Source organism: Schistosoma mansoni, chromosome 1 (genome assembly GCF_000237925.1).
Source record: "Schistosoma mansoni strain Puerto Rico chromosome 1, complete genome".
Taxonomy (NCBI): Eukaryota; Metazoa; Platyhelminthes; class Trematoda; order Strigeidida; family Schistosomatidae; genus Schistosoma; species Schistosoma mansoni.
This window is the reverse complement of record NC_031495.1, coordinates 36,977,826-37,049,914: the sequence shown is the minus strand read 5'-3', so window position 1 is coordinate 37,049,914 and position 72,089 is coordinate 36,977,826. Positions and strand designations below refer to the sequence as shown.

At 37.8% G+C, this 72,089-nt stretch overlaps 3 protein-coding genes across 3 annotated transcripts in view; 1 reads left to right on the top strand and 2 right to left on the bottom strand.

Moving 5' to 3' along the window:
- The window catches only part of Smp_083710 (hypothetical protein), a gene marked incomplete at both ends in the record, with an annotated part of 8,461 nt that extends 2,966 nt beyond the window's left edge, over positions 1-5,495 (bottom strand). Inside the window, 2 exons of the mRNA XM_018794291.1 lie at positions 1-358; positions 4,746-5,495. The exon at positions 1-358 is cut by the window's left edge and continues 2,966 nt beyond it. Coding sequence (XP_018648718.1) covers positions 1-358; positions 4,746-5,495 — 1,108 coding nt within the window. The remainder of the gene's footprint in view (positions 359-4,745) is intronic.
- A 20,671-nt stretch (positions 5,496-26,166) lies between these two features.
- On the top strand, positions 26,167-46,582 carry Smp_167590 (hypothetical protein). Its single transcript, XM_018794290.1, has 11 exons — positions 26,167-26,280; positions 26,329-26,467; positions 27,705-27,785; positions 29,620-30,112; positions 30,932-31,188; positions 35,697-35,852; positions 36,507-36,697; positions 37,642-37,757; positions 42,011-42,111; positions 45,995-46,091; positions 46,127-46,582. The coding sequence occupies exons 1-11, from the start codon at positions 26,216-26,218 to the stop codon at positions 46,174-46,176; spliced, it is 1,746 nt and encodes a 581-aa protein (XP_018648717.1). The 5' UTR covers positions 26,167-26,215; the 3' UTR covers positions 46,177-46,582.
- Positions 46,583-52,927: 6,345 nt separating this feature from the next.
- Smp_083680 (hypothetical protein) lies at positions 52,928-55,041 on the bottom strand. Its single transcript, XM_018794289.1, has 7 exons — positions 54,946-55,041; positions 54,867-54,910; positions 54,699-54,830; positions 54,442-54,662; positions 54,252-54,409; positions 54,054-54,219; positions 52,928-53,214 (listed from the first exon to the last, which is right to left on the bottom strand). Exons 1-7 carry the CDS (start codon positions 55,038-55,040, stop codon positions 53,104-53,106), a joined length of 927 nt encoding a protein of 308 aa, XP_018648716.1. The 5' UTR covers position 55,041; the 3' UTR covers positions 52,928-53,103.
- Between the last annotated feature and the right edge of the window lie 17,048 nt (positions 55,042-72,089).

Genomic DNA, 72,089 nt, shown 5'->3' with positions numbered 1-72,089 from the left:
ATTTCTCTCGGGCTTTTATAATTGTGTATTTCGCTAGTTTTTCTGGACGAAGATCATAACACTCTGAGAGTGCACCACGTTGGTAAAGTCTATCGAGGGGCATACGAATACACTCAATTAATTGATTACGATACCGTGTCAGTTCCGGACCAAGAGGAACAACTACTGCTTCTAGCTCTCGATGTTGTGTGTATGGCCGAACGTCGGCACTAGTATCAGTTCGCAGTTCAAGGTGAGATATAAGTAGGTTTGCAATCAGTGTTTGTACCCCTTCAATATCAGCTGCAGGTGTGGCGGACAAAGCAACAATCCGAAATTGTCGATGAGTGTGCGGTGGATTAGTCAAGATTCGCAATACCTATTTTGTGAGAAAAATTATAAGACATGAAATATAAATGTTCAAATTAATCATTTTAGAAAATTGACAGATAATTCCCATTCAAACATTAAAAATTAAAAACACGAAGTTCAGCGAAGAGATCTCTTTTCAACGAATTTATTATCAAGCTGTACTTGAACACCTAATCGACTGTAATCACCCTACGGATCCACAGTTTGATTTTAAGGTTGTTTATATGATTCGTTCAAATCTACCAAGATTTCTTCGTATCAAACTCTTAAAAATAGCCGAAGCTCTTACCACCCATGAGCTTAAACCAGAACTATGCGTACAAAAGAAGTACGTCTTATCGTTACCGTGGCCTTAAAAGTAATATTATTATTATTACTGCATTCCCCTTTAAGTATGTCTTATATTTTCATTATTTTATTCATGAATACTCATCATACCATCTTATTTATTTCTACACCTCTATGACCTTTAATTATTGTAACAAAAACATTCTATTAAATAGGAAATAATTATTTCATTGAAAAAGCTTGGACCAGATTGCCAGGCGAAACGTTGGATTTACCTCAAATTCATTCGCTGAGATTTTACAAATACATTCTTCCTATTTAATGTCTTACATCAACTCGGCGCCCAAATACTGTGAAACTATTCGCTCTAATGTAGACGAAAGTTCTTATATATTATTCTGCAATCGCATCAAAAACATTCTATTAATTTTAATCATCTTATTATATTCACTAAATCTATTATTACTACTCGTATTACATAATCTAGTATTATAACCTTTCTATTACATCATTTTGGTTATTCGTGTTCACATTTCCCCACGGAATTCGTACTTTAACAAAAAAATTTTCATATATATACGATTGTACAGCTTGATACTAAATTTGTTGAAAAGAGATCTCTTCACTGAACTTCGTGTTTTGAACTTTTTAGGAAAAAACTAACACACTGAGAAAATATAAATCGGAAATATACGAAAATGAGATAGCAGTGAATTTTAAAATTCCTCTCAATTTCATTCAGCCTTCGTCCCGAATAGTGACTTAAAAATCGATAGACAATTTATGATTGATGTTTTTCAGAAATTGTTCGTGATAAACAGTCAGTAGACAGTCGAATTACTTTTGAGTAATGTTATGATCACCAATACAAAGCCGCACATTTATACACACTTAAGTAACCATTTACTAAAACAAACGCTCTATCTGAGGCCTAGACATGTCATCAAGCTGTCAAGAAATGGTTGCTGAACTGATAATTTTCTTATCAACACTACTGCATCATCACTGAAGATATAGAAACACACAAAACCGTAAAATATCTGGTCACAATGGAAATAGTTCAAATCATTTTCATGTCAAAATACTACAATGAGGAATATGACAACAAATGACTATATGCTAACAAATCAAACAAATCTTGTTTTCACTGTAAGGCGACAGGGTTCCCAAGAATGAACCATACATGGAACAACTCTGTTACTAAGAAATAGGAGAGGTAATGGTTGTATAATCAACAAACAAGTGAGCAGAAATAATTATCTAATGAAAGATACAGCACAGTTAAGAATAAAACTAAGGGAAATCTTTTCAGTTAATGGGGTCCATTTTACTTTCATGAAGAATGCAATAAAACTGCAACAGAATTGCTGCTGGCCTTTATTTTGATTTGTTTTTGGTTACGTCTTAAGGCGCTGAGTGCCAAAATGGGTATGACCTCAATTACGAAGTGGTGATGGACCGGCAGATGACAGCCCCAAACAGCTCTCTTATATACTATCACCTCATGTCATAAACTCGCCGCCACCTCCACTCTTATCACCGGTGCCAGCAATTAATGCATGATGTGAAAACCGATGACACAACATACGTATAACTAGCGAAGTCGATGTTTTGAAATAGTGATACCAAATGAATTATTATCAGTGTGACTGGAAGTACATTTCCGGACATCGGGATTACTAACACGGCATTACTATTGTAAGTGAACAATGCGTTGGAGATAATGATGGTTAGACAGAGTCACCAAACATCCTCCGCTCGGAGAGATCAGATTTTACAAGCATGATTTAAAAATAGTCTTACTGAGGAGTTGCACACTCGACCTCTTATACTCAGACTAACACAACACAGCATCTATAGGCATCGATTGCCACTCTGCAGAATGTGGTCGGGATAGTCTGAGTATTATCGCAAATTGAGACAATACCATCCGCATACTTCCTTCAGAGACATTCCCAGAATCCATACTGTGATAAAATTGCAGAGTAATTGTGGGATTTGGAAACACCATTGTTATATCAAGACAATAGAGATAGTTTTATGCTTTCCCCTTGTTTGTGGTATCGTGTACATAACCTTCGAACTATTCTACAATGCATCGTAAACGAATTTTTGGATATATAATCTAAATAAAATAGAATATACCTGATAATCTAAAAAGGCTTGATTTAATGTGGCTATTCTAGCAACATACTGTTTGTCTTTAGTGTGTTAAACAAACTTGCATTATTTTCTATAGTGGATTAAAATGACCTTTTATAAACTTTTAAGTTATTGCCTTTTTCATTCACACTAGTAATTATTTATTATTCATCAAACAATGAAGTTAATTCGATGAATAAACGGGTACAAACTACATGGAATTAAAATTATATCCTAAGAAACTGTCAATTTTGACAATATACATGACAAAATACTTTAGAGTTATCCTGTTATTACATGAAAGTCGCGTATAATGGAAACAAGAACATCAGGCTTTCAAGTTTTTCGAAGACTTATGTAGCATTTATGATCTCCTCATGAAGATTTCAAATGTTGTACAAATTATGGTAACTAAAATTTACTAAATCCTTCTTCATATTTAATTATTATTAATCATAGTTTTGGATATCCGGTATATTGTTCACCAATTGAAATAAAGTAAGATTTATTTTAATCACATTTTGTGTTATGTCCTTATGAACGGTTAATTATCATGTGACAAAATCGCCAATTGAAAAAGCCGACTTATTGACAAGACCAATGACGCATAAACCGGTACAAGCAGCCTAGAGTCAACTTTGAGTTCTTACTGGTCCCCCGAGATGGTTGCTTCTCGTCTAACCCAGCCGGTTCAGTCTAGAACACTAATATCAGCCTCGGCTACATGAATCGTGTATTTCAGATATACACAGTTTATATACAAGCAAATCATACCATAAAATAGGAAACAACAATTGTACAAGATTAGGCCAAAAATGGTTGTGATTGCGAGGTATTGTAACTAATAAATCGGGAATAACTTAAGAATATTAAATCGTATAATAGTAGTCAATAGGTCAAATGGAAGCTTATGATAAAAAAAAATGTGAATATACATATAATTGCTTAATATATAAGAACTTTCGTCTAAATTAGATCAAATAGTTTCACAGTATTTGGGAGCCGAGTTGATGTGAGTCATCAAAATTTTGATGTTTGATTATATTTTTTTGAAAAAGCTTAAACCAGATTGCCAGGCGAAACGTTGGATTTACTTCAAATTCTTTCGCTGAGATTTTACAAATCCATTCCTTCTATTTAATTACTTAATAGTTATATAATAAGTATATATATAAATAATAGCGGTCCATAAATAGGTTCTAGCCGCTACCATTCACTATTTTCTTGGTCCGGATATAACATTTTGAACGCCATCATTTAGATACTTTTGGAAATATTAATAAAACACCGTAAAACCAAACACTTATAAGTTCATGATTTAAATATTCAGTCAAACTAACGGATCGATAAATAAATACCTGTAAAATATGTGGTTATATTAAATTAGAATGCTTTAGTATATTTAGATGTGAACAGGTCAGTGAATGAAGAATATAACAAAAATTTAAGGAACATATCTATTTTTTCCAGTTATAGCTGAATTAGATTGTTACTTTCTTAAAACAATTATTACAGACCGTGTTGGTAAAAGAAAATGACAGGCATGAATTCGTGTACGATAAAAAGAAGGGACTATATAGAACTTCAAATAAAAAAAGTATTCATTTGAATTACTATACATCCCAATACGGGAATAAAATATCGGAAATGCAAATATATTAAAATAAACATGAGCTAAGAGAGTAGAAGTAAAGGGGGTTAAAACTTCTTAACGACCTTAGCTAGGGTAGCCTACACTTAATTTCACTGATCACAGTATGCGAAATAATTCATAATCAAAAATGACGGACCAAATAACAAACATCTAGTCATCAATGTCTACTACAGTCATCAGACTGGAAGAATATGTAGAACTTACAGTGGAATACGACATCATTTATAAGTTTTACTAACGTTAATTATAATATGACTAATTGGAAACTTTTAATTCAGCAATACCGGAAGAAAAAATAAATTAAACATACTTGACAGTAAGCATGATTTCCTGTTGCCTTGTGTGCTTCATCAAAAATGAGCAAACGTATAGAATTAGCAGGACAAACACCAGTCTGTAAATCATTCATTAGCACTTGAGGAGTAAGAAATAATACTTGATATGTGGACCAGATAGTTTTTCTTTTATTTTGTGCAATCGATCCAGTCACCTCAGCGATATTTTCTTTAAGTGGTCCAATAAATTCCGAACACGAAGTAAGTTGCTGTGTTACAAGAGGTCGAGTTGGCGCCATAAACACAAATCTACCCGTTGGATACCAACGGAAGAAATTATATATAACAACGGCAGCAACAAATGTCTTGCCAAGTCCTGTAGGTAGGCAGACAAGTGTATTTTTATATAGACATTGTTCAATTATATTTAACTGGTATTTGCGTATGCTTGAATCACTTGGATAAATCCACTCGGCCCCAGCATCTACATCGAAACCTTCTAAATGTTCTGAGTCATTAGCTGTAGGATGATATACGACAGGTTTTCTTTCCAAAGCATCGATGATAATCTGTGCATTTTCACAGACTTCGTTTTTGTGTGGATTAGTGTTAGACTCTGGAACATTATTAAATTTGTCAAGAATATTAGCGACGAAAATATCATCAGAATCCACAGATTTAAGTGTCTTAGAGGATGAGTTTACAGTACTGGCATGATTATTACTAATAATTGGATGTGAGGGGATTAAACTTGTCCAAGAACGTAACAAAGAAGTTTGTCTCATAAAAACAATGGATAATCAGAACACAATTGGAAAGTCTAGAAAAGAAAAATAAGAGGAAATCTAACAAAATTTCATACAGATTTTATTACGTAACTAGAAACAGAATAGTTTTGTTTGTCCGCTCACTTCATATAATATTCCAAGGTTAACTAAAATTGTAAACGTGTTATGACAAAAAAAAACACAAAATAATTCTAATTAATCAGTTTTGGGGAAATATTTGACTGTTCGACACAATAGTGACACATGAAGTAAGAAGGAACCCAGATTACATTTGGTCTGAAATGATGGACTTCGCATCTATCATTTGAGTAATAAAGAATCAAAGTATAGTTCATGTAAGTTAAATTTAAGTTTTAGCTGTTCTACAAAGTCTGTTCTGAAGGAACTTACACTTCAATAAAATATACAAGTGATAAGTATCAATAGTTTAAGGTCAATTTTATCAACTATCTGGACCCGTTAAATGTACTTAGATGCTCAATTTATTTACAGTCAGTGGTATAAAAAATATACTATGCATTCTTGACATTGTTACTGATTTTGAAACAACGAAAGTAACCCTTTGAGTCATTAAAAAAACAAGAACAGTTAGGTGGAGAAAAGTTTCTTTAAAATTTATTTGATACTTGAAGGTTTTGATTAACATATGGTGCCTTTTTCAATGATATAACAACTTTATATCTCACTATAGACCACTACGCGCAAACAACTATAAATACGTCTATACAGTTTTGATAAAGAATGTCATCGAAAATAAGTTTTCTTTGTTGAACTGCGTTTATTTTGTTTACTGTTACTTATGTTAAAAGAGACCCCAATCTAATGATCCTAAATGAAATTTACATATACGGTTTTACATATTTATATAAATTCTACCTGTAACTGTGATCTTCCAAACAGTCAGGTCCATTTATGTTGTGTGCTGCGATTGATTATTGCTTTGTCTAACATGAACTGAAATAAATTTTAGGTATATCGATAAACTGATATTCATACCTGTCTAACAAAGCTTTTTAATAGTCCAACCTAACTATTTACTTGATTTACATGGTTTGCATTACAATAAAAAAATTGTTACTGATTACTTTATTCAGCTTCCAATTTCTACTACTCACTAGTAAACTCAATGTTCATATAAAGTGTATTTTAAGGAATAAAATCTGTTTGTTACCGTAGTAAAATAAAGGGATTTGAACAAGAAAGCTATTCGAGATCTTGCTACCTGAAGAGATGGAAGGTTTATTTAACAAACGGAAAATGTGGCATTCCACATTTTTAAATAACTAAAAGTGCTATTTGAAGGTTAGATAAATCAAAATTCATCATCTACTATGATATTAAACCCAGTATACTTCAGTTAACAATTATGTCAAATATGTTCTAGTTTTCCAACGATTAGAAGAATTAGACCGCTTTCAGTTTTGTTCCGCTAATATGAACTTATAACAGCGGTTTACGTCATCGCACCACTTAAGGTTCGAAAAACAAGATTCACAATATTAGAAGAAAAATAGTCATCATCAAAGTAGGATCTGACACGAGTACATGTTGGTCTAAGTTGCTACACTTAATATCCAAATCAGTTAGTTACAACGTAGGAAAGTCATTAAAAGTCTTAAACCGTTAGTTACGATAATCAAGCGGACCCCGACCAGGTAGTCTAGACCCACCTACACGTCCTAGTCCAACAGTCACCGTCCTCATGGACCGATGCTGTGTCTTGGTTTGGCCGCTCCTGACTCTCCCAACTCACTTCTACTTCAGGCATCATCGCGCGTCAAGGTAGTCGGTGTGTGAGCATAAGTAATACATGTCTCAACCATCCCAATCGATAAAGCTTCACTACCTGGTCAATCATTTTTTCAGACTTACCTAATACTTCACATCTAATCTCAGGATCAGTAAACTCGATGGTCTTAAAATATGCGAGCACTGCTTTGAGTCAGTCAGTCAGCTACAACGTAGGACCAGGCACATATATACATCGGTCCAAGTGTTGTGAATGAGAAGACAGGTGAGGACAACCAACAATATATTTAGCACAAATTACAACGTTACTTCGTAAAATACAAAAACCATACTATGATACTCTATTTGCAAAATGTACTTCAATTGTCTCAGGCTTCATTGTTCCTGGACTTCCACACAAATCGCTTTTTTATTTCTGTTCTTCTCTTCTTGATCTTCTCAATCTTCTGCTGTCAGATATTCTATTCCTTACTCACCATATATACTACTTATGTCGATATAAGTAGCTCACACCACACTCGTCCCCCTTTTTAATAAGCTATTCTCGCAATCTTTCTGATCGCTGTACCACTTTCTCCTTTGTTGCTGTTCGTGACTCGTACTCATGATGTTCTTGAAACCATCTCTGCTTGTTTTCTCTCCGGATCGCGTAAACTGAGCCGCGTCTCTCCGTGATAATGTACGGTCCCTCCCATTTCGGGATCAGCTTTCCTGACCCTGGCCCCCCTTCAATGTTAGCTTTCCGTTCTCTACACTTTAACAGGTCCCCCACTGTAAAAGGCTTCCAGGCTCTTCTCTGCTGTTCCGCCTTCTTTATGTCTGATATTTGTTTCTTTTTCACGTTCTTTATTGCCTCCGTCCTCTCTTAATCTTGTTGTTGTCCACTTCTGTTGTTGTGGCCACGTCTTATTATGCATCGGAAGTCATGGCTGTTTACCATACATAAGTAGGAAAGGTGATTTCTTGGTTGTTCCTTGTATAGAGGCACGATGCGCCAGCAAAATTAGTGGTAACTCTTTCTCCCAACTCCCTCCTTTAGATGCTAACCATTCCTTTAATGTCCGGTTGTTTCTTTCTGTAAGCCCGTTTGTCTGAGGGTGATACGGTGTAGTCCGTATCCTCTTGATGCCGAACTGCTTTAAACGGGCCTTAAACTCGTCACTTTCAAAACAGGGACCTTGGTCGGTTAGTATCATCTTTGGTACTCCGTGACCCGCTACAATATGCCGGATTATTACTTCGGTCACTGTTTTCGTCCGCTGGTCTGCAATCGATACAGCGTCGACCCATCGTGTAGCATGTTCCATCATTACTAGTAAGTATCGGTTGCCGCTATCCGTCTGTGGAAATGGTCCCATCACATCTACCGACCATAGATCACCGACTGCGGTTACTGGGACTGACTGCAATGGCGGTTGCGTGTATCTATCGCTTTTCATTAATTGGCACTGCTGGCACGTCAACACATATTGGGCCACATCGTCTCTCATACCTGGCCAGTATGCACTTTGCCGTAGTAAATCCGTCGTTCTTGCGATACCTGTATGCGCTATCTGGTGACATTCGTGTATCATTTTACGCCGCCAGTCTTTCGGAATCACAGCCACCGAAGTTTTGTCATCATCCTGCCAGACCAGAGCTCCATATGTGTTCACTCTCAGTCTTTCCTTTCGCCGAAGTAACACTACTACCTCCTTGTCCGTTGCTCGTTTGTCAACATCTGCTCCCTCTTTTATCGCTCTGATTACCTCTCGAAGTTTAGGATCAGATTTCTGTTGCCAGACGAGTTCTAGTGGGTCTCCCTCTATACTGTTCACTGCGTATGCTGTCAATGGAAGCTCAGCTTCCATGTCTGGTCTTGACAGGTAGTCTGCCATTACATTTTCCTTCCCTGGAACATGCCCAATACTGAAGTCATACACCTGCAGACGTATCATCTATCGCGCCAACCTCCCACGGGGTTTCGTGCTGTTTGTAGCCACTGCAGGGGTTTATGGTCAGTCTCGATGTGAAATCGTCTACCTAATAGATATGGTCTCCACTTGTTTACTGCCCACACAATCGCTAAACACTCCTTTTCGATCGTTGAATACTTCTGTTCGGCAGGCGTGAGAACACGACTGGCGTATTCCACCACTCTATCAGACTGACTCAAAACGGCACCTATACCATGATCACTTGCGTCTGTGGTCACTGTGAACGGTTTCTCGAGTTCGGGCAGTCTGAGCGTCATCTGGCGGTCGTCTAGCATGTTTTTGATTTGATTAAACGTTTGTTGGGCGGTTTCAGTCCACGAAAATTTAGTGTTGCTCAACAACTTATAAAGGGGTGCTGCTATTTCGTTGAAATTCTTGATGAACCGACTGTAGAACGCCGCCCTTCCCAGGAACTGTCTCAATTTCCTTTTCGAATTAGGTACTGCAACGTTCTTTATGGTCAGAATTTTCTCCGGCAGTGGTTTTATTTCTCCATTTCCTACTTTATGCCCCAACAACGTGATGCTACTTTTCGCCATCTGTGACTTGTCCTTATCAATTCGAAGTCCGAATTCTTCAATGCGCTTTAAGACCGCTTCTACATGCTTGACATGATCAGTTTCTGTTTGGCTGTATACAACTACATCGTCGCCATACACTTCGACATTATCTAGATCCCTAAGCAGTAGCGACATTTATCTTCTGAACGTAAATGGTGCACCCGCCAACCCAAACGGCATTCGTCTAAATTGATATTGTTTATCACGTACGGTGAATGCTGTCTTGCTTCGATCGCTCTCTTTTATAGGCAGTTGCCAATAACCTGACCGCAAATCCAACACTGTAAACACTGTGACATTCTGCAATCGATCTAATGTTTCCACTACTGTTGGCATTGCACACGGCTTTAGTTCTGTTATATTATTCAGTTCTCTAAAATCAACACAAAATCTATATTTCCCATTCGGTTTCTTTACCAAGAGTACCGGTGAGCTATATGGGCTGTCCGCCTCCTCAATTATACCTTCTTTCAGCATCTCTTGGACCTGTCGATTTACTTCAGCCTCTAAGTGCACAGGGACACGACGTGTTGTGAATATACTTACTCCATTGTTCTTTATCGGGATTTCGTGCTTTACTTTGTCGCAAAATCCATACGGTTCTCCTTCTCCAGTGAACAGTTTCGTATACTTTGTGCACAACCCAGTGATGTTTGGTTTCTTCGTTGGAACGGCTGTTGTCACTCTTACCTCAGCCACCTCGCTACTTTCATGTATTGGGAATGAACCGTACTTGGTGACCACCTTACCGCTTCTTAGGTCAACTATGGCTTTTACTCCTCTTAGGAAATCTGCTTCTAATATTGGTCTCGACAGGTTTGCGGTTACCACGAACGAAAAACTTATCTCAGAACCATCCACTTTTACGATAATGTTAGACACGCCCAATACCTCTAACATGTGCCCTCCTATTGGTGGGTAGCTGTAGAGTAGCTGAATGCCGGCTGAACTAGTCTCTAAAGTGTTCCGCCCATCGTTCTAAACGTCTGGGTTGAGAGTGGATAAGAGTGTCGTCTTTTTCCGAGATTGTCTCGATTACAATTGACTTCTTGATTCAGGTTTCTTTTATTAGTCTGAAGAGCTGTCTTGTGTTACATACAGCCGCTACTTTTTCCATTTCTTTTGCTTTCGTTGTCCACCGCTGCTCACGGTCATTCCGTAGACTTGTGGTTAACCTAGATCTGATTTGCTTTCGCTCTTCATCGCGTTCATAGCCTGATGGGATGAGTTTATGAGAATCCATCAGTGTAATAGACTTAGAAGAAATCCATTTGTTTTTCGTAACCTTATAGTTTAAATCACTAATAGATGTCACTGCTGTTTCCACGGCTGTCTGTATATCTTTCCACGCAACATCTGGGTCAGCCTCGTTTACATAACTGTCTACATGTGAACTCAGTTGTTCCTGGAACTTACTTTTGACTCTCTCGTCCCTCAGTTCAATTCTAATGGGTCTTCCTAGTTTAGTTTATCTGCGTCCACTGAAGCGTAAACGAATGCTTGCTCGTATTAAAGCATGATCCGAGTCTAAACATGTATTCAAGTACGAGCGGCAATCTTCTATCGAGCATCTCAAACGATGAATGATGGCAATATTGTCTAGTTGAGTCCATCGTTGGTTTGGTGCAGGTGGTCGCCATGTTAGACGATGTCTCTCATGTTTAAAGTTAGTGTTTGCTAAAAATAAACGATTGTCTGAGCATAGTTGCAACAGACGATCACCATTATTTGTTCGTTGAGCCGGAATACCAAAATACACACCTAAATGTCTTTCTGTTTGGTTTGGGCTACCTAATTGGGCAGTAAAGTCACCTGCTACGAGTACAATGTCTGAGCGTTTAGCCTTTTGAAGAAGTTCAGAAAGCTTTATATAGAAGTCATCTTTCACTTCACCCGGGATGCAGTCAGTGGGAGCGTAGGCAGAAACGAAGAAAAAGCAACGACGTGTGTCCATATCCTTCCGAGTTCTTATGGAGCCGTTTAGCCGAACAGCACATAGACGACCGTTAACGGAGATCAATTCTAATAGTGCTTGTTCTGTCCTCGTACTTAGTGCTATATCTACACCTGCAAGTCCACGAGAACTAGCCATCGGGCCGCCTGATACACGGAGGGTGTATCTCGTCGTCTCTCCGTTTTAGCTAGGTGAGGTCAAGTGAATGACCACACTAGGATCCTGTATGCGTGTTTCGGAGACACAACATACATCAATAGTACGAGATTCTAGAGTCTTAGCCAAGTAGGTCTGTTGGCCGATTTGACATAGAGTGCGTACGTTGAAGGCTCCAATGTGTAGTTTGGAGTGAGGTTTTAGTAGACCTGGGACAGTGTTTTGCGCACTAGAATCGCTGGCTATGGTGACACTTGAGGAGGAAGTCAAAAGAGGAAGTTTAGTGTTGAAAGTCGAGGTGGTAGGAATAATATGAATCGAAGAAGGAGATTGATTATGAATACAGTGATTTCGGGTGCTGTTATCACTTCCCGGTTGCCCACACCGTGGAAGGGGTCTTCTAGAGGTACCTGGAAAGGAAATTGAATTCGAAGTGGTCTTAGTGACCTGAGAGCGTGATCGCAGCGCCTAAGAGACAACTGCTTGGGGTCGGTCACACACGACCTTTTTGTGGGTAATTTTTGTGTTAGCTCAGTACTTGTTGTGACCTTACCGCCGGAGACGGATGAATTCTGATAAACTACGAATATCGTGAGTTTGGGCACAGCGACGATAATTATATTGGTGTCACCATCTTAAAACATCGACTTCGGTGGCTTGGACATGTTCTGAGAATATCGTCCCAGAGAATTCCACGTCGTGCATTATTTGCCGACGCTGGGACTGGTAGGAAAAAGCGGAGATGTGGTTAGTGTATGACATGGTGTTGACGTAACTAATGGTTGGAGACTCTGTGTGACATTGGCTCAAAATCGATCACAATGGCATAGGTGTATACACTTTCTGTCTTCCCACAAAACTTGAGATTAAAATTGCTTCATATCTTTCTTCCTATACTATATCCTTATATACAACATTTGTTTTATATATTACCACCTCTAAATTAACTACTATGAATCCGGTGTTCATCTTATTGTGCTAACGAGGTATGGCAACTTGGACCGATGCATAAATGTGCCTGGTCCTACGTTGTAGCTGACTGACTGGTATCGTGGTATGAAAGCTGTACAGGACTGGCTTCTGATGGACCTTTACAACTACCCAGTTGGAGTCCTAGAGATGGTGTAACACAGTGGCTAGAGACGTTATCATATATGGCTCAGAATAGAAACCAGTTGCGATCCTGTTGTAACTTTACTTTGCCTCCTTCATAAAAAATGGATGTAACTTCTTTAACTGCGAGAATTCTTTCTGGTTTTACTTTTCTGACTGGAATGCTTCTCTTATTATTATGATTTCACTATCATACACCAGTTTCCGTTCGTTATTGTTCCCTTTTTTCTTATACGCATCTTACATTCTTTATCTCTTCACATTTTTATTGTTACTGTGTAGCGCATATGTACCAATATATATGTTCAAATAAACAAATAAAATAAACGAATATCCTATATTTCTAAAGATCGTGTTTTACAGCCACAAAATAGGACGAAGAGTACTATGCAGTAAAATTTTCTTTAAGTTGACAAACGGACCCCTTACCTACTCCACAAGTGACATAAGTTGGTAGATGCCAACCGAGTTTACTGAGCTCAAGCCGGGATTTCGTCAGACACCAACCTAAAAGGACCAGTAAGACTTCGAAGATAAGTGAATGGATCGATACACTCAACTACTTCACTCCGTATTCTTGGTTTAAGCGTTGACAAAGACCAGGCCTGAGGCAACATTACACTGAGAAGGGAACAAACACACCCAGAACATATGGTAATTCTTGCTTAGTGTGGTCGGCAGATAGTATTTCTTTTAACGTCTTCACAAAACAGAGCTGCATTATATGGGTGTTTTAGGTTAAAAAAAGAGAATCTCCTGGTCAGTTTGTTTCTGGTAAGTCAGACGATGAATGTTATCTCCAAAAGAATGTTTATGGCAAAGTCAAATAAAAACGAGGAGAGCGGACAAGACGAGCAGTCGTATGACGAGGAAGGAAAAACTAAATGTATTCCCCTCCACATTAAATGACTTAATCGCGGTTATTAGGTTGCTTGACAATAACTTCACATCAAAAATGCCATTATTTCTCCACTTTTTAAAACACAGAATCTATGATGACACTCCAAAAAGTCCACAAATTAAGAACCAACTAAATGTTAGTCGAATATCGCCTATCGATCGATGCTTTAGTGACCTTGAGAATGTGGACGTACTTACTGTGACTAAGTGAGGGGTTTCGAATAAATTTGAAGCTTAAGGAGCATGATTTACAGTTGATGGTTGGGGTTAGGATTTGGATTTATGGTCTTCATCAAGAACTGACATCAGCTAAAATTCCATAACGCTATTTAGACGAGTCGAAAAGTGGATTTCGCGAAAAAAATCCAAGACTTACTATCTTAAATCTGATTGGTTTGTTCATAGATCAGAGTCTCGCCGCAATTTTTTATCTTAACGTGGTGAAGGTTCCATCCATTGACGCATTTAAAAGAAAATCAAATGAAGTTGCATAAATCCAACAAAAATCTCCTTATCACAATAATGGTATAAGTATGATATTTACCCGGTGTTTGAGACATTATTCAGTCAGGTGAACGTCAAAGTAACTCTAGAATTAATGACCCTGAGACCAGATGACGCGCTGACAAAGTTTTTCTACAAATCTGATTTATTAAAAAAATCTAGTGATAACTAATTTTGGCCTGAAGCAAGCATATAACTACAGCTCACTGCCAATCAAGTAATTTGTCCTGATTTTTCAAGTTTATATATAGCTTTATCGACCTCATGAAACCATTCTGTACACTTCGATTGGTTTATACACTAGCGCAGTCAGTTTCAGTTTGGAAAGGACAGGGGGCTTTTTGACCTATGTTAGTCCTGGAAATGATGGTCTATCAGTTGATCCAACTTTTTTTTGAAAGAGTCGACCGATGCAGCCTTAACCACGTACTGAGGTAATGAATTCCAGTCGTTGATGGTTCGATGGGAAAGTCGATAGTCAGCTGACAAGTAATTTGTTCTGGGCTTGTGCAATTTTTTAGTGTCCTCGTAAGTTTTCTATTTTGGAAGTTAGGAAAAATGAGGGCATATCAGGTGCAAATTTATCACTAGGCAATTTAAAATCTGTAATCAAGTCGCCTCTGGTTATTCGATATGACAGCGGGAATAGGTTTAGCTTGGTCAGTCTAGCATCTTACGGGAGCTTCGCTATTCCGGGAATCAGATTAGTTGCGGTTCTCTGAACCCTTTTTCAACGGCTCACTTTTTTTAAGCACGGGCCAGCCGCTTGTATGCAGTACTCAAGTTTAGGACGCACGAACACTGTATACAAAGTCAAAGACGTTTGAGTGTTTAAATGACTAGAAGCCCTACTTATTGAACATAAAGTTTTAAATCTTTGGCGGCTATTGCACGGCAGTGTGCAGTAGTCTTTAATTCTTGGCTAACGATGACTCCTAAATCATTGCGTGTCTGAACAACAGCTACCTCAGTGTTATTCCACCTGTATGTATCTGTACCTTGATGACCGATATGCATCACAATACACTTGGAAGTATTTATCGGTAACTGCCAGGTTTGAGACCATTCAGATAATTTCTCAAGGTCTTTTTGGAGTTCTAAGCTATCACCCTTACCTTGTATCACTCTCCATATCTTGACATCGTCAGCATATAGCAAGACCGATGACAATAGTAGAGGGAGAAGGTCATTGCGCACAAGAGGAATAACGTTGGCCCCCAAACTGTACCCTGGAGGACTCCAATAAGCACAGTTTCTCAGATAGACAGCTTGAGGTTCACCCGTACTGTTTGTTGGCACCCATCTAAGAAGTCTTTTATCCACATCGATAGATTGCATCCAATCTCGACATTTCTTAGCTTATATAACAGTCGGTTGTGCGGAACTTTGTCGAAAGCTTTGCTGAAATCGATGTAGGCTACGTCTACAGGTAACGTTTGGTCCTTAAGCGTGGACCAGCTTTCACGAACGACTAATAAGTTAGTGAGACAAGAATAACCTAATGATGAGGGAGTACTGTCTCCTCATAGTGAAGCAACATTTCTTCTTCTTTTTGTCCTTTGGTTTATATACGAATACAAGCGTTTAGGACATTCTATGGATTCCTTAACAATTTTCTTTTCAGGCAACTTTCTAGACTTACAGGGGGTCGAGGCACGGGTACTCCGAATATTTTGATACGGAGATTTTATGTCATCTGTCCCGAATAACCTAAATCTACCCCACATTTTCCTTCTTTTACGGAGAAGGATGCGAACCTCCCTATTGAACCATAGTGGAGAGTTTCTCAGCCTCCTGGGTGTACTCCAAGGTATGGGGGGAGGTAACTTTTAAGTATAAATTTCGAAATACGTCCCAAACCGTTTCAATTGAGGACTCTGAGTCTGATATCCAATCTGTTGACGATGCTGAGTACATGATGTCTTGTATGTTTGCTTTCCAGACTCTAGGTCTGGATTGAGCTAACGCGTGCTCCTGATTGACAGTTATATGGAAGTCAAAGTTTAAAACTGCATGATCACTTTTCCCTAGGGGTGTGTTACGTCCCTGAATCTGTCTACCCACTTAAGTGCCGACCATAACTTGTCTAATGTGGATTAAGACCTTGACACGATAGGCTGACTGGCCTAACCTTGAGGCTAGTATGCGGGAGTTCGAAGTGGCGGTAGAGAGACGAAGACCATTCTGTCCCTGATTGGCTGGCAAGTGCGCGAGAGAGAGAGAAGACAAGGACAACTGGAACACTAATCCCTTTATTACAATCCCGATCTAGCACTCGAATTCCGAATTCAGATTAGTGTCAAAAGTTACATGAATAAATAGATGAATAACCTGACCACAACGTACAATAATTAAGAAATTACAATTATGTCCAAAACTGGGGGATTGTAGTAAAAAATAGAGTACAAAAGTTTACGTCTAAATTACAATAGCTTTGGAACAGAAAATGCTATGGCATGAATTATACATCAAACGAAAGCTCATGATCTGTAGAGAAGACTAGGGGCGAAAGTAAATGTTAGTTTTACAAGCTTTGAATTAAATGAAATAACGTCCCCGAAAATAGCTTCCGTAGTTTGTTGAGGCTTCTTGCTTCACGGTTTACATCAGGGTGGCATGTAATCGAGGTTCGCAACGTCATCCTAATAGTGAGTAAACATAAGATTTAGTAAGGACGATTCAGAGCTCGGGTCGTACATAGTCGCTTCTTTCACATGTTGCACTAAGGCATATGTGATAACTGCATCAACTAGCTCCTGCTCGAAGGAATTATCTGGGGATTCAGTTCGCAGATTTTCCCAGTTTACCATGGGTGTATTAAAGTCCCCTAGGATTAGACATCGACCACTTCGTGATCAAGTATTGAGACTGCCTAGCAGGACCTCATTTACCTCACAGCTTGGACTGCGATGGACCAAACCAATCAGCAGCACTCGTCCCTTGCATTTCAAGCGGCAACCAACTAATTCACTCGCCCCACTCTCATGGTATACACTGTCAATAATGGTGAATAGGATAGCATTTCTAATGAATAGAGTTACCCCCTCCTTTAAGCTTTTGTATTCTGTTGGCCCTTACTAGTGTAAAACCCTCGAGATCAAGTTCCCTACTATCTATAGACTGCGCCAGCCAAGTTTCTGTTACTGCGATTATGTCTGGCTTAGTAGAGTCAATCTGTACACCTAGTTCCGTTTGCCTATTGAACAAGCTTCGGGTAATGGTGTAACGAATCCGAAGCCTATTTAAATGGCCTCGTGCTTCACTCAGGGTGTCTTCGGCATCATTCTCTGTCGAAGACTCGCAAGCCGAAAATTTACAATTATTAGGTCTTTTTCGCCAGCATTTTATCTAAGCTGTGCTTCTTTTTCGTCTTCCCATCTTTTCACACGATCCACCAGCAGCAAGTCCTTACGGAAAAAATTCCTGAACCCTTTAATTTTCGTCCATTTTGTAAAACTAGGTCGCGTTCATTGGCAAATATAAATACTACTTAGGCAGTCTGGATTGATTAGGTTTCAAATTCGACAGGCTACCTAGTCTACATACCTTTAGCAATATGACTCCGGAGATGTTTTGGGGCATAACTTGGTTGAGTAGTTGTTTTATCAGCACAATATCATGCTCAAAACGAGTTTTCGGTTAAGAGATTTCGCTCCCTTTGATTCTATGAAAAATAAAAGGTCTGTCAGTGTGATCAGTCTTTAGTTTCTCGACGACATTGATGGAGGCAGGATTTCCCTTTATATCGTTATTTCGTTTTTCACGTACAACCTGTATCTGTTCGTCAATGTTGGTTGGAGTAGCAACCACAATCGCGTCAAGCATACTATGTGATTCCGAAGGGTTTTCAACGACTTGGGAAGTTGGGTCATGTTTCGCTCTGCAAACCGACCGAGCCTTGCAGTTGTGGCTTCTAGACGTTTCCTGTTGGATACCATTTAGAAGACGAGGATCGAAGAAACTTCTTTTCTTGAGTACTTGGTTAAGACAGACCTCTTTAGAGACTGTTTTTTCTTTTTTGGTCGATGCGGGACAGCACTTTTGAAACTCAGCTGAGCTAGCCTCACACCAATTTACGGGTTGACAGAGCGATTGCTGTCCAATGTGCCACGACTGCGCTTGCCGGAACACTCTTATGCAGCATTTGCCACTGAGATGGCCTCAGTTAGCAAGCTGTTTGCATTCGAACAGCACAGTTGACAAAGCCATATACAAACATTTTACTGAACTGTTTAAAAGCCGCAGGCGTTAAATTCGTGCAAACTTCGTGGTACCAGCCTTTGCACTCATCGAACTGTATGCCGCTGTCAACGAGATATCGACAGCTCGGACGTTGGCGATTGCTTTTTTGCACTTTTCAGTCATCAGAGGTCTTTTTCAAAAAAGAATAGACATAATAATACTCAGAGACAAAAATGATCTATGACCGAAAAAGGTGGAAAACTGTGAATTGTCCGGACCAAAGTACTAACAGATACAACAGAAAAAACAAAGTACTCTAAAGTACTGACGATAAACTACATTAGAAACAGAAATGATTCTCTAATCGAATACTTTGAAAGAAATTCAATGAAAGTGCAAACAGTAGTCTTGAAACGTTATTAACGATCAAAACAATAGTATTTACTAAGCGAGGAAAAATACCACTCTCCTTTTAAATAGCGCACGGTGTAATCATTGTGGGAATTATATACAGCATGCACTTACTATATTATTCGGGTTTTTAGCATGAGTATTCTACTACCTATATCTGACGAAGTACCCCTTATTGATAACCTCTCAATCCTGGCCCCCAAGAATAAACGTGAGAATGCCATCAGAGCCTTCAATTTCATCAACAAAACTCAGCTAAATCATCTGACTAACAACAGTATTTAGAATCTTAAACGGTTCAGCATGCCAGCTTTGCGGGATAGTGTATAGCATGTGGACTGCGAGGCCCAACTTCAACTTCATGCAGACGCCCACTATGATCTATTACCTCACACGATCTTATGTGCTACAAAACAGTCTATCTTGTAAACGGTCCCCGGAAATCACCAGCAAAGTACAGCCATATAGAATCTCACTCTTTGAATGCTTTGACTCAGAAGTTATTACTCAGTGCAATACTAACGGACTAGTGACAACTGCATATATAGACAATTCAAACAAGCAAGGAACCAATAAACACAAGCAGTAAGAGAAGACAGGCTTCATCATCAGATGAATACGATTGACAAACTTATCTCCCATCCGAAGAGCTTATTTCGTCATGCAGCCTCTCTAAGACAAGCCAAAACCGGATTTTCCCAATCACAAGATCCTAATGATACAACCAACAACGATGGTGATGCTACCTACGTTCTGGTAGAAAAACATTTTCAAACGTTTCAACCATCCCATGCTAACTGCACCTACAAGAGCTTCACCTGCGACTCGACAGTGGTCTCAGAAGTGAACCTGAACTCGGACATGGTATATCGGAAACTTCATCAGAAACTTCGATCGGATTTTGTCCTAGACGGTCATTTCCATTTGTTTACACTCGCTATTCATTTTGTCTTAATATGATGTTGACAATTTTCTCAGGTACACCAGGCTGTCGAAGGAGTTTCCATAATGTCCTCCTATCCACACTGTCAAGTGCTTCCTCATAATCAAGGAAGTTGATAAATAGTGACGAGTTCCATTCAATTGATTGTTCAGCGATGCTCCGTAATATTGTGATTTGGTATGTGCACGATCAATCTTTACGGAATTCGGGACGTTGATCTTGAAGTTGGACGTCTACTGAGTCTTTCAACTGGTTCTGCTTGTTAGTATCATTGAGGTAGGCTGTATTAAACCTTTGTAATGCTGTTTTTCCAGTTGTCAAACGCTTTTTTAGTTTCAGTTTCATCTTGGCTACAACCAGGTGGTGATCTGAATCTAAGTCGACTCATCTATTGATTCTCACGTCCTCCACTGATTTTTAGAATCTTTTAGTGATGCAAATACGATCGATAACCGTCGTTATTATTATTATGATTATTCACAAACACCTTATGGGTACATAAGTGCTGTGAAGAAACCATTTCGGGTTTCTTCAAAAAAAATGCAATAATACACAATTTTCAATAATGTTAACATTACATATTCCATGTTTGAGAAAGGAAGGAAAAGGAAAATAAAATATTAATAATAGAATAGTAATAATGGTAATAATAAATCAGGTTCTGTGTAATTAGCAAGAATTTTGAATTGATTTTGAAGAAGGAAAGGAAGAAACTAAGGAAATAGAAATAAAGGAGACGCGGAAGACGTAAATATCTTAACGCAGAACAAGAATAAACAACTATGTATGTATAGCAAAACGAGTAATAAATATAAAATAAAACAGAATAAATTAATAAGTAAATAACTTATTATTGCGGTGAGATATGACGTTAGAATAAGTGTTTGTGCGAGCACAGTCATAGTTTTGGGTGATGCTCTGAAAGTTTCAATTAAGTGCAAAAGATAATCAATGTGTATGAGGTGTATATACATAGTGAAGATAAAAAGAGACTGATAAGTTGATTTCAGCGTAACACAAGTTATTGCCTTAATCCAAAGCTTCGTAATCTTAAGAATAATATTTATTTAGAAGGAAAAAAAAAGGAGAGAGTAAAGAAATGAACACATAGTGAAAGGGTTCAACCATGATCATAATAGTGTAATGGATATAGACCTTTGAGATGAACGAATAATTTTAAAATAATAATAACAATAGTAACAATAATAATAAACCTTTACTGCACTCGGATAAATACGTGTAGAATTATGTAACAGTATACAGAGTGAAACCGGGTTGTAGTATAAACATTAATGCAATAATAATAATTTAGAATGATGCTATCATAGTCATAATTAATTGCAAAGAATAATTAAATATAAATTTCTATATGTTATATATATATGTTGTGGAGATTATAAAACATTTAAAAAAAAATTATTTGTTTAACATAGGGTTTTTTGTTTTTAATTGTAAACTTTAGATGTTTAGGAATAAAATATGTTTAGAAGGACAAGAAGAAATGGAAAGAACATCTAATGTGTCGAGAGACCAATAATGATAAAAATAACAGTAATAATTATAAATACGAACATAAACCGACTTTGGTGTTTGGATCTCCCATCAGGATTGTCAGATCCTTTCTTGGGTATTTCTCTATGGTCGATTGCAGCCTCTCGTAGAACTGATCTTTATCATCGTCTTTGCTATTTTCGGTGGGTGCATAACATTGGATAAAATTCATTGTGATTCCCTCCTTGTTTGTTTTGGAGGATACTTTGATGATCATGGGTCCATGAGATTCCGATTCCCATAAGTGTATTTGTGTATGTTTGGGCAGCATCAGAGCAACTCCCTGAGTGTGTGGAGAATCAATCGATAAGCAATGCTGAAAGCTGCCGAGTCGTAGGAAACACTTCTGCTACTTGTTCTTGCTACGAGGCCATGAATCACCGCCACAGCTACATCACTGAATAGTCGGGAATATTGTGTATATAATTTTATGTATGACGCTGACCAATTTCGATGCATTCCTGAAGCACTCAATCTAGACGACAACTACATCAATCTTCTTTTTGAAGGCTACATAAATATGCTCATCCAATCATTCCGTATTATGGTTTTTACAGTTGTGGTTTGACAAATCTCTCACATTCGTGAATTATGAGGTCCTTATGGACATAATATACTTTTCCTCGCTACTGGATGACACTTCTCCTAATCGAATTGAGTATATTTATAACGCAGTCCGATATTGTTCCTCTCCTACTAAATTCCCACGCATTATTCTAAGAGCTTTAGAATAGGTAATCGCTGAACTCAGAGAGCTGATATTCGGCAAAGGTATAATTATTGATTCTCTGTTTCAAAATTGACCTACCATCGGTCTCAATGACATTGAATTTCAAATTTACGACTTCCATAAGTTTCCTAATGGCGGGTGTAAAACGTTTAGGGAATGGGATCATATATAACATACCTACTCTTCCCAGACGTTATGAGATTACATGATCCAGGATGAAAATGTGAGCCATTTTGCAATTCAGTGTGAACGATGATTCAGGCTCGTTTCTGACTAGAGTGCTTCGGATACCACTACACAAACAATGTACCCAGAAAATCAAACAGGAAAGAGTGACTCACGAGAACCTCCAGGTGTGAAGGCAAGGAAATCCTGTACCATTTTTCACATGTTTGTGGACAAAGACGTACGTTATATAGTGAGTTTACTGGATCATGATTCCGTAACTGTACGTAACTTTCATAACTAGACTATGAATCAATCCTATTCAAAACCTCTCAATTCTGGCGCTCCCAGGGAGAAACGATCAGGCCGTCATGGCCTTCAGTTTTATCAGCGAAACTGAGCTAAGACAGCCTATCGACAACAGGCGCTGGAATTACAAACGGTTGAATGTATCAGCCTTCTATCTGAACAACATTCTCGAGCATTTCGACCGACCCACATTAACTATATTTGTGAAAGCTTTATCTGCAACTTCTCAGGACTTCCCGAAATAAACCTGAGTGCTGACTTGGTGTACCGGAACCTGCATCACCTAAAAAGGACACCTCCTGGTCCGGATATAGTTCATTCTCCTATACTGAGGGAAGCAGTTACAATCTTGGCAACACCACTTAGCGTGATGCTACCAAACTTGCCACACCCAGGCACATTACCAGAAATTTTGAAGCTGGCTCACATCACACCAATTTTCAAAGAAGGTTGACGCAGCGAACCTCCAAGCTACCGACCAGTGCCCTTCTCTCTATACCATCAAAAATTATGGAGTCCTCGATATGTGACAGTATACACGACCATTTATTATTCTTAAAATTCTTTTCACCCAGACAACACAGTTTCAGAAGTGGTCACTCTCGTATAGCAACCATCCTTGATCACAAGAGGAAAGTTGACATCATTAACCTTGACTTCTCAAAAGCTTTTGATAGGGTCAACCATGTATGTCTTACCAATAAGCCTAAACGATTGGGTATCAAACCACCTTTACTTGATTGGCTCACTTCATATTTAAAAATCGACATTTCAGAGTCAGGGTTAACTTCACTTTCTCTCAGGCTATGAAATGTCCTAGTGAGGTCTTCCAGGGTTCAGTACTAGGACCTCTACTTTTCTTGATTTATATACACCATCCTCCACAACAGTTATCGTCAAATTTGTTACTTTTTGCTGCTGATGGGAAACTTTAGAGTGAGATACGCAACCAAGAGCACATACTGGCGCTTGTGGAGGATCTGACTCGACTTCGAAGTTGGGTAGATGACAACAGACTTACTTTTAACACTTCAAAGTGTAAAGTAGTCCATCTGAGACATGTTGCAGACTACAGTTACAACTTAGGCAACTCCTCTCTAGAAGCATCCATAGTTGGAAAAGATGTGTGAGTGCTCGTACCCTACGATTTAGAGTGTTACGCTAACTGAGACAAAAATGCCTTCTGAGCAAACCTTGCACTGGTAACATTGAAGCGCATTTTTAGCCAGTTTGATAGAAGAACTTTCCACATAATCTTCAACAGTTTTATTCGTCATATTTAGAATACGGAAACATAGTATTCCCCCACTCTAAAAGGATAGTGACATTCTGGAGCGTATCCAACGGTGAGCCAAGAAATCAGTTCGAGGACTCAAATGCAAGCCTTATGAAGAGCGCCTCTAATTACTATTCCTTTGCCAATCAGAGAATATGCATCTAGTGGGTGACCTTCTGATAGACATTCTCAAGGTCACTTTAGCTTTGCTCAAAGGTCGTCCATAGGCTATAGTTTTACGTGAACTGTTTGTTAAAATAACTGATGTAACCCAGTGCAACGTCAGTGATGTTTGTGTAGCTAGATAGTAGTCTCTCATTCTAACTCCTGAAACCTTATTCCAATAACGAGTTTTTCAGGTTTGTCAACAAAGTTCCCCAAGCTTGGGCAGTTCCCAGCAAAAAATGTACCTATGACTTTATCCCTCACCGAGACATTTCCCCGAAATTGTCTAACTCCCAGGAAGACGTTGGGCGAGGTTGGAATCCCCGAAAATCGACAGTTTTCCCAGTTGTTTCTCTTGCGTTCTCCGAAATCCTCCCCTTTTCTGCTGGTTTGGCGTTTGCAATGCATCATTGTGTTGAAGGAGTAATCGAGCAATCTGGTCAAGGGTTATGAAACATGTGCCTACATGGCTTCAAAACCAGCTAATATCGAATGCTCTGGTCAACATGGGAAGTAGGGAACCATGTTTATCGATAGCGAAGCACAATTGTAATGAGGCACAGAATTGACACCATTACAGCTTTTAAAACTTTGCATAAAAAATTTCAAGGACGAATTCCCAGACGTATAGAAGTTCTGGCTTTTCGCGAATTTACCCCCTACCTTATATGTACATAATTAATTTGTCATGACTTTGAGTTTACCCTGTTAATCCTTAAGTCATTTTATGGCCTAGGGCAGTACGACAATTACCTATTCTTTCTTTACGATGCTATTTTACTATCTCTCTATTACTTTATTCGCTTGTACCTTCATTTAATTGACCTTTTCATATAAAATGTCCTGACAAGTATGTGTGACCAGATTGTTCTATATGTATTTGGTAAATACATCATAGTTTTAGATCAACTCCGTCTTTCATTGCTCTATCGAAATTTATAAAAAGGACTAATTGCTTTAAAGTCTTTCTTCTGTTAACTGAAATATTCCTAATTCCAGGACTACTTACTACTAGTAGTGGTAGTGAGTTTCTAAGTCTTACATAAAACACCTTACCTAATACTTCAGTAACCACGTCCCGTATGTTGACTTACATTCTTGAAATATTTATTTGTATAGTCTCTACAACCTTTTAGGAGGGATCTGGGGAAGTGACATAATAAACAAAATATGTTGGATAGTTAGGTCAACTAATTACAAATCATAGACACGAACTTTGGTCCTCTTTTGTCTCTTTACCTTCCAAAAAATTAAGCACTACCCAGGACAAATTTGTTGTCCTCAAGTCACAGGATTCTTACAATAAAGCTTAAGTTTTGTTGAGCGAAATCGGTCATGTTTTCTAGACTTTGCGCTTATCTCTTTGAACAAAAAGTTACTTCATTTTGCTTGTAATTCATGACAAAAGCTCGTCATATTCCAATCCTATTTCTTATGTCTTGCAGTCAATCAGTCAGCTACAACGTAGGACCAGTCATATATATGCATCGGTCCAAGTTGCCATACATCATTAGCACAATAAGATGAACACCGGATTCATAGAAGTAGTTACTTCAATGGTAGTAATATATAAAAGAAAGTTTATGTATCAGGACGTAGTGCATGAAGCAAGAATTAGTTGGTGGAAAGATGTAAAGCAAGTTTAATCTCACGGTTTGAGGGAAGACAAAGAGTGTATACACCTACACCATTGTGATCGATTCTGAGCCATTTCACCCAGAGTCTCCAACTATTGATTATTAACAATGGTTGTATGTCGAAACGTGGTACTTTCTCGTTCATAACTACTGTCTGATTGTGGATATTGTTAACTTGTTAGTGATAATAGCCCTGTAAACGATTGGTACTTCCCGATTTTACGCCCTCTAAGAATATAGCTCTTCCATAAGAGGCACATTGTTGTCTCCGCACCTCAGTAAAGCTATGGCTTTGTGGTTAGGACGTTATTGGCTGCAGTTGTAAGTTCTTAAGTACTTTCAACTTTCTATGACTTCGTTAATATTTAGTTAAGATGTGTGTTTTATGATTTCCAGTAACGATTTATATGGATGTGCACTAATTCCGCAGATCGTGATGGAAAAAGTAAAGTCTATATTGACCAAGACATTGGGTGAAAAAGCTGCGATGGATTTTATAAAGTAGGTCTAATTACTGTCTGTAGAAGTATGATTGCTAAATTGTTGCAGAGCTTGCATGGAAGTTGATGATACTCAAATAATAAAAAGACGTGTCTCTACTCTACTAGATACTCGTAAAATGGAGAATCGTCAGGTTTATGAAATTTTGATAAGAGAGAAGATACGAAGAAGTGGATTTAGTGGAGAGGTCAGTTTAAAGCACCGATAATTTTCTAGCTTATAAATCACTCAGTATATACATTAGGTTATTAATTTTCAATAGAGATTCTGTGCAATGGTATTTTAAGCATTTGATTAAAGTGAATGCATTTGTGTCTCGGTTAAAAGACTATTGATTACATATTTCACTTATGATTGCATCTAACCCACTAGATCAGCGAGCGCAGCTAACCCACTTACGTTTACAACAAACAAGACTAAATATAAAGATAGCACAAAATTTCACCGGTTGTTTTTCTGGAATGTAAATGGTACTGGGTTACAAACAAACAAAAATAGTTTGTACAGGTAAACCAGTAAAATACGAAATGTTGACGAAAAGTTACTATTTATGTATACACATAATGACACAAGGAATTTGTTTTTACTTAATACTGTCTCTTCCCGTAGTAAGTTTATTTATACGTTTCCAGTCAGAGGAAACAGTCTCAAAGCTCCAGGCAAATTAATTGTAAAGAATCTGGTATTGGGAAAGAGGCTTCCATGATATTCATTAGCTGATTAGGTAATAATGACAGTGCTTTATCTAATTAACGAAATCATGGCATTAATACATTTCGTGCAAATACACGTCATTCAAATGTAATCATACTTCTAAAGTTTTGTTATCGGAGTTTACAACAGAATATCATGGTTATCTTATGAATATGATGAGCAAGGGCATAAAAACTATTTGAACTCGATCAAAATAAAGAAAAATTTATTCGGTGTTCCTACGTATATGCAGCAAAATATTTGTTAGCCAAAGATTAATATTTAATCTATCTTCGGTACAGCGCTTGAGATGTGTGGAAACGTTTGATATGCAAAAAATGAAATAGTGTGCTGGTGATGGTTTATTGGTAGAGGTAGTTGGTAAAAAATCCGAAACTGAATAACCGAAAGATAAGTGTTTTGCGAAGCCATCTAACTTGTCTTTGGGTGTCTTTCAGTTGCAGTGCATCAAGTCTCAGTCTCTACAGGGTGTTGTTATTGGCCCCTGAGTCCTAATTGAATGGAACTAGCAGACGGATGGTCAGCAGTTTTCAGCAAGTGATCTCTAGAAGTATTCAACTCGTTCTGGATATTCTGCGATGGCTGTCTGTATCTAGTACTATATGTAAACTATAAAATGATATAAACATCGTTTTTATAAAGTGAACTCCAGTTATTATCGTGTGCCAAATAATTTAACCTCACTTCAAATATACTTTTTTTCCTCCTAGGGTTATCGTAAATCTAATTGTATTGCAGGTGTTTTGAATAATACATTAACACCTCCCGACAAGATTTCAGATTCAGAAAAGGTTTGTCTTATTTTTAAATAACATAATTCTTACATTAAATGCTATGTGGCATATCGTGACTATTTTTATCATCTACACCATGCGTAACAAGTTCTTTGTTTTGACTAGATGGTTGTCTAGTAGCTAACCATGTCCTTTGACCATCATGTCTAAGCTTCTAACCCTGTATTACCTGTTTTAGTTTCGTAACCTGTCGCAACGAAAGTGTTACATAAAGCCAAGTTCATAAAAGTTGTCAATACGTTGCTTTAAGGAAATATAAATTTTGAGGTAACAAAAAATCTAGTCCACTTTTATTTCCATACCGGTAACAATCAGGCTGTGATATGAAAATCATAAACATCAGTCTATGCTTAATATTTGGATATATATATACATATATATATTGTTTGGAAAAATATATTTTTTAGCGACCACACACTATGCATTGGCTTGTAATACACGAACAATCTCATTATCTTCTTCAAATTAAGGTAATTTTGTAGTTCTGTGGTGTGTGCTAATGATGTCGACAGATACAAGTAGTATTTGTCGTGAATCGGAAGTGAAATGCTTGGCGGCAAAAGGTTAAGAAAATCGGAGAAAAGAGAACGAAAATAGAGAATGATTTCTGTGGGAGCGAAGAAACAATGAAGTCTGAAACAATTGGTTGACAATATGCAAATGAACTATTTACTATACGGTTCTCAGATTTTACTAAGACGTTCAGTAATTTTGTGTTGAAATATATTCAATTGTCTCCACTTGTGTTCTCATTCACTACAGTACCTAATATCTGCTTTAGGCACTGCTAAATCATTGACACCGTTTTGTCCATTAAATGCGACAATTTACTTCATAAAATGCCTCATATATCAGACATAAGCAGAATGAAAACCACTTCATTTGTGTTGAGATAGCAATTATATCTTTCAGTGACCGATTATAAAGTGTGCAGTAATCTAAATGTAATCCAAATCAATCTCTCATTCACTCAATGTTTTATTTTCGACCTATTACTTTTCACTGAGTAACTTAGCCTGTTTCTAATTGTTTGGTGACTTGAAATGGTAAGGTAGCACATTTTCGTCATATTAATACATAGAACGCCGTATTTCGGATTTGCCTTTTGCATAAAAATATGCAAAAAGTTTAGGTGTAGGTTTCACGGATAGTAATACTAATCAGAATATTCTATTTGTCACTTTAAGGAAATTAGGTTGTTAGATGCGATTATCTTGTGCTAGTTAGCAGTTGACAGCAAAACTTACACTCAAGATTTCAATGGACCAATAATTAAGATAGAATATCATCAACAATCTTATTGCAGATGATCGTTTCATGGACTCTATTTAGGTCTCTACTCCATATACACTTCAGATCATGTCCAAGTAGTTTCTTAGCCTGATGTCGTATATCCATCTGATTATCACTAACTTTTTCCTAATTTCTGTACCTGGCAGTATCCACATGGTATCTATTTACGTTGGTCTAAGCTTCAGCTCGGGTCTCTCGGTAGTTCCCCCGTTGTTTAACAAATCTTCCGAAATAATTATTGAAAATCTCATAACAACACAATAATTATGTTCCACAACTGTAGAATAAAGCACAGCTAACTGCTGTGAAGTACATTCGCTTTCCTATATAAAGTCTGGTATCTATCGTATCGTACAGATTCCATTGGTTGGAAAAGAGAAAAACTTATTTTTGTATCCTTTCCAAAGCTTCATTCTTCATCAGTTCACCAATAATGTTGAGAATAGATGTCCGGAAAACCAATTTATGTTAGTAATAATTGTCCTTATATCTAAATATACATCCCCTCATAAATCAATTTTCTCTTTGGATGGTGTAGGTTGATGTAGAGCAGTTATCATCACAAACTGCTAAAAAGGGAAGGCAAAAAACCAAGTTCTATCCATTATTTTGTGAAGGAGCTCAGGGTGATCAACTTGTTTCGCTCTTACCTGGTCGGCATCCTTGTCAGTGTTTGGCAACTAAGCATCAGTTAGTCAACAACTGTTTAAATTGCGGTCGTATAGTCTGTGCACAGGAAGGTTCAGGTCCATGCTATTATTGTGGAAATCTTGTTTGTACAATAGATGAGGAATACCAATTATCACAAGGAATTGCTAAACATAGTCAGAAACTACGCAATAAACTGTCGCAAGCAGCGTGGGCACCTGGCACTGAAACTCCATATTATCGACGTATTCGTCGAGCTCAGAAATCAAAACAAGAATCAAGTGGTGGAATAATCTCTGTTGATTCTAATTCAAATGATGGACTAGAAAGTGATACCGATGACAATGACCTAATAAAAACGTCAGCCCAGGGAGCTCAAATTCGTTTGGAACAAGGCAAGTTAGTTGACCATGTGATATGATTCATTGCAAACTCAAAATATTCCTAATGGGTGTATGTTTTTACACGTTTATTTTTTCCCAAACTACAAGTTAAAAGATTAGAAATAGCCTAAACCCGATTAAATTATAATCAAAAAGTAAGTTACACTATCCATTTCTGTTACTGAGACAGCTTAAGGTTGATTATTGACATTTTATTCTCATAATCCTTACACCCTATGCGAAAATTGGTAGAGTCATACTCTACATACATATCAATTTTTATTGATTAAAAATTGATTTAATGACATGGGGGAAAGTAATAATATATTTTAGATTGTCGAAACATACAAGCCATTTCAATTTTTAAAATTACTTTAGGACAAACAGTTGACGGAACTATTGTAGAGATCAATTAAAAAGATGAGCTGAGTAATACGTGAACACTTAATTTACGATACATATTGCTTCATTGAAGTTATTAGGACAGATATATGCTTTCCTTAAGCTCATTTACGAATTGACGTGAACTCAGAGGTCAGTTCATGAGAAGGGTTGTTTCTGTATGAGCATTATCCTAATATCGTAAAAAAGTAGTTTTAAATGCAGTCAAATTTGTAGATGCTATTTATTCCATATACTTACGACTCTATAACTGAGGGATGTATGATGCTATTTTAAATATGATTTCATCATAAACAGTCGTTGTTTCTATACTTGAAAACGAAATTTATTCCATTGGCCCTTCTTAGTATACCTTTTTTTCCCCATTTTAATAGAAGAGATTTACATTTTTTTCCTACCCTTATAACCTCATTTTAGGTCTAATAAATGCGTTATGTAAACGTGATAAACTTCTAGAGTTTGATACCACCTGTGCTAGACGAACTAGAGTTATTGATGATGAATTAGATTATTTTGCAACAGAGGGTGGCGTTGGATCAGCTGCTTGGTTAAGTCCTGAAGTTCGTGAGAGGATAGCTCGACGCGTAATTGAATTACGTGCTCAAAGGCATACACATCGTTTCCAGTCTGCACGTATGTGTATTGACCTAGACAAATGTGATGTTATAAAAGAGGTTAGTATGTACTTATAACACATGAGATTATTCCAGTAAAATATCTTATATAGAAATAATTATATGTTCCTTCTTTAAACAACATTTCATCCTTCTTGATGAAGTTTATCAGTATTTCTTATTAATTTTGTGTTGATTGAGTTATTCTTATTGAGTTTTGACTGATAGGCTCATTTCTGTTTAATAGGCTTAATGTTGAATTTCACCTGCGAAAAGTTCATCAAAGTAGGACGGGACACTTACATAAATAACGGCTACACTATGAACGTCGGCTCCTTAAATTGTTCTGATGAACTCATTGTTTTCAACTTTAACATAATTAATCTTTGCTATAATGATTTAATCTTACGGCTTAGTTACTGGTATAATGCTTCACATGAAAGACTCAAATTATCCTTAATCTGCGAAATTAGATAAAGTTTCGAATTTTTAAACTATTCTAGACTACCTGCCCCTTCAACTCCGCCTGGAGCCCCTCTGAGGTTAATGCCGATCCCAAGCCCGGATAAAGGAGGAGGGTTGGACATGGAGTTAGAGACTCCATCCCGTAGAAAACTAACTCACTAAAAAACGCTAACCAGAAAAAAACAATCCCGACCATTTAAACTCTGCCCTGAGAGTTAGAAGGTCTTCATTTAGAAGAGTTATGACGCCTCATGGTGAAAGCCGAGTTCCTTCGGAAGTCACGAGGCTGATGCCCCTTCCGACAACCAGAGCAACCATTAATTTAGGTACGTGGGATGTTCGTACAATGTGGGAGACCGAGAGAGCCATCCGAATTGCTGCAGAGATGAAATTGTACAACGTGGAAGTGCTTGGAATCAGTGAAACACATTGGACGCAGGTTGGACAACAAAGACTAGCTTCAGGGAAGCTGCTGTTATACTTCGGCCATGAAGAAGAAAATGCTCCACATACACAAGGAGTTGCATTGATGCTATCCAAACAAGCACAAAAAGCACTTATAGAATGGAAATCTCATGGACCTAAGATCATCGAAGCCTCCTTCAAAACAAAGAGGGAGGGCATTACAATGAACATCATCCAATGCTATGCGCCTACCAACGATTACAATGAAGACATTAAAGATCAACTCTACAATAGGCTGTAGTCAATCGTCGAGAAATACACAACAATGGACTTGACCATTCTGATGGGAGACCTTAATGCCAAGGTTAGAATGGACAACATTGGATATGAAGAAATCATGGGACGACATGGACTGGGAGAAAGAAACGAAAATGGTGCGAGATTTGCAAACCCATGTGCCTTCGAGGTAAAGACCGGTATCAGGCAAGGTTGCTTACTCTCATCCTTTCTCTTTCTCCTAGGGATCGACTGGATTATGAAGACGTCAACATCTGGGGGAAGCATGGGATACATTGGGCAGTTAGGATGCAGCTGGACGATTTAGACTTTGCAGATGATCTGGCTCTTCTATCGCATACACAACAACAAATGCAGGAGAAGACGACCAGTGTAGCAACAGCCTCAGCAGCAGTAGGTTTCAGCATACACAAAGGGAAAAGCAAGATTCTTTGATACAACACGATATGCATCAATGAAATCATACTTGACGGAGAAGCTTTGGAGGATGTAAAAGCCTTTACATATCTGGGGAGCACCATTGATGAAGACGGTGAGTCAGATGCAGATGTGAAGGCGCGGATCGGAAAAGCAAGAGCAGCATATCTAAAATTGAAGAACATCTGGAACTCAAAACAATTCTCAACCAACACCAAAGTGAGAATTTTCAATACGAATGTCGAGACAGTTCTACTGTATAGGACGGAGACGTGGAGAACTACGAAAGCCATCATCAGGAAGATACAGGTGTTTATTAACAGTTGCTTCGCAAGATACTTCGGATCCGTTGACCAGACACTATCAGCAACAACCTTGTGTGGGAGAGAACAAACCAGATTCCATCCAGCGGAGGAAGAAATCAGGGAGAAGCGCTGGAAGTGGATGGGACACATATTGAGGAAATCACCCAACTGCGTCACAAGACAAGCCCTCACATGGAATCCTGAAGGCCAAAGGAGAAGAGAAAGACCAAAGAACACATTACGCCGAGAAATGGAGATAGATATGAGAAGAGTGAACAACAACTGGATAGATCTAGGAAGAAAGGCCCAGGACAGAATGGGTTGGAGAATGCTGGTCGGCGGCCTATGCTCCATTGGGGTTAACAGGAGTAAGTAAGTAAATAACTCAGTCATCTATAAACAAGTTCTCCTATTTTCATAGTGATAATTATTTTTGTTGTGAATTTTAAAAGAGGCCGTCGCCAAATTGTTATGATTTTTTGTCCGGTTTTTATCATGTGATTTAATCACCAATCGGAATACAACTTATCCAAACTTAGCACTGTGCCAAACCAATGACGTCCGACCGGTATGAGCAGCCTAGCGTCCTTATTGGTCATTTGTCCGCCTAGCCCTTCCAGTTGAGTCCAGGACACCAATAGCAGCTTCTGTTATGCGAATCATTTATTTCAAGCATATTCTGTTTATAAGCCAGACCACATCACACCATAAAATAGAAAATAATATTTGTACACGATCAAACTAAATGTGGCTGTGAACGTGGGAGACAGTAATCATTAAACTGAGTATAATTTAGGAACAGTAAATCGTACAGTAATAATTCATAGGTCCAAATGAAGCTTATAATAAGATGAATATAGATTTACACAATCTAATTACTCAATAGTTAAACAATAAGAATATATATAGAATAATCATCCATTAATAGGTCCTGGAAGTTACCCGTACTTATGTCTTCACTAAGATATAACACCTCCCTCTTTTTGAGGATTCAAAGTTTGGATCCTGATTTTAAAAAATTATATGTAACTTGAAATTTCCATCATTTTCCTCCTCCACGAAATAATGTTGGATCCTCATATCCCCAAGTTATAATTAAATGGCTTTGTTTAAAACATATTCCTCGCATTCAATCGAAAATCCACTAGAAATGACTAGATGGTGATGAAGAAGGACGTTTGATTTTAGGTCATTAGAATTTGGTTCTTCTGAATGATTTTCGTCAAATTCATTAAGAATCTCATTAATGGATACTGGGTAACTATGGAATTCAGCATCTAACAAAATTTCTTATCATTTGATTCATCTGATATATTTTTCTCATTTTTATAAGAATTTTCATTTGTGAGGGATAAAAAATTGGGTTGTTCTTGTTTGCATAAACATAAGTGTTGTTATTATTTGTAATGCTCACTCTGAGGAAACCCTACTGATTCTGATATGTAGCTAGTAACGTGAGACATGTAGTATCTTAGCACTGTATTATGGGTTTATTGGTAATTAAAAATGAAATAATCAGAAAAGCTGTTAAAATACAGGATAAATTGAAGGGTATTGACGACCATTCAGTTTAAAGCATAACATCGCGTCAGCCTTATCAGTATCTCTGTGTAGTTTAGCATGACATGTCATTTGCATTACTCCGAATCAGGTAGTATCTTACATGTCTGTCTTGAATGCCTCCAACTTTTTATGTCCTATACCATACAGCACAGGTCCTTGTTACAACAAAAATTCCCTAATGTTAGGATTTGGGATCATGACGGTTTTTCAGATTGTACTCATTACAAATAAAATCGATGCTGTCAGTGTAAATCAGTCCCATACAAAAATTATCACTTCATAACCCACCAGTCCAGCAAACTCAGAACTGCAATTAATAGTGTGTTAACTAATCCATCCGCAAATTATCCCCGTTTACTTGAAAAATTTTATACCAATCAAATGGCATCACTAATTAGCATATTTATCTACCACTCTATCATGTGCAATTCAGTGACAAAGTGGAAAACATCGTAGACACATTCAAGCTTTTTGTTTTTGAATTACCAAAGAAGAGAACACTGACAACTCTCCAAAGCCTATTTGAATGTCACACGACTACTAACCATGCGATCCCGTATAATATTTTATCAACAGAGAGCCTTATTAGTTAAAAACGACTCAATAAACATATTCAACGAAATCTAAACGTTTCCTCAAGTTCTGGGGTGTAACTGTGGGGTATTGAGTAAAACGCTATGGTAAGAAAAAAGGCAAACTAGGATGGAAACTCCTAGAACGCACGAACAAGAGATTTGGTATTTTGTCCAACTAAAATCCACTGGCAAGTTTATCGTGCAAAAATCATTGCCCTGTAGAACTGCTACTCTTTTGGTATGTTTTATTTCCTTAAGTGACTTTTTTCACTTCCAATCTTTATACCGTGGCTATTTGTTTATTTTCAATAACTGTAGTCAAAGCTGTAAATGTCTTAATTTCCAAAAGTATGCTTCATGGAACTTCTTTGTCATCAGTATTTAGTGGAGGGTTTGGTTCAGGGTTTATGTAAATGTAAATGTTTAGACAGAATCTTCACAGTGCTTATAAAAGTTTTTATGAAACGGTCCCAGTCAGTGGTTGTACATTGTAATTTTTTTAGAAGCGTTATTATAATTGCACTTTATTTCTTTTTGTAAGGATACAAGAGATGAAGCAGCTGTGAAATTGTACAATCCAAGTCAAGAAGAAATGGATGAACTTCGTGAATCTCCAACTATTTCAAATGTTAATCAGTCTTTCAGAGATAGTCAGAAGACCGTTAACTCAAATATTAGTGAAATAACCTTGCCTACTGTAAGTTGACTCATTTTTCTCGATTTAAACTTTTGAAGGTACTCAAATCCTTCCAAAATAATATTTCATTACTTGCTGTTTTGTAGTTAACACTTTCAGATTTCGAGTTTCGTATTTCCCCATATCGAATCTCCCTACTCATGTGTACTCTTTACTGTTGTCATCGTTATGCAATGTAGTCTGCACGTTTGTTGGCGTCATAGTTATTATTTCATTTAATAATAACTAATGTCATAGTACTCTTTATTGTCACCCTACTGCCTGACCAATAATCAATTTTCGTAGGTGGGCGTGATAAATTTTTTGACTATTATCAAGCTTCTCTTTCTGTACTGTCTGGGTCTAAGTATGGGATATAGCTAGTTCTACTCATTTAAAATCATCTATACTAGAAATATACACGGGATTCATTGAGCTATGTAACACATATATACATCAGTTAAACATTCGTCAAATTAAATTGCATAGTCAAGGACACTGCTGATATGGTTTTTATTCCTGGTAATTGTTTACTTCAGTAGATTATTTGTTACTACATTGTGTATGACTATGACTTTATTACTTTTAAAAATACAAGTTACACACTACATTTTTACAAAGATTTCATTCTAATGTCAAGACTCTACTAATTCGTGAAAATCACTTTTTTTGTAGTTTATACCTCAATCTATGGATAGCAAAAACTATACAGCAAATAATGATCAAAATCCTGTCGTTATGGCATTAAATCAATCAACCTCTCTTTTACGAATACAAGATGATGAGTCAAGACAACTTGTTGATGAAGGTTATTGTTTAAGTCTTCATCAACCTTGGGCTTCATTATTAGTACGTGGAATCAAGTTGTAAGTCCTCGTATGCATTTTTTTAAGCTAATTTTTGTTTTACTGCTAATACAAATGTATAGTATTTTCTCCAAAAAAATTTATTCACATGCAAACGCTTTGATACAATGCTAGTCATTCAAAAACCAGTTTGTTTACTAATCAGACGTGATTTATAGATTAGTCCTTAAAATATTTTTCTTTGGAGTTAGGCTGATTGATTTTTTCATCAAAATTGTAGAATTAATTTCCATTTGACTAGTGGTTTGGGAAAAGAATAATCCATCATAATTCATATCAAAATATCAGTTACTATTCTATTTTACTTATGCACTAATTAAGCAATTTGGACGCCATGCTCCGGTTTGTGTAACGTTGTGCATTAGTTATGATACGGTGTATGCTACCGATGTTGACAGATACAAGTAGTATTTGTCATGAATTGGGAGTGGAATGCTTGGAGGCAAAAGGTTGAGAAAATAGGAGAAAAGAGAACGAAAATAGAGAATGATTGCTGTGGAAGCGAAGAAACAATGAAGTCTGAGACAATTGATTGACAATATGCAAATGAACTATTTACTATACGGTTCTCAGATTTTACTAAAACGTTCTGCAATTTTGTATCCAATATATTTGGTTGCTCACGTTGGTATTCTCGTTCACTATGATGGCATCAAGCAAGTTGTTTGAATTTTCAATAGATCCACTTGGTCAATGGTTGTAAATCATGTAGATTGATTCCTGAGTCTTATATCTATCACCTCTTTTCAATTTAAATTTTCGGAATATTCACAATATTTTATTTCACGTCTATTTATATTTTTATAAATAGTAGGAATATGCTTTTGGTAAATTATGGGATCAACTCATCTCTTAATCAACCAAAGATTTTATGACTCATTAAAAATAATTTATTTAAATATATGTATGCTCGTTAAGTTCCTCTGTGTTATTTGCCTAAACAGGGAAGAAGGTAGAACATGGTATACTCCGTATCGTGGATGTCTGTGGATAGCATCGACAGCACATAAAACTGATCCAGAGGAAATCACTGAAATCGAGAATAAATATTTAAAGGCTGGTAATATTTTAAATTTCTTTGAAGTTTATGTTGTGTATGCAGTGCAAAATATTCAATTACTAAGTCTGAGACTTAAAATACTCTCTGAAGATGATATTGTGATACTAATTACATTCATATTGATTCTATATTAGGGATACACAGGTTTAGATTTATAAATTGCTATCAATATAAGTACCTAGTGTGTTGTTCTGATGGCAATTTTAAGTTGTATTTCACTGGTCAGACTATTAATTAACTTCGTGTAACAAATCTTAAATCTTTACTTTGTAATTTTTCAAAACCTTTTCCATTTTTCCCGTCATCTGTCATACGTGCATATGTTCACTTAATACCATTAAGAGAGCACTAATTCTCAGTCTTACTAAGCCAAGTTGGGGGTGTGATAATGTAAATACTCATATGTAAATGTAGGTTTCCTGTGGATAGGTCTTTTTATTTATCGGTTATACTTAATTATTTTTTGTGTACCAGAATTCCGTATTGTACTAGACATATAACGTTAAATAAACTTATTATTATTATACATAAAAAGCAGTAGTATAAGATCATTGCTGTGAGCATAACTGAAAAATATCGATTATCTTAATTATCAAATGAAGATTAGTGAGTACTGAATAAGTGACGGGTAAATGCATAATTCAACTCTGATTACTGTTAATCATAATAGAAGTAAGGTTGTTCTATGTTATTTCACCGATAGGTACGAGAATGATAATTAACCCGTACGTGGAAGTGAAACTTTCTTAACTAATACACAATCAACGTTCCAACAGGGAAGCAGGAAAGGCATTCAATAACTTCAAAAAAGGATGTAACCTCACTGCAATTATCTGAATACATACCCAGTGAGAATAAATAACTTTTTCAAGTTAAACTAGTTTGATTAGTACAAGGAACAAATGCACTGTTTGATACATACGAGTTTGATTATATTAATATCATGCTACTCAAATTACTTACTTACGCCTGTTACCCCTCACTAGCATTATCTGTCCAACTCCGCCCTGGGCATTCCTTTCCGGTTGCTATTCATCTTATTCATGCCTGTCTCCGATTCCCAACACAGTGTGTTCCCAGTTCTTCCTCTTTCTCATTTCCCTTCAAGATCCCAAGATAGCGCTTGCTTCGTGATGCAGTTTGGTGATTTCCTCAATGTCTGTCCTATCCACTTCCAGCGTTTCTTCCTAATTTCCTCTCCAACGGAAGCTGGTTTGTTCTCTCCCATAGTAGACTGTTGCCGATGGTATCTGACCAACGGACATTGAGTATCTTACGTAGACAATTGTTTATAAATACTTGTAGACTTTTATTGATGGTTGTACTAGTCCTCCCAGTTTCAACTCTCCGTACAATAGAACTGTCTTGACGTTCATATTGAGGATTCTCACTTTGATGTTGGCTTGCAGACAGTTGTTTTGAGTTCCATATATTCTTCGATTGTAGGAATGCGGTCCTTGCTTTGCCAATCCTCGCCTTTACATATGCATCAGATTCTCCTTGTTCACCGATGATGCAGTCCAGGTACGTGAAAGTTTCCCCTTCTCCAGAGCTCCTCCATCAAGTGCGATTTGGTTGGTGTTTTTCATGTTGTATTTGAGGATCTTGCTTTTTTCCTTGTGTATGTTGAGGCCTACTGCTGAAGAGGCTGCTGCTACACTGGCTATCTTCATCTGCATTTGTTAGTGTGTATGAGATAGAGGGGCCAGGTCATCTGAGAAGTCCAAATCGTCTAGTTGATTGAGAGCTTTCCATTGTATTCCTTGCTTCCTGTCAGATGTTGAGGTCTTCATAATCCATTCAACCACCGGAAGAAAGAGAAAGAGGGAGAGTAGGCAGCTTTGTCTGACTCATTCGGAATGTGTCTGTCAGCTCTCCTCCATGCACGACCTTGCCTTGTAGTCCGTCGTATAAATTCCGTATGATGTTGGCGATTTTCCGAGGTACTCCTTAATGCTGAAGGAGTTTCCATAATGTTCTCCTATCCACACTATCGAATACTTTCTCACAGTCAAGGAAGTTGATGTATAGTGACGAGTTCCATCCAATTGATTGTTCAGTGATGATCCATAGTGTCGCGATCTGGTCTGTGCACGACCGATACTTACGGAGTCTGACCTGTTGATCTCGAAGTTGGACATCTACTGAGTCTTTCAACTGGTTCAACAACACTGTTGAAAATGTTTGCGGGTACTGACAGTAGTGTGATGCCTCTATAGTTCTCACATTTGCTCAGATCTCCTTTCTTTGGTATCTTGATGAGGTGTCCTTCTTTCCAATCCATCGGCACTTGTTCTTCCTTCCAAATCTTCCTGAATAGAGGGTGAAGCATACTCTCAGTTACTTCTAAATCAAGCTTCAGTGCTTCGTCTGGTATACTGTCAGGTCCTGCTGCTTTCCCACTCTTGATTTGTCTGATGGCCATCTTGATTTCTTCGATCGTTGGTGTAGTGACGTCCATAGGAATTCCTTGTGTGCTGCTTCGATATCCGGTAGATTCAATGGAGCTGATCTATTCAGGAGTTCCTCAAAGTGTTCCATCCATCTATTACTCTTCTCTCCAATCTCAGTGATTGGCTTGCTTTCTTCGTCCTTCACCGGTCTCTCTGTTTTACTATATTTCCCTGCCAGTTTCTTCGTCGTCTCATTTAGTTGTCTTACATTTCCTTCTATTGCAGCTTTTTCCACTGTCTCCCATCAGGATTGTCAGGTCCTTTCCTGAGTATTTCGCTATGATCGATTGCAGACTCTTGTAGAACTGATCTTTATCATCGTCTTTGCTATTTTTGGTGGGTGCGTAACATTGAATAAAATTCATTGTGATTCCCTCCTTGTTTGTTTTGAAGGATACTTTGATGATCATGGATCCATGAGATTCCCATCCTATAAGTGTATTTGTGTATGTTTGGACAGCATCAGAGCAACTCCCTGAGTGTGTGGAGAACTTCCGTCTTTGTGATCGGAGTACAGTGGCATCTCTCCCGTACCTAACCTTTACTGTTCAACTTGGGTCCAATGGATTTCGCTGATTCCGAGCACTGTCAAGTTGTATCTCCTCATTTTCGTAGTTACTTGATTAGTCGTCCTGGTCTTCCACATTGTCTGTATAGTTCATGTATCTGGTTGTTAGAAGGGGCGTTGGCTTCTTAACTTCCGAAGAATCTCGGCTTTCTCCGTTAGGCGTCATATTTCTTCTGAATGAAGACCCTTGAATTCGGGGAGCAGAGTTTGAATGGTTTAAATTTTCCTTTCTAGTTAGCGTTTTTTAGCAGTGTTGTTTTCTAAGGGATGGGGTTGCTGACCCTACATCCAAACTTCCTTCTTCACGCGGTCTTGGAACCGGTAGTAACCCTAGAATAGCTACAGACGGAGTTTCACTCAGATTAGAATTCATTATGTGAGATAGTATACATTTTCTATATTTTCAACAATTTATTTTTTTATGACTGTATGTGTGATCATTGTAGTCCCGAATAAACTGAAACTAAATGTGATAACTGGCGTTTCATTAATATGACACAGGGTTAATGAATGTATTCGAGTAATTTAAAGTGAGTTTAAATACTAATGACTTAAGCCTCGTAAATCAGCATCATAAATGGTAATTCTTTGTTAACTAATTTGGATTCATATACTACTTGAGTTTCTTTCAACTGCAATCATTATCCCCGTCTTCTAGCATTGGTATCGAATAGATACTTATGTACAGCATTCAAATAAGTTTAAAGTTTAGTCTGATATAGAAAAACAATTTGAAAACGTCACTCACCTTAATTGATGTGTCTTCATTCTAAAACGTTGGATCTCTTTGTTAATCTTGACAATGACTTGGACGTTTCATTCAGGTTCAGTCAGTGTTATTTCCCATAGTGGAGATAATACCTCACTGTAAAGACGCCGTTCTAAACTTGTCACTGATATTCTTTAAAGCCTTAGATCTATTATTTCCCTCTTATACAGCTCGAAAAATAATTCGCCTAAAGAGACCTTTATTTTTACTGATAATATCTTCTTGTTTCAAGTGATCTCATTTTTAAACGACAGTAACTAAAGCTCTTTTTTTCCTTAACATTTAAGCTCATGGTTTCAATTTCCTTCAAACTTTCAGCATCTGATGTAATTAGTCATCCATGTACACTATTTTGTTCTATACTATAATTGCATAATGAAGAATTATGAAATCACAGATTTTTATTTCATGATATTGCTCAAATATTCCAAAATTATATTTTTATTACTATTATTAACTATAGGTGTCCCCAAATCAGATATGCCAACATCATATCCTACAAGTTGTCTTCTTGGTCGAGTTAATATTGTTGATGTGATAACACAGGAAGAATATCGTGAAAAAGTAAGGTTTTATGAGTTTAGGATCTAATTTCAACCTTTGTTTTGTTTCTTATTTATTTATTTATTTATCTGGGTTAATTATTGTATGTTAAGCTCAATAGACTAATATTTTATCCATAAAAATTAATGAATACTTTACTCCTATTTTATCGTAATCTTGCCTTCTTTAACTCCATTTTTTCCTCAAGATTCGGATGGTACTTATATTTATCAACGTTCGTATCATTGAATCTTATCATAACAGCTGCCAACCATAGTTCAGCTGAATTTTTGACTTTCTGGTCCTGTTTTTTTTTACCAATACAGAAATAGATTTCCTCTAGTTATCCGATTAATTTCAGTCAGTCATCTACAACATAGGACTACCAAATTGCCATACCTCATCAGTACAACAAGGTGAATACAAAATTCATAGAAGCAGTTACCTCAATGTTAGCAATACCTAATAAAAGACTACATATGTATAGGGACATAGTACAGGAAGAAAGAATTTGTTGGTGGAAAGATGTAAAACAAGTTTAATCTCACGGTTGGAGGGAAGACAGAGAGTTTATACACCTACACCACTGTGATCGATTTTGAGCCATGTCACCCAGTTTCCGACCATTGGTTACGATAGTCACGCAGATGTAAGTTGACAAAAGCCAAAAGAGCTTTCTGAATCCGTGCAGAGATTTCGTCAGACACCAACCCATTAGGGCTGATCAGACTTCCAAGATAAGTAAAGTTGTCGACACATTCGACTACTTCACTCCCTATCCTTAGTTCAGGTGTTGATGCAGGCCAGTCCTGGAGTAACAATTTACATTTTGAGGAGAAACGCATTACAAATATCCTGGCATCGTTACTCAGTTCTAACAGAAGACTCTGCACTTTACCAGCGTCTTCACCAAACAGGACTATGTCATCTGCGTATTCAAAGTCGCTTAGTAGAGCCCCTGGTAGGAGATCAATTCCTGAAAATTCAGTCGACGAGAGTGTTATTTCCAGCAATAGGTCTATAATAAAGTTAAACAAAAATGGGGATAGTGGACAGCCTTGTCGGACACCACTTGAGGTTGTAAAATCAGATGACAGTTCGCTATAAGCTCTCGCACGACTGGTAGTGTTTGAGTAAAGAGCTTCACAAGGTTTATGTATTTCTGAGGTACACCTTTCAATGACAGACACTGCCACAGAACCTTTCGGTCTACAGAGTCAAATGCTCCTTTTAAGTCAAGAAAAACTATCATTGTCGGACGCCGATAAGCATGTCCGTGCTCTAAAACCTGACGAATGGTGAATATGTGGTCGATGCAGCCACGACCAGGTCTGAAGCCAGCCTGATTTTCTCATGTTTACAGTTCACGAGTCTTAAGTAGGCACTCGATAATCATTGAGGCTGATATTTTACATGCTATATTAGTCAAACTAATCCCTCTATGGTTACCACAGGATGATTTTGGCTCCTTCCTATATATTGGGACAATCAGTGATTGCGACCAGTCAGATGGGATTACAATCAGTTCCGAGATTTTAGCTAAAATATTAGTCAATCTAATTGTTAAAATCGGACCACCATATTTAAAGACCTCTGGAGCCAATCCATCTGGACCAGCCGCTCTTCCTCGTTTCAAATTAGCTATAGCCTTTTGAATTTCGGCTAGAGTCGGTAGACCTACTTCAATGTTCCACTCAGACTGTTTGGGAATGGTGGGTAACTGTAGGGTAGCTGAAGGCCAGCTATACTGTTGTCTAAAGTGTTCCACCCATCGTTCTAAACGTCTGGGTTGAGAGTGGATAAGAGTGTCGTCTTTTTCCGAGATTATCTAACTTACACTTGACTTCTTAATTCCGGTTTCTTTTATTAGTCTGAAGAGCTGTCTTGTGTTACATACAGCCGCTACTTTTTCTATTTCTTTTGCTTTCGTTACCCACCGCTGCTCACGGTCGTCCCGTAGACTTGTGGTTAACCTAGATCTGATTTGCTTTCGCTCTTCATCGTGTTCATAGCCTGATGGGATGAGTTTACGAGAATCCATCAGTGTAATAGACAGTAGAAATCAATTTGTTTTTTGTAACCTTATAGTTTAAATCACTACTAGATGTAACTGCTGTTTCCACAGCTGTCTGTATATCTTTCCACGCAACATCTGATTCAGCCTCGCTTTTGAGATTGACTTCAGTTGTTCTCGGGATTCAACTTTGGCTTTATCGTCGTTGTGTTCAACTCTAATGGGTATTCTTAATGTGGTTTTTCTTCGTCCAGTGAGGCGCAAGCAAATGCGCGCTCGTATTAGAGCATGATCAGAGTCTGAACATGTATTCCTGAACGAGCTGGAGTTTTCTACCAAAACTCCTCAACGATGACCTATGGTAATGTGGTTTATTTGAGTCCATCGTTGGTTTGGTGCAGGGGGTCACCATGTTAAATGATGTCTCTCATTATGCTTATAATTAGTGCTTGTTAGAGATAAACGTGGGTTGGTTATGGTGATACTTGAGGAGGAAGCCGAAAGGGGAAGTTTAGAGTTGAAAGTCGATGTATGAGAAATGATAGGAATTGAAGAAGGGGATTGATTATGAATACAGTGAGCTTGAGTGCAGTTATCACTTCCCGGCTGCCCATTCCGTGGAAGGACTCTTCTGGAGGTACTTGAAAGGAAAATTGGGTTAGGGGTGGTATTAGTGACCTGAGAGCGTGACCGCAGCGCCCAAGTGATATTTGCTTGAGGCCAGTCACACACTATTTCTCGTTAGGTCCGTATTTATTGAGACCTTATCCCCGGAAACGAAAATCCGAGGTATAAGGCGAGGTGTGCATTTTTAGGGTGGATCCCTCCTTTGTAGGAAGGCAGCATCGCTGTTATGCTGGTTGTCTAGAGGAAACACCTGCCGTCACATCTTTACACAGTAAGCAGTACGACTTCACGTTCGAACCTTGGGTTTGCTGCTTTTAGTCTTACTGCGCTTCAACCGACCTGTCTGGCACAGTAAGCCCTTGAGGAACTATTGATCCAGCCAGTATAGCTCAGTTGATTCATCACGATTAGCAGGCACAACCACCACTTCAAGGTAGCAGCAATGGACGCATTCGATTCATGTGATTTTATGAATAATGTTATTCGTTAATTTGCCGGAAGTATATGGTGCAAAAAGTGAAGTATGTTTTTCACTGAACTGTAAACAAACTATTCCAAGTTTTTTATTTTGCTAATCTATTGTTACCGGCCATTAGAGTACATTACGTCTTGTCTAATGTAAAATGTTCTTATTTTTTGCAAACTTGTTTTTGAAGAGTATCTATCAGGAAAATCGTGTTTATGGATAGAAGTTGTGAACAACTTACAATAAATCTCATTGATCAATCTCGTCGATAACCTCTTAAACATATAATTATTACAGCTAAATTTCTATTTGTTATTAATCAAAATTAATGTGTCCGTCCTTCTTACGGTTAAGGTTAACTAGCTCTGTGTCAGCTTGGATAAACTTACGATTACAGTCAGCGCAAATAGGTTCTAAAAAGTTACTTCCACCAAAGAATATATTATTATCCGATGAATTTATACAATGGTGATCAGTAATGTTGGCAAGTATGAGCTATCTTAGCATGATTTTCAAACTACAGAAACCAATGGTTGAAGACATCCATTATGATTGAGAATCGACTTCAGAGGTACAGACAGACATTATCCTTTATATGTACTAAATGTTTACTTCCAACTTCTCATTATCCTGCTTGTGACATTTGTTTGGACCGATTACTTTTTTGTTTTGATCACAACAATCATTGTAGTTGTAGTGAGTTTCACATTATTTCATTTTTCCTGTCAACCTAGTTTTACTTAGATGAGTCATAAGCTTGTGATGTAATGAGTTTTTATTTATTTTTAATACATTAGCAACCTGATGGACTATCACAAAGTTCGTATGTATTTATTTGCGCTGATCCACGTGAAACTTTAATTAAATTCCCTATACGTGGGAAGCACAAAATATGTAAGTTTCATATCATATAATATATTCTTTTACAGATAAACTAGAAAAACATATGCATATTGCGGCAAAGAAAAATCTTACATGAATATATTTATTACAGTCGGCGATTTCTTCTGCAAGTCCATCCTTCTCTTTTCAACATAAGGAATAGTATTTAATTTATTTTCCCGTTCTTACTGAGTTCGTAACCAAAACGTAAAACAGTGTTGTTCAGATCTATGAATATGCACTTACTAATCTTAACGTTCGGTCGTTTATGCAGATAGTATAATAGTCAGCTTCTAGGAAGATTGGAGTCTCATTATTTATATGTCCTATCTGAGACAAATTTTAGTGCAGTGTTGCGAATTGGTTCTCTCTGTGATAATTAGAAGTGTTCCATGTTTGTTCATCTAAAGATCCTTAGTCGTAGATGATTCAATCGAATTAGTGGTAAAACGTCGTGGGAAAATTTGTCTTTCCGTTAACGTTTCACTAGACTGTACATGCATCCTAGTAACCTCAATCAAATACGTTCAACAGGTATAAAGCATCTATTTGGGAAAATGAATGCACACTGTGTCTAGAACAAATAAGCTGGTTTGGAGTATCAATCCATTTTGCAACTTGGAAGTATTAAAGGTACTCAAAGATCTAAGATGTTGAAAGGTACCCGATCACCTTTGAATATGAAGGCAACAAATATAAGAGCTTACTAAACCCAATCGCACAAGTTTTATCATCAGTAGCATTCTAAAAACAAATTTGAGGGACGTAATAGTAGTTTAGGTTTCATCGCAAGAATAGATTTTTTATCTGAAGTGTATGTCACCATCTTACTATCATACAAATTTTAATTGAAATGCTATAAATCCCCTTATTGTGATTTAGAACATATGTTAACGAAAAATATTGTTTTTAATTAGACCCTCATCAGGCTTTGTTTCAATATACAGTAGTATTTACATGCATATATAAAAATATTAAGCAGTTTATGAGTCAGTGATAGCGATGAAATAGAAAGAAGTCTTTTCCAAAGGGAATATACCGTCAAAAGCTCACCACTGGGAATAAATTTACCATTTATGGACTATGTCGACACGGTGGCAAAAAGTAGATTTGAGGCGTTAGGTCCGAAGTTAATGGGATCGCTCGAATGTCAAAAACTAAAAACAAAGTCCTTTGTTGACCTCAAATAATATGTTAATAATTTTTCCAGTGTTGAGTTGAATCTTGTGTATTTAAAAGCTATGGTGTTTGTACTGACTGATGGTTCCTTTGTACTTGACTACGCGCTTATTACGAATTACAAATATAATACGTTCATCTCGTTCTACCTTCCTTATATTGAACTATTTCTGGAATTCTTAGTTAGCGAATCATTTTGAATACTTATAGTTATCATTGAAGCTTTATCGCTTGGTTTAAAATTTTGAAACTATGGTCATCTAACTGATGAACTACATACAGACGTGCAGTTTGTGAACTTTTCAGCGACAACAGACTTGGTCCCGACTACATTCGAGGAACCAACGAGATTCAAGTCCACGATGGTTGACATTTGACAATAGTACAAGTGATAAATATGTCATGAAATCTCCACTTACCAAACAACACCGATGTCCTTTACGTAAGTTTAAGACGGGTAACATTGATCATAAGCAAGTCAGACAGAAGAGGAGGGCTAATTATCATGAACAAACCAAATCGTATCGATAAAATCTGTTATGACTATTGCCCCTGTCGATTATCACTTGACAAAATCGCCACTCAGAATATCGACTTACATGACCTTGTTCCTGTACTAAACCCGTCAATCAGCACTAGCAGCTTTGTGTCAACTCCAAATTCCCATCGGTCCTTCTCGCCTAACCCTGCCCATTGAGTCCAGAACACAGTCTCAGCCTCCACGGTATGTCATTTTTCAAACATACTTGGTTTATATACAGGCAGACTAGACCGCATCAACCATGAAATGGGAAGTAATGATTATACAGGGTCGAACCAAAAGTGGCTCTGAGTATGAGAGACTGTGGCCAATAAAGTGGGAGTAAATTAAGAATCGTATAACAGTAGACAATAAGTCAAATGGAAGCTTATGATAAAAGGGATACGAATATAAATATATATATATATATATATATATATATATATATATATAATCTAGTTACTTAATAACTACCCAACAAGAATATATTAATAATAATACATGAATAATTCCCAGCAGTTACCATTCATTTACTCTTCGTCCCGATATAACAAAATGAATGCGATGTTAAACGATGCGACTGAACTTCAAAGACTCAGCCACGTTAAGGATACAAATATGAAAGTGCATAAACTACTAACTAGTTCGCTTAAAAAATTGAAACATGGGGGATGACGACTGTAATCATCCATGATCCATTTGAGTCAATGGAATCGAACACGCCATGAGTTTATGGCTTACCCAAAGTGCACAACTCAGGATCCACTCTAACGTAAAGTTTAAAACATATTTCTGCATACTATAAGACTGAAAAGTGGCTGGTTTGAATCGTAAATTCTCTAAACTACATGGTTGTCAACAGAAGCGTTGAAGACGCTTTCGACTTCAAATATAAAGTCTACGTATGGATGTAAACCGAAAACAGATAATATACCCGGATTTCATTTCCTTGCTTACCAACGTACCCTAAGCTGTGACAATCGACTTTTTGCGTCAACAGCCACTTGACATACAAATCAACATTGAAATTCTCGAGGTTAGCCTCAATGGATTTTAAAATGTACAACAAACGTTCATTTAGACCTTAGTAACACATAGAATTGATAGAATAGCGAAGGATTTAACCGTGGGCCCTACCTCAGCTGGTTTTTTCTTCCAAAGCTAGAAAATGGGCTTCTCAGAGAGGTTATCGATAGGCCTTGTTAGATCCCAGTGAAGACGTAAGCACAGGTAACTTCCAGGACCTATTAACGGATTATTATTCTATATATATTCTTATGGTTTAACTATTGAGTAACTAGATTGTATATATCTACAAGTCCCTATAAAAGCAACACTGTTGCCTGCTGAAGACATTAAACGCTACACTCAAGAAGACGGTGAGCTGAAGCGGATTATAAGTTACTTTGAACATGGTCAGCTCATATAGACAGCAAAAACATTGAACAGTATGCTCACCGACGAAATTCCTTATCGTTCGTGGACGGGTGCCTAATGTTTGGAAATCGGTTCATTGTACCCACAAGCCTACGCCGGAAGGTGATGTTAGAACTGCACACCCAGGGGTAGCACGGATCAAAGCACTTGCACGCGGTTATGTGTATTGGCCGAATATTGATGCGCATATTGAAGAATATGTTGCGAGATGTTCCTCATGTGCAAAAGCCATAACAGCTCCTCGTAAGACGGAAATACAGAGTTGGGGAACACCGTCAAATCCATGGTCAAGAGTGCATGTAGATTTCGGCGGTCCTATAAACGGAAAACAGTTCTGGGTAATCGTCGATGTCTTCTTCAAGTGGCCAGAAGTCCACTACATTAAATCTGTCTCAACACAAGCTACTGTGAAGGAACTGAGGCAAGTATTCAGCTGTTTTGTGTGTCCCGATATCTTGGTGTCGGATAATGGACCACAGTTTACCTCTGCTGAATTTTCGAGGTTCTGCATTGCCAATGCCGTTAGGCATATTAAGACACCCCTATACCATCCACAGTCTAACGGTTTAATCGAAGGGTTCGTAGACACTTTGAAAAGAGCATTGCTTAAAGCCGAAGGGGAAGGAGAAATAGAAGATATAATTCAACGATTCTTACTAAGCTACAGCGCAACCCCCAACCCAGCAACAAATAATCAAGAAAGTCCGGCAGAAGCAATTTTTGGAAGAAAGATTACCTATGGAACAAATGAAGCCAAAACCTAGAACCAGTCTTCGCAAGAATAAACGAATGGAACGGCAATTCAACAAAAGACATGGTGCCTTACCCAGAAGGTTTAATGTGGGACAAGCGGTAATGGCAAGAGATTTCCATGGAGTAAAGCCAACCTGGAAGTTTGGCATCATAGTCGGAAGAAAAGGGGAAGTTATTTATGAAGTAAAAGTTGGACAAAAGATATGGGTACGACATGCAAACCTGATACGGTCGACCAGATAGGATTGGGAGATAAGAAGTGATAGAAAGCATGATGTACCATTAAACATATTAACTGAGTCCGATAATGAAATTAAAAAGAACCCGAATATCAAGAAGACGTGTACAACACTCCCAAGGCGCAAACCTAATCATATAAAAATAAATCCTAGCCGTTATTATCCATGATGCTTCAAAATAGGGGGAGTTGTTATATCCCAGTGAAGACGGGTAACTTCCAGGACCTAATAATGGACGATTATTCTACATATATTCTTATGGTTTAACTATCGAGTAACTAGATTTTATATATCTATATTCATCTTATTATAAGCTTCATTTGGACCTATGAATTATTACTGTACGATTTACTGTTCCTAAATTATACTCAGTTTAATGATTACTGTCTCCCACGTTCACAGCCACATTTAGCTTGATCGTGTACAAATATTATTTTCTATTTTATGGTGTGATGTGGTCTGGCTTATAAACAGAATATGCTTGAAATAAATGATTCGCATAACAGAAGCTGCTATTGGTGTCCTGGACTCAACTGGAAGGGCTAGGTGAACAAATGACCAATAAGGACGCTAGACTACTCATGCTGGTCGAACGTCATTGATTTGTCACAGTGTTAAGGTCGGAAAAGTCGTATTTCCATTGGTGGATAATTCACGTGATAAAAGTCGGACATAATCAATAACGCATTAGCATACGTCCTTTATTTTTTTAAAGTCATAAAAGGCCTGACTTTTTCTGTTGTCACATTGATGATACTTATACTTTTGTCGAACAGAATATTTAAAAAGCAGCGACTTACCAATCAGATTTACGTCTAGGGAGAAACTTGACAACAAACTACATTTCCTTGACAATTTTTTAGAAAAGATGGTCCTATCAATAAGTGTGTATAGGGAAAATCCTTCAGCAGGCCAGTACACATTCCTTGAATATATGAGAAACCTAGTTAGACAAGTTATAACGAGATGGATATTGTAAAAGTTGTAACTATGTTTCCCGGGTTACTACTGATTAGTTTTTCTGCATACTTTTTAATTAACTAGACCATATATGTTTTTTTATCATAAGCTTTCGATTTACTGATGAGCTATTGTTGTGACTTACTGCTGAGTATATTCCCAGTCTCCCCCACTCACGACTACATTTTGGCTTGGTTATGTACAGTCGTCACTTTTCACTTTACGGTATGATATGATCTGGTATACTTGTATATAAACCGCATCTGCTTGAGATGTTATATTCGTTAAGCCAGGCCCCTGACTTCTGGACTCAAGAGCAGAACAGGAGAACCTACGATGCCGTGGACCAGTAAGGACTTAGCAGTCAAATCAAGGTTACGTGTGTTAGTTGGACGTGTAGTTGGTCAACTCAGAGATACTAAATCATATCAATCTGGATTCTGGTTGGTGGTTTAGTCATGTGATATTATTCAGTGGTCATAATAAGATGCCTGCAAGTAGAGCTAGTTGGATATGCTTAAGAACCCTGTTGATGTAAATGGGCTATCCAAAAGGTTTTCTGACAAAACACTCGTATATGGTGAACAGAAAAGTAGTGATATCAACGGTTACTCAGAAACCTCTTTTACGAAAGCTACAGTCCAAGATAGATTTAACAAGAGCAGTTATCTTTACAGCGGCTAACCTGTCTACTTTTTCCTAGCAGAATTGCGGAGTTTCCACAACTAAAGGATAAGCCACCTGGTTTTGCCACGCTTATGTGTATCGACGAGTTCACTTCTTTTTTCGAATATAACTGCACAGTCAGACTATTTGGACACTTCTGACTAAGTGATTTCCATAATTTACAGTGGGTGGTATTTCAGCATCAACTTTTCCAAATCGTCGACCTACTTCCTGTGATGGCATATTAATTTAAGCTTTAATTATTTTCACAACTAGTACACCTGCCGTCATACTATCAATGTGTACGTTTTGTTTAACCTGTCTATTTATGTAACCTGTTTCACTGTTGTCACTGACTCATAAACTAAGTTGGTATATCTTTATAAATGCATATAAATACTAGTGTATATTAGTTTAGATCCTGGTAAGAATCTAACTGAAAACAATATCGCTCGTTTATGTGTTGTTCTAAAGCAGTACCTGATTAGAAAGCGACCAGTATGCTTGTTTTACCAGTGAAAGATAAAAACACATCAAAAACTTGTCTGCTCTTACATTGAATGATAAGCTCTTGATAATCAGAGTTGGGATAGTAATGACCCCGTCGAAATACCTCGATTTAAATCTGTATATATCAGCTGTCCCGCAAATAACGTCTTTCACAGCTAGATATCCGATGGTAATCAATTCCAAGAAATTCCTTACTCTTCCTCATAAAACTTAATGATCAACACTCGATTTAACTCACGGAACAAGGTCTCGTTTTCAATACTTCAGTTAATCTAACCAATAATCCCTAATTCAATGTAGAAAGGCTCGTCTTATTGATTTTCTCTGAAGTAAACAACGGCCCAGTTTACACAGAAATTGTCGCTAGATCTTAAGTGATTGTAGTTCAATTGTTGTTGAGGACCACTGAACATCCTAGTTGCTCGTGACAGATCCCTAACAAATATGTATACAGTTGTCCACAACTGCCCAACTCTAATGTATCATCTGTGATTTTTGTTGAATTTATGAACGGTAAGGAGTCAAAGTAGCTCAAACACAAACTTATAAGATATTTCTTCATTCTCCAAGAAAAAAGCTGTCATAAAAAATAACATATATCCAAGGAACGGTGAACCCTTACAACAGGTTTGTATGTTTAGCAATGACTGGTCTACTGAATACCGTGAAATACAGTAAATAGAAAACACCGGTTTCGCTGGATAGGATAATACTCACAGATATTTACAAGCAATCTAGATGATTACATTGGTATGTTTACTTAGCGCTTGCGTTCAAATGGTGTGCTTTTGCGTTTGCTACCCAACGTTTTTCGAGCACGTGGACATCTGTTTCGCCGACGTTCAACCTCATGAAATAAATGGCCTTCCGGCTGAAATAGAATAATCACAGTTAGTTTATGAGAATAGATTGGAAAGTTTATACATTCATATTATTTCAAGTCGACAGTTGATGCATAACACTGTTTCAACGTAAATACTGATTTTGCTTAACAACCGCACATAACAAACACCAGCTACTAAACTAAGTGATTTGGCGTTTAGTTGTGTGCACGGAAAAGGATTGCTGGTTTAAGCACTTGACTCACCTGATTTGATCACGACAAATGAGTAAAAAAACAAGCTCTCATACACATATAGTTTAAGTTTGAACGCAGATATTTATAATTGGTGAATTAATACAATGTAAAAAAACTCTAACCGACTTTTTTGTACGTTGTTAGGTCAAATGCTACAGTATTGAAACCTTGCTATGCACAGGTTCTCAAACGAAACTACCAAATGTATCATGGTATCGTTATTGAACTACACAATCAGCATCCCATTGCAATAGGGAAGTAGCGGGAAGTAACAACAGTAATCACGATATACAAGTAATAATATACGAAGACCAAATTATTGTCTTCCAGAGAACGTGTCTGCGCGCTGCATTCAACTGTAGCTCAGTAGATTTAAATGACGGATGACTAAATTGTAAATCTTATAATTTTTTTGCAAAATAGACTGCAGGGTGCCACGTGAGCACACTAAAGATCCATCGCCTTGAATCAAGTTTTTGACCGGCAATATGCATTTTTATGGATTGGTTTACGCTTATCAATTCCTAACGGTGTCTCTGATGTGATGAGTTTTTGAATATCTATCAGTTTAGTAGAGTAATTTAGTTATGATTAGAACAATAGGATTACAAAACCGCAAAGGTATGACTTACACACAACTTTCTTAATGATGACGATATCTCATTTGGTAATTGAAACGGGATATTCAAATTAACTTTTTTCAGTTTATCACGAGTCTCATTTTTAGCTTTGGCTGCTAACTTTCGCCTTTCCCTGATTTTCTTTTCACGTTTGATTTCCTTAAGCAACTTAGGTAAACTGGAAAAGTAATCCCAATTACTAAGTCTTACTTTTCAAGATCGTTTTTCATTTTTTTTTGAGCGTCCATTTTCTTAGGCTTCTTGCGAGGCAGTAAAACCTCATCAACTTCTTCATTATTTTTTGTGACGTTTGACTCAGTATTTAATGAATGGAGGAACTTTTCCATATCTTTAAGAGGGTTCGGTGGCTGAAAATATTAAGTGCCAACATCATTCTTACCGACTTAACACCTCTTAGGCTGCTAACAAAGCGCTCTGTTTTAAGCTCTCGTTTTCGTTTTGCAGACTCGATAGTTTTTAGTCGTGAAATGAGGGATAAGTGGTCGTGCAAAGTAGGATTGTATGATTGTCCTGGACAAGGTAGGGAATGGTTTCCTGGATCCTTATCGACTGCGTTTTTCCCAGTGGACCCTTTACCAGAAGACATCGAAGCTGGTACATCTGAATATTTATAAGTACGAACATAAACTGGACAACCTTTCCAAATATCAATTTCAGCAAGTTTTCTCTTTTCCAATTTTGGCAGCGAGGTATGCAACCTTCGGTCGCATGCGCTAGGGATATCGTTGAAAGGTTTCGCTGAATTCTTATCTCCCTTTACGATATCGTCTAGATCACGGTTAACGGATTTGATAAGTCACTCACTTATTTTGCTTAGTGTTGACACTTGTGCAAAGTCGTGGTCAATTCTGTGGCGTGTTAGTTTATCTGTACTACAACTTACATTCTTTTGTGAATAACTGCGTCTTGGATTTTGGAATCGATATCCCTGTAGCAATATTGCCACCGCCTCTTTTTGTTTTTTCCAAGACGTTTCATCAGACCGAGATACTTAAATTGGTGCCGGAGATGACCTTGACGTTTAGTGAAGCGCCGTACACCCTTCAAAAGTTAGAACGGAATGGAAGAAGCATGCGTTTAATGGGCTTCCGTATCTAGTAGCAGTGGATCACCAATACCTCCAGTCAGGAACCTAGGTATAGTAATGATAAAAATGAAAAAGAGGTTAACCTATTACTATGATATACCAATTGGTATATCATAGTAAGATACAGTCTTTAGTCATTAAGAATATGTCAAGTTGCCTCTTAAAGGACTCCTGAGAAGTCGCTTGGACTGGCTCAGGTGGCAGCGAATTTCAGCATTTGACAACTATTAAGGAGTAGAAGTTGTGTCTACAGTCAGTTCTGCTGCGTTATATCTCCAGTTTCTGGGTGTTACTCCTAAGGTTTTCGTTGGAGCTAGACTTAAGTAGGTGTTTAAGGGGATTTCTAGAAGTGTTAAGGATACAATTAATCATTAGGTCACCAATAAGACGCCTATACTCTTATTGCTAAAGGTATAGTGATTAAAGGCGTTCTTCATATGGCTTGCATTTGAGTCCTCGAACTGATTTCTTGGCTCACCGTTGGATACGCTCCAGAATGTCACTATCCTTTTAGAGTGGGGGAATACTATGTTTCCGTATTCTAAATATGACGAATAAAACTGTTGAAGATTATGTGGAAAGTTCTTCTATCAAACTGGCTAAAAATGCGCTTCAATGTTACCAGTGCAAGGTTTGCTCAGAAGGCATTTTTGTCTCAGTTAGCGTAACACTCTAAATCGTAGGGTACGAGCACTCACACATCTTTTCCAACTATGGATGCTTCTAGAGAGGAGTTGCCTAAGTTGTAACTGTAGTCTGCAACATGTCTCAGATGGACTACTTTACACTTTGAAGTGTTAAAAGTAAGTCTGTTGTCATCTACCCAACTTCGAAGTCGAGTCAGATCCTCCACAAGCGCCAGTATGTGCTCTTGGTTGCGTATCTCACTCTAAAGTTTCCCATCAGCAGCAAAAAGTAACAAATTTGACGATAACTGTTGTGGAGGATGGTGTATATAAATCAAGAAAAGTAGAGGTCCTAGTACTGAACCCTGGAAGACCTCACTAGGACATTTCATAGCCTGAGAGAAAGTGAAGTTAACCCTGACTCTGAAATGTCGATTTTTAAATATGAAGTGAGCCAATCAAGTAAAGGTGGTTTGATACCCAATCGTTTAAGCTTATTGATAAGACATATATGGTTGACCCTATCAAAAGCTTTTGAGAAGTCAAGGTTAATGATGTCAACTTTCCTCTTGTGATCAAGGATGGTTCTCCGTCTGTCCACCATCGTCAGCACGTTGGCTATACGAGAGTGACCACTTCTGAAACTGTGCTGTTTGGATGAAAAGAATTTTAAGAAAAGTAAATGGTCGTGTATATTGTCACATATCAGGGACTCCATAAATTTTGGGGGTATAGAGAGAAGAGACACTGGTTGGGAGCTTGGAGGTTCGCTGCGTCAACATCCTCTGAAAATTGGTGTGATGTGAGCCAGCTTCCAAATTTCTGGTAATGTACCTGGGTGTGGCAAGTTTGATAGCATCACACTAAGCGGTGTTGCAAAGATTGTAACTGCTTCCCTCAGTATAGGAGAATGAACTATATCCGGAAGTTCCAGTTTTGGCTTGTCGAAGAGAGGCTGCATAATGGAACAAGCTTGCTCGATCGGAGACAAATTTATCGATAAGCTTTATCTCGTACTGAAGCCTGTTTTCTTTTCTTGACCTTAAGCATATTTTTCTTATTTGCTTGTATTTTCCGTATGCGCAGTTGTTATCAGTTCGTTTGTATTCTGCCCAGCAGTGCCTTTGGCGGCTTGGCAAACGAAGAGTGAGGTTCTTGATGATTGTACATTTCTTGTAGATTTTGAGAATCATAAGAGGAACAGGCTGCTTTGCCGCACATAAGGTCGTGTACAGTAAGAAATCCCAATAAGCATCCACATGAAGTTGAAGGGGAACTTCCCAATCCATCTGCTATAGACTGTCTTCTGATTCTGATACATTCAACCGTTTGTAATTCCAGCGCCTATTGTTTGTAGGATGACTTAGCTCAGTTTCGCTGATAAAACTGAAAGCCATGACGGCCTAATCGTTTCTCACTGGGCAGGCCAGAATGGAGTAGTTGTCAACTTGGTATTCTTCATTCGTAACTACCCAGCCTGAGCATGATCGCGACTGACTGGTTCCTCAACTAGTTGTCGACTTCGTATTTTCGAATAGTCCCGAGTTTAAGTTAAGTTTTCACCTCTAATATACGTATGTTCGGCGAAATTAATCTTAGGAAGATTGAAGTCCCCTACAATTAGAATGTGAATGAATGCGAGACGTGTAGAGCGGGAAAATTCTTCCAGCATACGATTGTCGTACTTGATTTCAGCAGTGAGATTCCTGTAGATGACTCCAGTTAGACACCTCGAGATGGCAGACGATCTCGCGGGGCACTGTACGGATTCATCAAGATTGATAAACTCTTGGTTGTGAACTTAGTGTACCTCCAGGCACGATCGTATATATAAGGCTACTCCACCCCCTTGTAAAGTGACTTCGATAAGCGAACACACCAATGATAAGTGAAACGCTCACAACCACCCTAACTTCTTTGACCTTGTATGACTATGTCTTTGATTTATCCACCAATCACAATTTTACGTTCATTCTAAAACAATATTCGCCTTGTTGACTCATTTTTCCTATTCTCCAGTTACTGTACGGTATGTCATTATGTCTCTCTTTTACCCTATGTAATAAACTATACTGTTTATTTGCACACTGACGTTGTAAGTTAACGTTTTAGAAACAGATAGAGTTTAGAAAAACAAATAGCTTACTTGAATAGGAATAATATATTTGTAAAATATCAGCGAATGAATTTTAATTAAACCCAACGTTTCGCCTGGCATTCTGGTCCAAGCTTTTTCAAGGAATTATAATCAAACATCAAAATTATCGAATATAAATAGGTACATGGTTCTCCGAGTTCATTATACACTGAATAAGTCATCCAATCAACGTTAACAAAAAGTCTAAACTAGGTATGTTTAAGAGATATGTGATGTGAAGTGATGAGTGTTCATATAACATATTGTATAGAAAAACGTAAGAGGTGAGAGGAGAAAATTACATTCACATTAAATATTGTCTCTTATCAGTGAATTTATAAGGGAAACATACAATTTGTAATATATGATATGAATCATATCTGTCACAGCATGTATAACATGAAGATAATTAAACAAAATAAAAATATAAAAGGTGAAATTTGAAAAGCGAATTTTGACTGTATGTATGTGTCATTTTTAATGTTCCAATGAATTGTTTAACAAATTCCGATAAGATAACAGATTAGAATCATTGAGTGTAATTGTTGTCATTTTAGATAATACGAACTAGATAAAAACATTAAGGAGTTCAGGTTATTACTTATTAATGATTAGCTGCCATGGCACTGCTAATTGTACTCCATCTCTCCTATTAATATTGTTTGGATTAGCCCAAATGTATAGGGCTTCAGCTGTTTGTCTTTCCTTGTAAGAATTGAAATCTTTTTGAAGGATTTTTGTGTGAACGAAATCAATTGTATGACCCGATTCTATCGAGTGTAATGCTGTCGCTGATTTGTTCTCCAGTTTCCTTACATCATCTGAGGATTTAGGAATGTGTTTCAAGCATTGTTTGTGTTCCTTCACCCTCACATTCAGTTGTCTTGATGTTTCACCTACATACGTTGCATTACAGTCACTACATTTGATTTCATAGACACAATTTTGTTGTTCTTCTTTATGTATTGGATCCTTAATTCTTACTAATTTTGATCTTAGAGTATTGTTTGTTCGAAAAAATACTCTTATATTTTGATTATTTAAGATTCTTCGAATATCTTCCGAAACTCCTTTCCGATATGGGAACACCATTGTGTTAAACCATTCCTTTTTCTGTAATCTTTCTGTATTAACAATGTCGTCTTTTCTTTCATTCTTAATTAATCTTTTAATAAAATCTTTTGGATAATTGTTCATCATTAGGGTAGATGTAATTAAATTTATTTCCGTTTTCATATCGTTTTGTTCAGTGACAAGTTTTTGAGCTCTTGTAATCATATTTTTGACTACTGTCACTTTGGTCGAGTGTGGATGTGCCGATTTAAAATCTAGAAATTTTCCTGAATTTGTCGGCTTTCGGAATATACTAATTTTTAAACTATCATAATCTTTCCTTTCAACTAAACAGTCTAGGAAAGGTAATTTGTTTTCAGGAGATTCCAACTCTTTGATGAACTTGATTTTTCTATCAAAGTTGTTGATAAGTTTAAACATTTCATCCAAATGGTCCCGTTTTATAATGACAAAGGTGTCATCTACATATCTTAACCATACTTTTGGTGCCTGAGAACATAATGAGATGGCACTAGTTTCCAATGAATGCATAAAGAGGTTAGCAATAATTGGGGAAACTGGTGATCCCAAAGCTACACCTTCTGTCTGTCTGTATAAATCCCCTCGAAAACTGAATATGGTTGAATGTAAACATAGATCTAACGCTTTAATAATATCCGTGGTAAATAGAGGACAGCGCTGTTTAAGATCAATGTCGGAATCTAATAGATTATGTATAATATCTAATGTTTTCTTAATTGGAACATTAGTGAATAATGAGCAAACATCAAAACTTGCCATTATTTCATCTTCTTCTATATGAATATTAGAGATAACATCTTTAAAATCATTCGAATTTTTTATTCCGTGTTTGATTGTGCTTTCATATGGTTTAAGAATCTTAGCTAGGTATCTAGAAAGATTGTAGGTTGGTGAATTGGTATAATTAACAATAGGTCTTATTGGGACATCTGTTTTATGTATTTTTGGTAATCCATAAAATCTGCATGGTTTGTTGCTTTTCGGATATAGAGAAAACCATAGAGATGGTCTTAGTTTCGGTTTTAAAGCCTGGAGAACAAATCAGCGATAGCATTACACTCGATAGAATCGGGTCATACAATTGATTTCGTTCACACAAAAATCCTTCAAAAAGATTTCAATTCTTACAAGGAAAGACAAACAGCTGAAGCCCTATACATTTGGGCTAATCCAAACAATATTAATAGGAGAGATGGAATACAATTAGCAGTGGCATGGCAGCTAATCATTAATAAGTAATAACCTGAACTCCTTAATGTTTTTATCTAGTTCGTATTATCTAAAATGACAACAATTACACTCAATGATTCTAATCTGTTATCTTATCGGAATTTGTTAAACAATTCATTGGAACATTAAAAATGACACATACATACAGTCAAAATTCGCTTTTCAAATTTCACCTTTTATATTTTTATTTTGTTTAATTATCTTCATGTTATACATGCTGTGACAGATATGATTCATATCATATATTACAAATTGTATGTTTCCCTTATAAATTCACTGATAAGAGACAATATTTAATGTGAATGTAATTTTCTCCTCTCACCTCTTACGTTTTTCTATACAATATGTTATATGAACACTCGTCACTTCACATCACATATCTCTTAAACATACCTAGTTTAGACTTTTTGTTAACGTTGATTGGATGACTTATTCAGTGTATAATGAACTCGGAGAACCATGTACCTATTTATATTCGATAATTTTGATGTTTGATTATAATTCCTTGAAAAAGCTTGGACCAGAATGCCAGGCGAAACGTTGGGTTTAATTAAAATTCATTCGCTGATATTTTACAAATATATTATTCCTATTTAATGTCTTACATCAATTCGGCGCTCAAATACTGTGAAACTATTCGCTCTAATTTAGACGAGAGTTCTTATAAATAGCTTACTTGTTCTGACTTTGGCGAAACCAAGACTCTGCATTCGACAGTCTAGAGAATAGCTTAAAGTTGCCGCTGTAGGAAATTGCTTCCTAAAAAGTTTTGAACAGTAAACTTCGATATACTTAATGACATGACTTCTAATAAATACTACGATTCCGATGAGGTTCCAGAGTTACCATCGCATCATCTGGGAGTTTATGATGAGGACCAACTTGGAAAGAACAAACCCGAAACTAATAGCATTGTAGAATTAGAGCTAGCTAGAGTATGTATAACTCAGTTAGAAAAGGAAATTGAGCTAGAAAAGTTACGCCGCCAGAACAGTGAGTGTTTCGGTCGATTGGTAAGCAACAGCGAGGATGTAATATTAAAAAATCTCTATTTACCAAAAAAGGAAATCTTAAGATTCGATGGTACACCGACAAATTACTGGAATTTTATTAGAAATTTCGAGAAATGTATCGGAAGTGAGGGTAGTGGATTTAGAGCCAAACTAAATTACTTGGTTCAATATTGTGACGGCGAAGCAAAGCCGCAATTCTTCTTTGTGCTATACTAGAACCAGAGATAGGCTATCATCAAGCTCTAAAACTTTTAGAAGAAACGTTTGGTCAAAAACGCGTGATAGCACGCAAGTTCATCGACAACTTGTTAAATTTTCCCAATATGAGGAGGAACCAAACAGATGGTTTAAGAAAATTTTCCCGGGAAATACAAGCATGCTTTTTGACTCTCGAACAAATGAATTACGTTTCTGACCTGAACTCTACCAGAACTATCGAAACTATGGTTTTGAAATTGCCGGCGCATGTCCAACAAAAGTGGCTAAAGACGGCTTATAAGATTATCAGAGGAGGTCGTGTGCCTCTGTCCGCCGACCTTACTGCCTTTGTAAAGGAACAAGTCGATATGGCTAATACTCGATATGGGTTGCTCGTTAACCGCGGTAGTAATAGTGACAATAGGGATATCGGGGTTTTAAAGAGGAGAAATAATGCAGATTACAATACAGCAAGGATATCTTATACGAGTAGTAGTGATGACAATGTTCACTTACGTAGTTCATCCTTTTTAGAGTGCTCAGGTGATCATTTCTTAGATTAATGTCAGAAGTTTAAAGACAAGAGTGTTACAGAAGGGAAAGAATTCGTTCTTAGACACTAGTTATGTAATGTTTGTCTGAAGGCTAACCATGTGGCGGAAAACTGTCGATCGCCGAGGTCATGTGATGTTAAAGGATGCGGTTGGAGACACCATACCCTGTTACACAGGAAGCAAGAAGAACAGAGGGATGGCAGTAGTGATGCTCACATTAATACCCAGTTCTATACTGAAGGATGTGTTAAGCATATACAGAGTCTAGTAGCATTTGCAGTGGTGTTTGTATGGATAAAGAACGGTGAGAAGATTATTCAAACTTGCGCCTTTCTAGATAGCTGATCCGAAACTTCCCTCGTTGTTGATGATCTGGCTGACGAATTAGGCCTCGAGGGGAAACCAAAAATGGTGTCTTTAAAGACTCTTAGTAATGAATCGTCATTGATATCCAAAGAGGTCGATGTAGAATTAAACTCCATAGATTTCTTGTCATCCGTTAAAGTGCAGGAAGTGTTGACAGTCAACAAAACTACCAGCGGTTCAAAGGACTGTGCCAACGGTGCATCAAATGGCGTCTTGGTCTCATTTAGAAGACATAAGCTTTCCGAGAGTAGAAAACGAAAATGTCAAACTGTTGATTGGGTGTAACGCACCGAGCGTGCACGAGATGAAAGAGGTAAGAACTGTAGAGATGAATGAACCGTCTGCTGTAAGGACTCTATTAGGTTGGACGTTGTTCGGTCCCCACGGTAACTTCACGGAAGCAAACGTGTACTTAATTACCTCCCAGATAAAGAGGAATTAGAGGATAAGTTTGAACAATTGTACTCAACTGAATTCATAGATCCATTTAGTTGTACTAAGTCGATGTCTGTAGAAGATTGTATAGCACTCAGTACTGTATCAAATTCAGTGCAAAGGTTAAATTGCACTATCAAATAGCTCTGCCATGGAGGCACGAACACAAGTTACCTAATAATAAGAAATCAGCAGAACGTAGAATTAGCTGTTTGAAAGGTCGACTTATTCGGGATACGAAGTTGCTCCCAGACTATACGAGCGCCATGACTCAGTATATAGAACGAAATTATGCCGGAAAAGTAAACGATAACCACGCCGAAGGACGAATTCGGTATCTTCCTCATCACCCTGTCTTCCATCCCAAGAAGCCTAGCAAGTTGGGAATAGTTTTTGATTGTGCAGCTCAGTATGCTGGAACGTCTTTAAACAAGAATCTTTATTCTGGACCTGATTTAGTCAATAACCTAGTAAACGTATTTAGCAGGTTTCGGCAACGACCGATGGGCCTTACGGCGAACATTGAGGCCATGTTCCATCAAGTTGTAGTTCCGGCGAATGATCGAGATGCTCTTAGGTATTTGTGGTGGCCAGGTGGGGACTTAGAAAAGGATCCAGAGGTCTATAGAACGAAAGTCCATCTGTTCGGAGCAACCTCATCGCCGTGTTGTGCCACGTTTGCCTTGCAGAAAACGATTTCTGGCAATCAAGATAAATGTAGATAAGTGTAGATACTACAGAAGAAGCCAAACTGATGTATTCACTCCTCAAAGAACTTCTGAGTTTGGGAGAATTTAACTTAACTAAATGGATTAGTAATAATATTGAAGTGTTGGAGTTCATTCCAGAGGAAGACTGTATTGAGCGAAACATTACCGTTTGTGAGTCTAATGAGGCGAGTAAGCGGACACTGGGAATAGAGTTGAACATCAGAGCCAAATAGCTTAATTGTTCTGACTTTAGCGAAACCATGACTCTGTATTCGACAGTCTAGAGAATAGCTTAAAGTTGCCCCTGTTGTAAATTTCTTCCTACATCCTCAATTCCCGCTTTTCTCTCATTGGGAAACAAATACATCACGGGTATTGCTAGTTACTGTTCCTTAAACCGAGGAGTTATCCAAGATTAAGATATTCTTATCAGATAAGCACCATTAGCACTGCTAACTTCACCAAGCTCATCCATTTTATTCGGTAAACTCGCGACGTTCATGGATAAGTAGCTTATGTTTTTAATTTGAAACGCGTGAGCTTCTCCTTCCTGTTTGTATTATGAGCGTTACGTGAATAGACAGGTAGCCCATCTATATAATGTTTTATGTACTTGAAATCATGAGTCAGTTGAAGCTAGACCACCATTGAAAACATGGAAGTACTGGACGACCGTTTCGTCCCATTGTGGAACTCTTCAGCAGTGCAAATCCACGATCCCGCCACGTGAGATTCGAACCCAGGACCTATCAGTCTCGCGTGCGAGCACTTAACCTCTGGAACTTCTGAGCCGGCATCCAGCGGTTTTGATGTTTAGCTTCAACCAGTGCACGAAATTGAGCAAGCGTCCACCAGTCTTCAGTGGGTTACTATCTCACAACAGACCCGGTTGAACTCCACTGGTCACGCCTCTCACTAGAACTCCAGGAAATACCTCTTGAAGTCAGTGACTAGTGAGCACATTGTCGTTATAAGAAAGGGGTTTTGTGGAAACTTTAGAAATTTTGAAAAATCGAAATCATGAGTCAATTGAACCTCTTGTTTGACTCTCCTAATAGAGTTCTGTTATTTTCGTCCTGCAAACTGAGGGGAAGTTCAGGGTTTCTTAAGGTCCATGATTATGGGAGAATCGTCAAGAACCGTTATTGTCTTCCGGTGCGTTCAGGTTGAGGAACCTGTTGTTTGGAAGTCGAAGCACGTTTCCGATTCCTAGGCTCTTTGATGACCGGATGGATATTCTCAGGGGTAGAGTGTCCAGCCAAGTCACCAGTTGATTTCCGTACAATACTTTGGATGTTCAGCTTAAACGGTGACGCCTGGTGCTTTTTAACTCTGCTAACTTGGTCTCAATCACTTAGAGAATTTTTGGGAACCACTGGTGCATTCAGGGACTCTTTGCTGGGAGACCCAAGTTTGCTGAGGAAGTCTATTACCGTCGACGTTATGATGGCGCTAGGTTTCAGCATGTCATCACTAATATTGCTACATGCTCCATCGACAGTCGCACTGTCCCTCTTCTTGTTTTCATTGCACGTTCTTGTTTGTCTACCCGTTTTATGACTGCTTTTTCAAGTTTGCTGACAATTTATTCCACAGACGTGTCAATGGGACAATGTTGTTACTCAGCCAAACCTCAGCATCCGGGTTGCATATGACACATTCCTACCTATGACCCGACTTCTTGAGTCTGTTGTAAGCAGTGCTGTGTGATCTGTGCTTGATTCATGGAACCAACCTTTGCAGTTGTCGCACTGCATGCCAGATGTAACAGCAAATGGCATCCTGGTCGTTTGCATGATTTTTTCATGAATACATTGACGTTAACTGATTCATAGATGCTAGCAAAAGCCTAAAACCGTTAAAAAAATACAGTGCACTAAAAACGGGGAAAAATGGATAAAAGCGGGTTAGGATAAACTGGAACGCGATCCTTGAAGCCTATAGTAACAGAGAAGGTTTGGACCGGCAACTGAACACTTGAATGAAGTAATTAGTAGTCCACATGAGCGCGGTCTTACTATGTATTCCTCCGTTTTTATGTTGAATACGTTATTCTATTAGTGATTCGAATGTGCTCCACACTGGTTTCCTAAAAAATGAGCTTTTGATTGTTAAAATAAATGATGTTCCGGATTGCTCGCAACATCTTGAAGGTTTCGTAGTCATAATATGCGAAGTTTTCGACTATAGGACATGTCTTTTATCTTAGTTGCGTAGATAAGTAGACCGATACATCCTAGGCCCTAATACTACACCTTCAGGTGTTATGAATGTTTTATTACTTAACTGCTGACAACCTAATTGTTTAGAGAAATTGTGTGCCTATGATAGAGCATTTTCATTTGTGCTATTTCATTCTCTATACAGCGTTCTGTTACTGGGCTGTCAACAGGCATTTTACTGATTGTCAAATGACACTAAAAGTCTCGTACTATAGACTAGCATTATTTGCTATCAATCGTCTCGACTATTGTCATCAGATTTCCACGTTATTGTCTCTAATGTTGTGCACTATAACCTGACCAGAATGTGTCATTTTATAATTCCCCGAATCAGGTCTGTCAGTGTCACTCCGCATTTTCGATTTTCAGATTTCACTGAACTAGATATAATTAAGCTCAACATTATAGCGTTCACATTTCTTACCGAAACCAGAAAATTTAAGTACTGGTACTTATCCATCGTTTTAAACACAGAGGCCAGAATGGTGGTTAGAATAGGTCTTTTTTCAGATCGCGCAAAAGAACAGTCGGAGTGTGAGATTCACTTTTCAAAGGTTTCAACATTCAACTTGTGATAATAGAAAATACAATGTTTAATCAAAATAAGGAAGTAAATGAATGATTGTGCCATATTGTTTCATAGTTGTCTGGATGTTATCGTCCAATTCTTAACAGCTCGGCCTAAATTCTGGTAGGATTGCTGCCCTTGCTTTGCCAATCCTCGCCTTTACATATGCATCAGATTCTCCTTGTTCACTGATGATGCAGTCCAGGTACGTGAAAGTTTCCCCTTCTCCAGAGCTCCTCCATCAAGTGCGATTTGGTTGGTGTTTTTCATGTTGTATTTGAGGATCTTGCTTTTTTCCTTGTGTATGTTGAGGCCTACTGCTGAAGAGGCTGCTGCTACACTGACTGTCTTCATCTGCATTTGTTAGTGTGTATGAGATAGAGGGGCCAGGTCATCTGAGAAGTCCAAATCGTCTAGTTGATTGAGAGCTTTCCATTGTATTCCTTGCTTCCTGTCAGATGTTGAGGTCTTCATAATCCATTCAACCACCGGAAGAAAGAGAAAGAGGGAGAGTAGGCAGCTTTGTCTGACTCATTCGGAATGTGTCTGTCAGCTCTCCTCCATGCACGACCTTGCCTTGTAGTCCGTCGTATAAATTCCGTATGATGTTGGCGATTTTCCGAGGTACTCCTTAATGCTGAAGGAGTTTCCATAATGTTCTCCTATCCACACTATCGAATACTTTCTCACAGTCAAGGAAGTTGATGTATAGTGACGAGTTCCATCCAATTGATTGTTCAGTGATGATCCATAGTGTCGCGATCTGGTCTGTGCACGACCGATACTTACGGAGTCTGACCTGTTGATCTCGAAGTTGGACATCTACTGAGTCTTTCAACTGGTTCAACAACACTGTTGAAAATGTTTGCGGGTACTGACAGTAGTGTGATGCCTCTATAGTTCTCACATTTGCTCAGATCTCCTTTCTTTGGTATCTTGATGAGGTGTCCTTCTTTCCAATCCATCGGCACTTGTTCTTCCTTCCAAATCTTCCTGAATAGAGGGTGAAGCATACTCTCAGTTACTTCTAAATCAAGCTTCAGTGCTTCGTCTGGTATACTGTCAGGTCCTGCTGCTTTCCCACTCTTGATTTGTCTGATGGCCATCTTGATTTCTTCGATCGTTGGTGTAGTGACGTCCATAGGAATTCCTTGTGTGCTGCTTCGATATCCGGTAGATTCAATGGAGCTGATCTATTCAGGAGTTCCTCAAAGTGTTCCATCCATCTATTACTCTTCTCTCCAATCTCAGTGATTGGCTTGCTTTCTTCGTCCTTCACCGGTCTCTCTGTTTTACTATATTTCCCTGCCAGTTTCTTCGTCGTCTCATTTAGTTGTCTTACACTTCCTTCTATTGCAGCTTTTTCCACTGTCTCCCATCAGGATTGTCAGGTCCTTTCCTGAGTATTTCGCTATGATCGATTGCAGACTCTTTTAGAACTGATCTTTATCATCGTCTTTGCTATTTTTGGTGGGTGCGTAACATTGAATAAAATTCATTGTGATTCCCTCCTTGTTTGTTTTGAAGGATACTTTGATGATCATGGATCCATGAGATTCCCATCCTATAAGTGTATTTGTGTATGTTTGGACAGCATCAGAGCAACTCCCTGAGTGTGTGGAGAACTTCCGTCTTTGTGATCGGAGTACAGTGGCATCTCTCCCGTACCTAACCTTTACTGTTCAACTTGGGTCCAATGGATTTCGCTGATTCCGAGCACTGTCAAGTTGTATCTCCTCATTTTCGTAGTTACTTGATTAGTCGTCCTGGTCTTCCACATTGTCCGTACAGTCCATGTACCTATAAAAATTGTTTTTCTGTTTGTTTTAAAATTGTATCAACCTCGTTACTTCTGAAAATACCGCTTTTATCATGCGGTATTATAAATCTTGGTTCAAGAAGAAGGGCAGAGTTTAAACTGGCTAGTCTCTTTTAAGCAATGTTGTCTTCTAAGGGATGAGGTTTCTGACCTTATACCCTACCCTCCTCCTTTATGTGGGTTTGGAACTAGCAGTAACTTTTACGGAGTCACAGGTGGAGTTTTCAGGCATTTGGCAAGACTATTTTCATCGGTTTTCTGCCTGTGTGTCATCCAAAAGTTTGTTTGAAAACGTTGTGCAGTTTGAGTAGTGGTCGTTAGGATTCAATATTCGATCTTGTTTTAACTATCTATATGGAATGTCAAATATTAAGCGTTGTTTTTTCGGATTATTAGTTGAATATAGATAATCTTCAAAGGGATAAAATTATCCCTTTTCCCTTTTTTTGGAATGAATACCAAAATTTCAAACTTACTGGTTATTTGATATTTGACCTCTACTCTTTCGCGAAACGTCGACTGAAGCAAATTTCGAGTATTTAGAACTGTCTAGTTATTCTTAATACGCTGTTCTGTGGACCACGGTGGGGTCAAATAGAGTAATTGGTATCCCAGCTCAACTTATGGAGCAACTGTTAACAATCTAGCCAACGTGTCCACTACAAAACGGAAAAATTGAATAGTGTTTTTTGCTTTGAGTTTGCGATTTTACTGCATTAAAAGGCTACTGAAATATGGGAACACTTCAAATTTATGCAAGTAATAAATTAACGGTAATTGAAATATGGACTGACCGCCCCTTGTGTAATTCCGTCGATCTAGACGCTACATGAAATACAGGCTGAATGCAGTCGCATATATATATATATATATATATATATATGGGTATAAATGATGTTAAATTCTTACCTTTATCATGTGTATTGAATAATGTCAGCAGTAACACTGAACTGGGTAAATTACTTTTAAAATGCCTGTCATTTTCATTGGCTTGTAAAAATAAATGCGTCTTTACAAAACAACTGTTACTTCTTTTTTGATTATTTGTGCAATCCAGTCCATAGTGCGATTGATATCAGATTCACGCGATGATTATCTCTATAAGCTTGCTATTGGGATATCAAATTTATAGTTCTCTCCGCTAACGGAAAAGGTATTGGAGCGTTAGACGCCTATCTTCAAGAAAATAGGGATGAATTTGTCGGCCCATTTATTTATGTGATTGCTTAATGGTGATACGCCCAGTGAAAGATAATCAAAGAACGTCTATGTGATATTTTATCGCATATCATGATGGCTGAGGTCGCTAGCCACTTTACGCTACCTAAAACTATCAAATGGGGTCTTCAGAAGTGCAGATTTTACAATGACACGAGTTTAAAATGTATGTTCGTTATTCATAATTATTAGAAACATAAATATCGCGATTTTCATCCTCCATTATCACTGAAGAACTTAATTTATGGATGATGTTCAATTTTTATTTTTCTGTCATTTTTCCTTTGGTTTGCATTGATTAGAGTGATTTTGTTGGTTTGTGTGCTATACCAATTCCAAAAGGCTTCAACAATCTCGTTGTAATTTCTGATATACGTCTTATATATGGTAGGATAATCTGTTTGTTGGTTTCTGTACTTGATTTTGTTTCTGCCGATGCGTTTGGTTGGTATTTTTTGAAGTTGATTTGGTAGTCATTCTTCTGGAAGATAGTCTTTAGATATTTTTCTTCACACTTGCAGCGTGGTAAAATGAAGAAAGGACAAAAGAATAAAAACCGAACCTCATACACAAATCAAGTTGTTCCAACTGCGAAAAACACTACACCGGACAAAGCAGATGCTCTCTTCATCTTCGTCTGCACGAACATCAATTAGCTGTCAGATGCCATGATATGTCCTCGCTTATATCAATACATATGAACAAGTGTGGACACATTCGACTGGGAAATGTTGAGATCTTGGATAGAGGCAATTTAAAAAACACCAGAGAATTTTTAGAAGCTTGGCACTCAGGTCAATAACCAAACACATTGAAATAGATTCAATTTATCAGCTAATCAGAAAAATTATGGACAAATATAAGATCAAGAACCAAATCAATGGGAGATACAATCAAAATAAAGAAGTGAACAATGACTGGGTAAAGGTCAATAATAACCAATCAAGATCGAGGTCTTCAGGACAAGCTGTGAATCATATGTGAAGAAATTCGAACACTTTTCTTGTACATGAAGTTTGTGCTGATGATGTCGTTCAGAACAACACTGAAAGCTCAACGACCAAACCATCCAGCTCAGGAAACAAGACCCCATCAAAGTCATCCATCGTACGTCTTATTTTATATAGCTAGGTACTTACGTGGAGGCATCAGTAATCAACTAGTTCTATGCTTGGAAGGTTGTTAATCAGAAACTTATTTTGTTCCATCTAGAACCATGTAAACCATTCTGAATAAGTTTTTGGGTTAAAGTGGTGAAGTTTAGTTATTCAAACATCTACTACTCTGCGATTCGGCTTTACAGTTTCATCTCGCTGTGCTAATGAAGTATGGTAACTAGAACGATTGTATACACATACCAGGTTCTATATGGTGTTTGACTGACTGATTGGCATCTAGTTTGTGAACTGGATTTACGTAGCAAACACAAACCACTGGGTATTATCTTCTAACACCACACAAAAAATAGCTCACGCATTCTCCAGGTTGTTATTATTAGCTAAAATTAATTACGGCCGTTAACGGCTGATTTTGTCATATAAATAATTTGCACGTCCGTTCACTCACAACGTCATAAGTTGAACCGCACTAGTAAAAGTCAACGGCAGTCTAGCTTTTTAGACCAAAACACGGTACGTCGAGCTAAACAGCCATTTCATAGCTAGTTTATTTATTTATTTAATCACATATATATTGGTACAAAGGGCACCGGATTCATATGCGCCACACAAAATAATGAGAATGGGAAGATAAGGAAGAAGATGTGTATATATAAAAGAAGGAAAAAAGAGAACAGTAACGATGGGGGGGAACTGAAATGTACAACCAGAAGAGCTCTCCCAGTTAAGAAAGTTATAGCCACTCTTTATGAAGATAGTAGAAGAAGGTTACAGCAGGACCGCCATTGGCTTCTATTCTGAGCCATATCTGATAACGTCTTTGGCCACTGTGTTGCACCTTCTCTCGGACCCCAGCCAGGGAGTCGTGAAGGACCAACAGAAGCTAGCCCTTTGCAGCTTTCTTTCATACCACGACACCATGTCATACACTGACCTCCTCTCCGCTTTTTCCAACCAGTCCCAGAGTCGGCAAATAATGCACGACGTGGAAGTCTCTGGGACGACATTCGTAAAACATGTCCAAGCCACCGAAATCGGTGTTTCAAGATGGTGACACCAATCGAATTATCGTCTCTGCACCCGAACACACGATGCCGAACCTTTGCATTACTAACATGGTGTTGCCACTGAATGTCAGCAATCCTTCGGAGACAACGATGATCGAACACAGAGAGACGTCTAACATCCTCAACTCGGAAAGGCCAGGTTTCACAAGCATAGAGCAAAACTGCTCTCACCGATGCGTTGTAGATCCGACCTTTTACAGCCAGACTAACATCACGAAGGCGCCAAATACGGCCCAGATTGGCATAAGCCGCTCTGGCTTTCATTATACGTGCATCGATCTCATCACTCACGCCACCACCAGCACTTATATAGCTACCTAGATACACGAACTTCTCAACTACTTCAATCTGCTCACCATCTAGGGTGAGTACAGGATGAGAATCCTGCCAGTCTTGTAGGAGTACTTTGCACTTGGAGGGTGCACATACCGTACCTGCGGACACTGATCGCCAGCTGATTAAGTGCGGATTGCATGCCTTGGGCATTATCGCACAGTAAGACAATATCATCCGCATGCTCAAGGTCGAGAAGTCGTTCTCCAGGCAGCAGATACACACCACCAA

What these genes read in the sequence shown, in the direction of transcription:
- Smp_083680 (XM_018794289.1), bottom strand. Translation starts at nt 55,040, where the DNA reads ATGAAACGTCTTGGAAAAAACAAAAAGAGGCGGTGGCAATATTGCTAC. An exon ending in GCAGTTATTCACAAAAGAAT is followed by an intron (nt 54,911 to 54,945) that starts GTAAGTTGTAGT and finishes AACACGCCACAG; the next exon opens with AATTGACCACGACTTTGCAC. An exon ending in CATCATTAAGAAAGTTGTGT is followed by an intron (nt 53,215 to 54,053) that starts GTAAGTCATACC and finishes ATTCTATTTCAG; the next exon opens with CCGGAAGGCCATTTATTTCA.
- Smp_167590 (XM_018794290.1), top strand. Translation starts at nt 26,216, where the DNA reads ATGGAAAAAGTAAAGTCTATATTGACCAAGACATTGGGTGAAAAAGCT. An exon ending in AGCCCAGGGAGCTCAAATTC is followed by an intron (nt 30,113 to 30,931) that starts GTTTGGAACAAG and finishes ACCTCATTTTAG; the next exon opens with GTCTAATAAATGCGTTATGT. An exon ending in ACGTGGGAAGCACAAAATAT is followed by an intron (nt 46,092 to 46,126) that starts GTAAGTTTCATA and finishes ATTCTTTTACAG; the next exon opens with ATAAACTAGAAAAACATATG.